Source organism: Hydractinia symbiolongicarpus, chromosome 8 (assembly GCF_029227915.1).
Source record: "Hydractinia symbiolongicarpus strain clone_291-10 chromosome 8, HSymV2.1, whole genome shotgun sequence".
NCBI classification, from domain to species: domain Eukaryota; kingdom Metazoa; phylum Cnidaria; class Hydrozoa; order Anthoathecata; family Hydractiniidae; genus Hydractinia; species Hydractinia symbiolongicarpus.
The window spans coordinates 13,762,636-13,834,444 of NC_079882.1; the positions used below are offsets into that span (position 1 = coordinate 13,762,636).

At 34.6% G+C, this 71,809-nt stretch overlaps 4 protein-coding genes and 1 long non-coding RNA gene across 5 annotated transcripts; 2 read left to right on the plus strand and 3 right to left on the minus strand.

The window, feature by feature from the left end:
- Positions 1-2,130: 2,130 nt before the first annotated feature.
- LOC130655589 (uncharacterized) lies at positions 2,131-6,643 on the plus strand. The gene is made up of 4 exons (XM_057458354.1): positions 2,131-2,830; positions 2,925-3,037; positions 3,122-5,159; positions 5,621-6,643. Exons 3-4 carry the CDS (start codon positions 4,953-4,955, stop codon positions 6,143-6,145), a joined length of 732 nt encoding a protein of 243 aa, XP_057314337.1. The 5' UTR covers positions 2,131-2,830; positions 2,925-3,037; positions 3,122-4,952; the 3' UTR covers positions 6,146-6,643.
- A 1,738-nt stretch (positions 6,644-8,381) lies between these two features.
- LOC130655588 (myotubularin-related protein 6-like) lies at positions 8,382-42,226 on the plus strand. The gene is made up of 16 exons (XM_057458353.1): positions 8,382-8,605; positions 19,017-19,133; positions 19,609-19,771; positions 22,581-22,735; positions 22,813-22,941; positions 23,015-23,149; positions 23,220-23,352; positions 23,740-23,855; positions 24,053-24,178; positions 24,405-24,454; positions 38,263-38,416; positions 38,493-38,539; positions 38,815-38,940; positions 39,272-39,398; positions 39,593-39,970; positions 41,884-42,226. The coding sequence occupies exons 1-16, from the start codon at positions 8,573-8,575 to the stop codon at positions 42,010-42,012; spliced, it is 2,118 nt and encodes a 705-aa protein (XP_057314336.1). The 5' UTR covers positions 8,382-8,572; the 3' UTR covers positions 42,013-42,226.
- On the minus strand, positions 24,456-29,001 carry LOC130655590 (uncharacterized). The gene is made up of 2 exons (XR_008984696.1): positions 26,552-29,001; positions 24,456-26,451 (listed from the first exon to the last, which is right to left on the minus strand). It is a non-coding gene; the product is annotated as an uncharacterized LOC130655590 (long non-coding RNA).
- A 12,360-nt stretch (positions 42,227-54,586) lies between the features above and the next one.
- On the minus strand, positions 54,587-57,211 carry LOC130653769 (uncharacterized). The gene is made up of 2 exons (XM_057456285.1): positions 55,257-57,211; positions 54,587-55,175 (listed from the first exon to the last, which is right to left on the minus strand). Exons 1-2 carry the CDS (start codon positions 57,209-57,211, stop codon positions 54,587-54,589), a joined length of 2,544 nt encoding a protein of 847 aa, XP_057312268.1.
- Positions 57,212-57,280: 69 nt separating this feature from the next.
- Positions 57,281-60,139, minus strand: LOC130653770 (uncharacterized). The gene has a single exon (XM_057456286.1). It carries the CDS (start codon positions 60,137-60,139, stop codon positions 57,281-57,283), a length of 2,859 nt encoding a protein of 952 aa, XP_057312269.1.
- Positions 60,140-71,809: the final 11,670 nt, after the last annotated feature.

Below are 71,809 nucleotides of genomic sequence, written 5' to 3' on the forward strand. Positions count from 1 at the left end.
TAGAACACCGTGAACTACTTGCACAGTCCCTTAAAGGCTGTAGTATGGCCGTTTACCGCCTAATAAAGCTCTTACACGTAAATTACGTGGTTCTAACAAAGGTTTGAACCACGTGGAACAAAGGTTTTACACGTATATCACGTGGTTACGCGAGCCTGCGCTCGTGAATATTGGTCTTGTTCTTCCACTCTTAATGGCCTACGGCGTCCTAAGTCGTTTTCCTTGGCGCCACGGGTTTAGAACACCGTGAACTACTTGCATAGCCATTTCGTTGAGACTGTCGTGAACAGCCACACTTACTGGGATATGCTCGGATAGGTATGTTAGATCTGCTGTTTGTCGCTGATTCAATGGTGCTAGGAGGGCCTCAAAGTCGAACACGATGTAGTGGGGGTAGGGTCGAAATTCTTTCTTGAAGCATCTCTTGATTTTTGGTGGGCTCTCGCACTCACATGCTGTGACAAGGTTATACCCTGACCCCACTATGAAGTCTTCCTTCCACTTAGTTGCAGTGTACAAATTCTTGTGTGCATTGGATCTATTGGGTTGACAGAGACATCCGTGCCACTTGCAGTCGTTGTATTCGTAGACTGTCTTTGAAATTGGCTCATAACCATCAACTTTATACACCTCGCGCTTTAGATCATCTAGCAGCACTCGTTCTCCTCCATGTCCACAGAGTGCGTGTTGTATGTGTCTACCTGTTTGCTCAGCCATCGCTTCTATCCACTGACATGCCGCATAGCTAAAGCTTTCGTCATAAAAAACTTTCTCGGACTTGCTTGGCATTCGCTTGACTTTCTCACCCCTGCAAATGATCATAGTCTTGGCACCTCCGCACTCGTCCTGTTTATGTCGCGTGAGGTTGTTGCTTTGCGTAAACCGTTGATTACACGCCTCGCGTTCCCAATGTTGTGTTAAAACATCCATCTTTTTGATGAAAAATCAGTGGCCATCCAACATATCAAGATTGATCGTGTCTAACCCGTTTTTGTACTGGTTCTGTCCATATACGAGCCGCCATGGTGCCTTGTCAGTGTTCGTCTTCGGTTCAAATACTCTGATGTTAATCTTGAATCGTTTGGCAATACTCTCGAAATCTACAAGCTTTGTAGAGCGCAAATTTTCACGCTTTAGATTGGGGTCCTCGTAGTACTCACGAGCCAGGGCGAGGGATTCTTGTGTGGTGCGCTTTTCACGCTGCTTGCGCTCTCCTCTGTAGTGCACGGCTAGGCATCTCCAGAAGCACAAATTGTCCGTTCTTTCATCGTCTTTGTCTAAGCCGTAGATGCATCTCTTCTTTCGCAACCAGTCAGGAAGTGGTCCACATCCAAGTAACGGTTCTCTTGATGAGATGATCTTGATATGTACATGCGTGAAGACAATTTTGCCCTCGTATGCTCCAGGGGTCTCGATAGTTCTGTCGGGTGGTAGGTATGCCTTGGTCCAAAACTCCGCATCTTCGAGGTCGAGACGCTTCATCTCACATTGCTCTATGAAGGTTTCGATTTCTGCAATGCTCGATAGTGACCCAGAGCTCTTGGTCTTCTGATAACCTGATACATCACCACCACCTTTGTGAACATCACAGTTGAAGCTGTAGACTACCGTGACTCTCATATCGATATGAGGCGTGATTTTTTGCATAATAGCATCTGCCAGTGGTTGCTTAAGGGTCTTATTGAACCGCCATGTCTTCACTCGATTTCCGTCTTCTATCATCTGCGCCTCATGTTCAACAACATCATGAAGCGTTGGTGAAATATGCTCCTTGAGGTTGTTATAATAAAAAGTAACAGTATCCCTCACATTCTTCAATCGATCGGCAAGAGCGTCGCGGGTAGCTGCTACTGGAGCTGATATGGTGTTATACAGTTTGCTAATTGCGTTCCTGAACCAACTCATATTGTTTTATTATAAATACGGCTCAATCAAAAAAGGTCATCGAGTAAGGGACTTCCCCTACTCGATTGCTCATGCGCTAGATTCGTCGGTTGTTGTGTGATCTGCGCATGCGCTAAAATTTTTGATGACATCATCTAAATTTTATGTGCTGGTTACATGAGGTTTGGGATTTTTGGAGAGGAGTGTCGGGGGAGCGTTTTTAGCGGGGTTTGAGGGGGTAAAAGTTTGAAAAATTTGCAAAGTGAAAACACGAGGCCAAAATTTCACGCAGATAAGATTGCAAAGTGAAAACACGAGGCCAAAATTGGTACAGGTTGGAGCAGGATCGTATCATGATATCGCGGTGAATGAACAGAAACAACACTGTACATAACATAACGAGTTATCATAATGGCAACTTGGCTATAAGGTTGGCGTTACTTGTATAAAAGCCATGAGGGTTCTAGGGTGGTTAAAAAGTGACAGTTTCTGGGCTCCTAACATGATAATAAAGTATAGCATGAAACAAACCGACCTGGCTACATGCAATATCTGTGCTAAAGAAGTATCCGAAGGTGTTTGCTCGAGTCATTTGATGCGTTGCCATTATAGTAATTGAAGCCAAAAGATGGAGTTAATGATATTACTAGGTTGCAGTGTGATAGATGCTTCTTGAAAACGTGGAGCTAGCTAGCTTACTATATTGAAATCTTTCGTTGTTTTTTGAAGACAATGTTTTCAGCTTAGGTCAGAGGCCAATGTGATGTGATATTCTTAATTTATTCTCGGGCGAAAAAGTGACGTGACAATTACGTACCATCTTGAAGCGGGGGCGAACAAAACATAGGTAGTCACAGTTGTGGAGTTTACAAAATGTCGTATGAATATCAAGAAAATTTACCAAAAGAAGCTTCTGAACGTTATAAAGACAAGCTAACAATCATAGGTAATGGATTACAGAAGATGCTTGGGGGACAAAAAGCTCTTTCAGTTAAAAAAGTTCTAGCTAGCTAAAGCTACATTTCTTACTTTTGTTTCAGGGTTAAGAAAATGTCCTTACAAGTGTGCTGCCAATGATTGGAAAGACGATCCAACTGAATGGCCTCCTTTGTCGCGTATCACCATGTCTATCATTTTCTGATAAAGAGTCCACGTGAGTTTAGTGTAGTAATTTAAAATGTTATTGCTAGCTACATAAAATCAGAAATATTATATAAAAATAATGTTTACTTTTTAGGTATATACTCGAGTGAAGCCATGGGGAATTATAAAGCCTAACCCTAACCCTAACAGAAGCTAGGCTCATTGGCCCAGTTAATTGAGACAATACCCCATGTGGGTAAACAAAACATCATGCACCAATTTTGAAGCTCAATATAGTGTTTTTATATTTTAGTTCACCCAACCAGCTAGCAACCCAACTGGAAACTGCAATTAACATGAGCTAAACTGTGTTTAGTTCCATTAGGATGGGACAGGCCCAACTATTGACAAACAATTCCCATGCTTTTAAAAGACTGTGTCATAGGATGGGGCAGGCCCAACTATTGACAAAGGACACTTGTGTTTTCAAAAATACTAGTAAAAATGGGACAGATCCAACTATTGATACTTTTTAGAAACAGCCACAACATGGGTCAGTTTGAAGACTCCCAGACTAAATTTGAGCCTTGTAACATGGGAAACACACTTTTAAATTTAAAAAAAATTGAAGACAGCTCTGGCCCAATTGTGGACAAATGCAGTGTCTATAGGAGAGGACAAAAGAAACAAAAAATATATGGAGGAAAATAAATCATGAATTCTCTAAATCTAATCTATTACAAATATAGCTAAAGTAATGAGCAATACAAATACAATGTCATAATTTATTTCCTTAAAAATTGAACAAACACAGACATAAATTCACAAATATTAGTAGCACAGTCGGAGTACGACTCATTTCCAAGTGGTTGTGGTTTTGATCCCCACGTAATGCTGTTGTCCAGTTGAGCAAGAATTTCAAAAAAAATTTCTGTAGCTCAAATGGGAGCCTAAGGACTCTGCTCGAAAGTGGTGATACTGATCACAGAAAATATAAATTAACTTTTATAATATTTCTTGAAATCATAGTCATAGTCTTTCTGTTTCTTGAATATATAACAAAATATTTCAATCATGGATGCCCCTCTTCTATTTAAATCACATTTCTATATAAATCACAATTAACAATTGAACTTGAATTTCAATCTTTGATTCAAATCAAAAATCAAAAATTGAACTTGAAATTCAATTTTTGATTTAAACGAAATCGATTTCATTTTCAAATTTAAAATTCTATCAAAAATCAAAAATTTGGAAATTGATAATACATTTTGGGATATTTAGCACCAAATGACCCAAAGTAAGCCTTGGGATTGTAGAGAAAAAACGTTTGCGAAAGAGAGCGTACTTTTTTGCTAAAAGATGGATTTCCTTTTTCGTTTTTTGATTTGAAAACGAAGTATAACAAATCCGTGACCTGAAAGGGACATTTAATTTTCATTTTAAAATAAAAACTAATTTCAATTTTTTTATCAATTTTTCTTTTTTAATTCAATACAAAAGAAAATTTAAACTCAATTTTCGTTTTTCGTTTTCAAATCAAAAAACAAAAAAGGAACTTCATATTTTGGCAAAAAAGTACGCTCTCCTTCGAAGACGTTTTTCTTCTACGAACCCAAGGATTACTTTGGGTCATTTGGTGCTAAAAATCCCAAAATGTAATATCAATTTCTAAATTTCTGATTTTTAAGAGAATTTTAAATTTGAAAATTAAATCAAATTTCGTTTAAATCAAAAATTGAATTTTAAGTTCAATTTTTGATTTTTAATTTGAATCAAAAATTGAAATTCAAGTTCAATTGTTAATTTTGGTTTAAATAGAAAATTGAAAATTTTTAACTTGTAAATGCCTAAAAGAGTAACAAATCATGTGACAAGTCATGTGATAATTCTGGTCTATCAGATCAATTGACGTGAAGTGTAAAGAGTTGTATAACATTCGTAGGATTCAGTTAAATGTTGTTTGTCTTACCACAGAAACAGACATGAATAAAATTTTTACTGAAGAAATTCTTTCTTTTTTTTCTCAAAAAAAAACTTATGAAGAGATAAGCAATATCTTGCAGTCGCGATATCCAGGAGAAAGAGGTTATTCCGTAAAGTCAATAAAACGGTATTGTAAAGAAAATGGATTGTCGCCAAGGGTTTCACAAGCCCATTTAGAACAGATAGTAGCAACAGCAGTTCAAGAAGTATGTATAAGACATTATTACATTTACTTCAGTTATTTTTTAATAATTCGGCATTTCGTTAGAAAAATATGTTTTTCTAAGATTTTTTCATTTTTACATTTCTCTACATGACACATTTATATTGCAGCTTTTCTTATCGATTTTCCTCCTCGTCTTCTAAGATATGAGTAAAGTAGAGAAAACAGCTGTAAATTTTGTTGCGTGCTTCCTTGAGGAAAATATTTTTTAAAGAAAGCGCCACAAATTTTGTTTCCTGAACTGGCTTGTTTTACTGGAGTATAATAAAAATACCAGAAACAAAAGTTAAAACTTTTTTTCTTAATTAATACTTTTTTCTCTTGCTGAAATATATTTTCTTGAAAAAAAAATATAATTTTCATTTCTTTGAATAAAACAGCGTCTTTATAAATGAACTCTGTTATTCACTATTTTATGACATTGACCAAATTTATTTATTTAAGGTTGGTCCAACGTATGGGAGGAAAATGATGACCGGGTATATTGCTAATAGAGACAATATACGTGTTAGCCATAATAGAGTTGGACGAGCTTTAGCAAAAGCTGCACCCCAAAACCACCAGAGAAGACGCACTGACACCGCACGAATGGTTAACCCAATACCTTATCGGGCCGATTACTTTAGTCATAAAATTCACTATGATCAAAATGAAAAGCTTGTTATGTATGGGGCTACACATGTCATTGCCATTGATGGTCATTCTCGCTTCATTGTCGGCTACTCCACCATGCCAATAAAAAACAACGCTCTTATTGAACCTTTAAAAGAAACATTCAAGTGTGTTGTGTGTCAAGACATAAGTGCTTCACCAATAGCAATTTCAATGTGTTGCAAGCAAGTACTTGGATGCTCCACGTGTGTGGATCAATGGACGGAATTACGATGCCCCCATTGCCGTAACGAGTTTTACGAGACCGTTACGGTCAATGTTTTTGAAAATATCTTAGCAATTTTAAACAATTTGTAATTTTTTTATATGTGCATTTAACTTTTTTTTCTAAAAAAAATGTTTCTTATCCTTACTATCCTTACTAGTAAAATTATTTAAGTTCTTGAAACTGGTGAATAGAAGCTATTCTTATACAAGTGTTCGTTTATTGTCAAATGTCTATGTCACATCTATAACTTTGGAAATAAATTGTTTTCTGCTTCACATTTTTTTTCATGAATTATAAAGGAAGCTCGAACATAATTGTTTTTAGAGAGAAGAAAGATATTTTTTATTAAAAGTAAAACATTGTTATATATTCTAGATTTTCCTTTTTTAGTTATTTTTTCTTTGAACTGAAGAAAAAAGAAACATTAATAATTTAACACTATTTCCGTCTACATTCATTTGTTCTGATTTTCTGATGTTCTGATCATATTTAGATTTCCTGATTTCTAAATTCAAACCTTAAAGTTTACCTTCCGTGACAAAAAAGGTTTACCTAAAATGACTTAAATTATTGTAACAATTAAGAAAAACAAATATTTGTTTTAGCTAAAAATTAAAACTTTGCGGCATAAGTTCTCTGTAAGTTGTAAAAATGAGTTGTGAAAACCTATCTACAATTTTATGGAGTATCGGTTCCACGCTGAGCGATGTTAGTATTTTATAGGAGTTAGAAGTAGAGCTATTCAGAGAGCAACAAAATTTTTTATGACCTTCTTCACTGAAAACGTAGCCTAATTTATTCTTTCAACCACAAGTCTGACGTATTGAAAAATTTTCAATATATTAAATTTCGGAACAGCTTTCGGCATAATATTCAAAGCGTGCAAAGTTTTTTTCTTTCTACTTTACATTCTACCTCACATAAAATAAATAGAAGCACGTATTGAATCGATTCTCAAAAACGCTTTTAAAAATAAAAATCATCATTCCTAAAATATAAATTGTTCTTAACAAAATTTGTGTTATGTATCCATTGCGAGAAGTACTGTGACGCTTTAAGTTCGCTATACGAAACTTTTCTTTTCACTGACCGGGAATCTGCTGTAAGATTCTCTTTTAAACATATTGTCAAAACATCGACTACTTAATCAATTCACTAAATATGCCTTTTCGTTTCGATCCAACCTAAACAATGATGCGGCGTTTCAAGCGCAATATTTTCATAAGATTGTTTTAAGGAATCTTCCTAAGTCCAAATCGATGACATATAAATCTGCAGCTTGATTCCGTAATTGAAATGTTTGAAGATTTTCTCGCACAGTTGATAAATTATTATGCAGTATTTCAAAATCTTCTCGGAAAAAGTTTAAAAACTGGCCCACGGTTTAAGCTAGGTTTAAGGACCCTTCTCCCCATTGTAAGTAGACGTAATATGTTGCGTCAATCCTTGTCCGCTAATAATAATAATAATAATAATAAAAAAAAGTGATTATTCTTCAGAAAAAAAATAAAATCGAATTTCCTTTTTTAATTTAATTTAAAAATCAAAGTTGATTTTCAATTTTTGATTTTGATTTAACTCAAAAATCAAAAATTTAATTTAATTTTCAAATTTCTATTTAAACCAAAATCAAAAATTGAACTTGAATTTCAATTCTTGATTTAAACGAAATTTGATTAAATTTTCAAATTTGAAATTCTATTAAAAATCAAAAATTTGGAAATTGATATTACATTTTGGGATTTTTAGCACCAAATGACCCAAAGTAATCCTTGGGTTTGTAGATGAAAAACGTCTGCGAAGGAGAGGGTACTTTTTTGCCAAAATATGAAGTTCCTTTTTTGTTTTTTGATTTGAAAACGGAAAACGAAAATTGAGTTTAAATTTTCTTTTTGTATTGAATTAAAAAAGAAAAATTGATAAAAAAATTGAAATTTGTTTTTATTTTAAAATGAAAATTAAATGTCCCTTTTAGGTCACGAATTAAATGCCGAAGTATTTTATATAAGAGTTAATTTTAAACCACGGAATGGCATTTTGGATAAAGCATCTTCCCAATTGACAGGGCAGCATGTGAAAAGATGGGCCACCGTGTGCAAAGATGGTCCGTCCCGTCTTAAGACAGGCCGTGTTTTAAGTTGAGTCAGAATAGGGATAAGGTGAAGTGGCGCAGGAAGCTTAATTTAGCCCAGTAAAATCGGGTTTCCACAAAAAATCCCGTGTACTTTTGGCTACTGTTATTTATTGCTAACCGTTTTCGCAATCCGGGCAGAACAGCGCGACCAACAAAGATTGCGAAGATGATTAAAATTTTCGATCTCCTAAATATTCTCTCCAAGTTAAGCTATTAAAAATCTCCTAATTTAGCTACTAGCTTATTTAGGAGAAATAGTCTAATTTGCAGTTGTCCCTAACTGAGTAATGGTGTCATTTTCTGTCAATGTCATTTCTATTTCATCATATATTTTTAAGGAAATGTATATAATAATAGCTAGCTAACGAATAATTGCATCCTGATGTCTCCACTTGATTATATTCGTACACCAAAGGTAAGTTCTGATAATTTTTTTTTAATTCTGGTAACCATTTACTTTTTAAGGGTTCTTTAGGGTATGTGATTGAATCTTTGCTTCCTAAATCACATTAGATAAAGGACAAACTGTATTCCTGAGGTAAACTCCCTTTCCTGGGAAAACTACACCTGTGCTGTGGAATTGCGATACAATATCAAAAATTTGCCTGTGCAATTTTTATTTTTAAAAAGGGTTCAAACATTCTACATGGCTTAAAGTTTACCATGATTTTAATTTTTATTTAAGAAATTTGTTACTTTTCTCTTTAAACTGGATGTACGAGGGTGCCGATAAGCCGCATACGCCGTAAAAAGTGCGGGCGTTCTCGGGAGAGCTCGACGTTTTAAGAAAAATTCAAGTATTCGCCCGCAAAAACCTGCATAGGCCCTAACTCGTACCCGTAGTTTAATACTCATGTATAGTTACTCGCGATCGGTACTGTATGTACAACAAGAGATGTACATTCTTTATATGTTTGTTTTCAAGAGATTTTCAACTTGTGTATGACTTATTTGAATGGTTACTTCCCTGAAACGGTGAATATGGAACCTGGCTGGACTGCAACATACTTGAGTAGTTTTGATGTTGAGGTGGTTGAATAGGTGGGATTGGGGTGCTTTGAGAATACATAGGAAAAGTAAATCCGGCATTGTTTCTCCTCTGATGTTCAGAATCAAAGAAGATATCCATTATTCTTTTCTTCAACATATACCGTAAATGATCGATTAAGCCCCCGGGGCTTATTTGTCAAAATGGGTTTTTGGGGGAGGGGACTTATTCAGGGGGGGGGTAAAAGGAAGGGGGGCTTATAAAATTATGCAAAAATCTAGTGTGCTAAAAACAATGATTTTAATAAACACAACATATCTTTCTAAAAGTATAATAATAAAAACAAAGACTAATCGATCTTAATATATATAATGGTTAAAAAGAGAAAAAGGGAGGTCGGGCTTATTGTTCCAGCAAAGTATCTATCAGCTACAGTTCTGCCAAATAACTGCGCTCTATCACGAAGATCAATTTGGCGCTGTGTTGATCGGTTTTCTGTTTCACGTGCTGATGCAGGCGGCGAGGATAATGAAGTTGCAAGAGCTTTCCACATTTACAGTTTTGCATTTTGTTCTGCACTGATTCTGTCTGATTTTGATTCCTGCAGTGCAATGCAACAAAATCGCATTGCATGCGGATAAAAAAATCGCATTGTCTCCCCAAAGCTTTAGAGTCTCTGGCATTCAGCCAGGGTCTGAGACCAAGTTCTTCCGCAATGGATGCAAAAGCTTTGCAACAAGGATACCAGTCAGTTTCTTTTTAGAAATATCTTTTTTTAGTGTATGTAATGTTAGATTTCTGTGAGAAATGCGAGTTTTTTTATGCTTTAGTTACCCTCTATAAAAACAGAAATGTGAATTGATTTTCTCCTTATTTAAAAAAAATATTTATTATACATATAGTTAAAAAAATAATATGGTCAAATGCATAAATAATTATTAATGTTTATTTAATTTAATCAGAGGTAGAAAAAACTGTATTTAATTAAACATCAATGATAGGAACTGCAAAGGCAGGCCTTTTCAGGAAAATTTTAATACGTGTGTGCCAAAAAGCACGCCTCAAGTATTTTAGGTGTGTTTTTGGGTGTGCTGCACTGGTTAACTTCTTATAAAATTTGTCATTTTGCAGGTGCTATCAATAGCACCCCTAAGCCATTTTGCGTGTGTGTGGAGGTGTGCGCGTGCTATTGCACGCCTCTTCTGAAAAGGCCTGCAAAAGAGAGCAAATATAACTTTGTTACAGTGAAATTTAGCAATTCTCTAACTCTCCCCTTGGCAACGACCTAACTACCCAACTCCATGATGCGAAATTTACCTGGCAGTCTTCTTTGACGTGTATAACAGTCTCGAAATGTGGTTGAATAAAGTTTAAAATTGTTTATTAAAGTAGCAAACACTGCTTTCTCTGGTAGAATGTTCCATTCATTAATAACCCAAGGAATAAATGAAATTTTTCTTTTATTCAGCCTGCTATGAGGCTTCCATATCTTTTTTGAGTTTCCCCTTGTCAGTGGATTCTCACACAGTTCAAAAAAGTCATTCGGGTTCAAATTTTCATACCCATTCATTATTTTAAATACCTCTATGAGGTCAGCTCTTAATCTCCTCATTCCCATCATCATCATCATCATCATTCTCGGCTTAACGTCCGTTTTCCATGCTAGCATGGGTTGGACGGGGTATATTAATGACCCTCTTCCAATCTGATCTAGACTGTGTTAGATCTAAACTCAACTTCCTCTCTATCAAGTCTGTCCTTATAACCTCCTGCCAAGTCTTTCTCGGTCTGCCTCTGGGCTTTGCCCCAGGAACTATCAAGTCTCTACACTTTCTTACCCAATTATCCTCCTCCATTCTTTCCAAAAACAGAAAAGTGACAATCCTATTACCTATCAAAAACTTTATCACTATAATACGACTATTAACACGCATAACATCTATTACTTTTTCTACCCACTTCTCTGCAACGAATATGCCAACTCCTCCATATCCATCACTATTACCAATCCAAAAAAGCTTATACCTTGCCCTCCTACCTTTCATAAATCTCACTGAAGCTCCTCTCCACCTAACTTCCTAAACACAACACATATCAACAGATCTACGTTCTAACATTTCAACTACTTCACCTGCTCTACCTCTCAGAGTACCAACATTTACACTAGCCATCCTCAACCTAGTGTTATCTACCTTGTGATGAGATAGCTGGGTAACGGTCTGACGATGCTCACATCTGACATCTGTCCTACCGTGCGCGACAGCTTCACTCCTTAGAGTTCCAGCCCCGTTTACGCAGTTTGTCTGATCAACTATTCTTACGGCCATTAATAAAGAGTTTTGGCAGTGTTTTACAGCTGGATGCCCTTCCTACTGGGTGTTTTTTAAAGTGACACCATCACTATGTGGCATTTCATGGGACTTCCACAATCGCATCTTTAAACTAAGGTATGGTGGAGGACGTTCAACTCCTCTCTTGTCTCTTAAGGAGACCCTTCACCACAACCAGGTGAAGGGTCACAAAAAAATAACAAACAACCATTGTAGCTTGGTGAATCTGGCGAAACCAACTGAACATAAATTAATAATTCAAAATAATTTATTTGTAAAAATAATAGGTTTTGTACCTTTTATACGGTTCAACAGGGTACTTCTGTTATCAACACTCTAATACTAATAATTCACGTACTGCTACACTAGACTGGTACCCTTTCGTGCTTCACTAGTCTCGATAGTAAAAACGGCGACAAAAAAAGAAGCCCATTTTAAAGTTCCACCGGCTAAAGCTGTAGAACAATAAAACAAGATGCATCTCGCTATTAAAAATGCACAACTAAGAAACAAACAATGCAACCCAATTCTACAATTTCTGCTAACAAAAGCTTGGCTTATCATTCATGGTTGAAAGTCGCGCAATTAAAACGTTTATGGTCTTAAACAGCATTTAGGTGACAGAAAATCAAAATTTTGATGTCACCATCATGTTCAGCATACTGTTTTTGTTAACTGTGCCAAATTTTGTCGAAAATAAAGTAGTTTCAATTTTAGGACCAATTTTGGCCTAAAATGACATTTGGGTGACAAAAAATCAAAATTTTGATGTCGCCATCATGTTCAGCATACTTTTTTGTTAACTGTGCCAAATTTTGTTGAAAACAAATACCAATTTTGTCCTGAAACGTACCGGCGTAATTGAGCATAACTATTCCAATACAAAACGAGAAACAAAAGAATTAAAAACGTTTCAATCAAACTTGCAAAACGAAGTTATTCTCAATTAAATTTAGATTCGTCAAACATTTGTATTTCCTTTTTAAAATATCAAATATACTGAATTTTTTGATTTTTTTTAACTAGCTACTTTCATAGCATGACTAAAAATTATGACAGTGATATTGATTGGATATGCAACACATCCAGCTCTGACGACGAGTCTAATTCTTGCAAAGTATATTGATTTATTTTTTTCGCTCATTTTAAAACTCCTAAATTTCTAATGTAGTTATAATTATATTTGCTTATTTCTTTATAGATAAAATAAGAGTTAAGGAAAACCAAGCATACACAATAAATATCCGAAGATAATTACTTGTGTCAAGGCGTTTATAGAACAAGGTTCAGCTGAAGCTCACTTATGTCGCAGAGAGAGTGTTATGTGCACAAATGGTATAACTAAATGTCGCCATACCATTCACAGATTATTGCTTTTGGGCACGAAAAAATACAGGGAGTAAAAACTGTAAATGTCTGATAGACACATGTGTTTCCCCAAAAAGTAATACAAAAAAACACAGGACAACTTTTATTTTATTTGTGCTGAAGCTCGAGTAGTCAACGAAATGGGATATCTTTGCAAAGAAAACACATTTATGTTGTCAGTGAAAAATAAAATAAAGTTGATGTGGGTATTCCAGCAAACAGCAGACGTACAAATATGCACTCTTCATTTGGTAAACGAAGCACTGAATTTTAATGATCATGATTTTCCTCATCCAAACTCAACAGTTGTGCCTGCTGGTTAACAAATACTCAAGGTCCAATACATCAGATTCATTCTCTTTTTTCTCCAAAGAAAATTACTATTCAATGCAAGCGTTCTTTATCCGAAGGATCAAACCTTAACAAGCAGGTTTGTGAAAATATCCAAAGACAGATTAAATCGTTCGATTATAAGCTGGTCACGTTCTGCAAAAATTCCAGTTCAGTTGTATCCTTTGCATGTTATAGAAAGCACTAACGTGATACATGTTAAACATATGATCAATTTAATTAAAGATGAACGAAAAACCAAAGAAATCATTATTGTTGTGGTGATTGCTGACGGAGACCCTGACTTGTCAGTTAAGGACACTACTAACTTTATGTCTATGGGTTTGCTGTGGAGAAATCTTGAGCTTGACGCGTTTGTCGTACAATCATACAATTAAATTAAATTTTGAGTGATCAGTGATCAGATTTAATTCTATTGGGAGATGTTGGTCTTACCTCACTAACAGAATCTCAACAGTAACTTTGCCAGACAATATTGATGGAGTGACACCACATCAAAATGACGTTGATGAGTGGATGAATGTTTAAGACAGGGCTGTTGATTTATGTGCTCGATTTTGGCATAATTAGATCTATTGTGGATTCTCCATAGGTGTGGAAATATTTAAATGCAAAAATCCACTGGTGTCACATCTAAAAAGTGCTCATACTATGCTAAAAGATTTTTTGAATGCGTCCAAGAAGAATTTGAATGAAATCCCGGGTTATTCAGAACTCGTGAAAATTTGTACCTTTTTGGTTAGACAAGCAAATCGTGAAGCATATCAGTTAGAATTTGTAAGATGAGCCTACAAATCATGCAACCATTGCTCCAATCTGCCAAATCGTGATAATCAATTCTTTAAGCTTATACAGGATTTCAGAGGTAGCTGTCTGATTTCTGAACATAGTGATTTTTATGAAGGACATTACAAAACTTTTATTGAATTAATGCAGAGTCGTTTTTTGTGGTAAAAGTTACAAAAAGAAGCTCTTAAACGAAACAAGCGTTGGTTTATGCAAAAACGGATGTTTGTACATTCTTTTGGGAAAAGCAAATAAAAAAAGACATTTCAAGCTTATGAAGCTGTACTTACTACAATCTATTATTAAACTTATTACAATTTTTTAAAACGTTTATTAATTGTATGATTTTTAATTGCATGAATAAATTATGATCTTTATAAGCTTTGTTTTTTTTAGTTTTCAAATGGTGAAAAATGTAATGGTTCACGTTTTTAAAAGAATGTAAACAAGCTTCTGCCAAATATCACAAAACTTTATAAGAACATTTTTCTTTTAAAATAACTATGAACATAACTATGAACACATAACTATGAAAATTTTATCTAAAGGCCCTTTAAGAATAATAATTTTATTTGCGTTTAAATACAATATGAGTTATTCAGTGAATTATTCCTCATCTGTTAAGTTTGTTACGCCACAGCTGCATTCATTCTTCCACATTCTATTCAAAAGTGACACTTTACAGCGGGTTACTATGAGGATTTGGGAGACTAATAATGAATTTAATAGCATTGATATATCTAATAATCACATATTTTGTATACGAGGTTGTGGAAACTTATTCATTACATTATAGTATAGGACAGTAATGAAAATAGTATTAGTATAGGCTATCCTATTAACGTTGTTTTACATTTAAGAAAAAAATCTGGGTAAATAGAAAATGTATTGGGTTAACTTGCTACCTTCTTATAATCATTCATCAGTGGGAAGAAGTGTAGAAACATTTTGCTAGTGGTCGATTACAGAAGTTTGAAAATGTGCGAAGGGAAATATGTTGGGAGTAATGGATATGGGTGGTTAATATACAAGTAAGTTTGCATTGTAAAGTGGTAGAAGGGTGAAGAATGCTTTGGAATGTGTTATTTTGCAGATAGAGAAGACAGTTGAGGGTCAGGATGAGCTAGACAGACATATTTTGTATCCAGATTATTATAAAGGGTGGAACATTTTCCACTCTTTTGTATGAAAATGTTTGTGAGGGACTCTTGTATGGCCTTATTTGTAGGACCAACATGTTGTTGAAAGACTATATTGGTTTATGTGTGTTGGGTATTGGGTTTTGGGGTCATGGTAAAGATATAGTGGTTTTGTGTGGGTGACGTTATTGCTAATGAAAGATTGGACAAGAGAAGTCAACTGTTGCTCGATTTCAGTATTAGTGGTTGGCATAGATTGCATTCTTTGTGGTTGTTGACCCAGGTTTTCAGTGATGGGTTGCTAGCTCTAGTGGAAGATCTATATAAATTTCCTGTGACCATGACTGTATTTGAGATGAAATAACTCTTGGTAGGTTTTTAATCCAGCAGTAATAATGATTATAATGAGTAGTAGATCTATTGCACTTTTGTTGCCTGTGAACCTTATCACTTTTATAACTGCATTGTATTCAAACAAATCTACTTTTATGTGATTGTTCTTTTCAAACCTTGTTATGTCCTCTATGGTTACAGAGAATTGTATGCCGTGGAAGATTAGTTCTTTAGTGTGTTCCATATATTCTCATTGCCTTTAGAGGTTTCTTTCTGATGAATGCAATGTTGATAGTAGATAATAGATAGTATATTGGGTCTTAGACGGGGTTTGGCGCGGTTTTTATGTGACTTCGGCTTGATTTTGTTGTGGCTTTAGTTTTGCTTTACCGTTTGAGTATCAGAGCTTTAGCATGGTTTTTATGTGGGTCTAGCGTGACTGTTCCTTCACTTTCACATGATTTAACTTGGTTTTAGTGTGGCTTTAAGGCTTTAATTCTGTATAAAGTGTGCTACAAGCGAAAGTGTGCTACAAGCAGTAGATGATTTGCACATCATTCGCCCTTCTATTTCTAGTACATCAACTCTGAGACTATTAACTTTGATACTAACCTAACAGATTGCTTTAGCTAGGATATCAGGAAGTAGTATTAGATTTTAGGCATTGAATTTACAAAAATGCATCAATAAGATAAGATAAGATTCGTTTTTTTATTTAGTTTACATATTAAAATTACAAAGCACCTTGCAAAAGAATCTCATTTTCTCAAGTGTTATTTTTCAATGTATTTTTTCTTGTCCCAACTCTCAAAATAGTTAATTATGTCTACCATGATTTCTCCTAATATTTTTGTACATCCTGGTCACAGTTAGTTCTATTACACTACAATCCACGATTGAGAATTTGTCTGTTATTGGCTTTTTGTTCTTACTGGGCAAACAGCATCACTTGGCAAGTGTCTGCAAAGTTTTACTTTGGTGGGGCTGCAGGCCGAGTAACTAATGTTAAAGTTGTGCTATGCACTTTTCACAATGTCTGCATTATAAAACAATTCACTCCACTACCTGGAAATATATGAAAAAACATGGAATTGGGGCATGCTGACGTCAGCAAATATTAGTATTTGGAGATTGTCGATGTCAACATATAAAGGGTTGTGGAGCGGGAAGAGGTCCCCTATGTTCGCAAGTGAAAAATTTCAAAGCAATTTACAAGTCCTTGTTCTTTATACAATGGGAGTGGAGGTGCAGAGCACGTATGTTCCGTACAAGCTATTAAAAATCGTACATCTATTATAAACGCATTCGTTTTCTCGCAAGTGGTAACAGCATACAACATGTTGCAAGAAACTGTGTATAGAAACATTACCAAGAGGTTTTATCTACATAATTGCTTCTGTCCGTCTTCCATGTTTTTGGTTTAAGATCTATTAAATTTTTTTTCTTTTTAAAAAAAAGTCTTTCATTAAAGTTAATTTGTTTGTTTCACCTCTATATCATATATATTAAACCAAAACGTTCTTATTTGCTTGTGGTTGTGATCAATGTAATCCACCCTCTTTCCAAAGCTGAGTTAGAAGGGCTGAGCAGTTAATGGTTGGGGTTGTGCTATATTTAGGGGCGGAGAGTGGGGCTAAAATTTATGTTTGGATCTAAAACCCCCCTACATACTGGGATAGAACGGAACATCCCAGGTTTTATGACTTATCACTGATTTTTCAGTGAAAAATTCATTTGAAAAATCATAAAATATAGAAAAACATCAATTGATTTATTCTTAGTAGCCATTAAGTCCCACTGCCACAGACCTATTTTGTGAAAATTATTGTTTTCCTTTAAGTTTCTGAAAAAATTATTTCTTTTCTGTTACCTTTTTAGATGTTACGGCATGATGTCAATGCATTAGACTGTGGTCAATGCGTTTAAAAGATTAGTGAAGCCATTGCATTGCACTAGTTTAAGGCCAAATAACTTGGCAATGAGTGGAAATAACTGACATCATCTTTTGTGTGGGTAATTAGGGGCCACCTGGAACCAAAATGGGGCCAATTTCCTAAAGCTGGATCAACCCACCCATTATGGAACAATTCAGATGATGACGTCATTAAAAAACTCTTAAACCCCTATATATCTCTTTAACTGTGAAAAGCACATGATTCTGTGCAATTTCTTGATCAGCACAATAGAGGCGATGAGTAAACAAATATATAAAAAACATTTTTCCATATTTGGACAGGTTATTGCTGACGTCATCGAAACTCAAATTGCGTTTCTTTTCCCTTGTTCTTCTGGTTAAGTGGATTTTTCCACTAGCTTTATCGACTAGCTTCTATAATATTCCAGTCCGATTTTGTGCTGAGGTATGTAAAAAATAGTAAATTTTTAATGCTTCTGGACAGAATGTTACCAATATTTTTTTCTATAGGCAAACAACTTTTCAAGTTTTGAAATTTAGTTATATTAATAATCATTAAAAAATAATAGTGTATACAACAAAAAGAATTTTTGAGAAGCCTTTTTTTAACCTAAGAAAGCGTTTTTTTTACTAAGCTTGTATTACAATCTCCTGGTTTTCCTTTGGGATTTTATCTACGCAAGGATGTTGGCTGAGTTACAATAATGTAGTTTCAACCCTAAAATACACATACAAAATAGGAATTACGATCTTTACGTTACATATGTTGTTATTTTCCTGACCTTTTGATAGTACTAACTTTTTTCTGTTACGCAAGGGTGACAATAAATGCTTTTTAAATGATGCCTAAAGGTTGATTAATTAAAGGAAATAAAATTCCAATTCCTTTTCTTTTTTTGTTTTACCTAATTATTATTTTTGATATTCTCTGTATTTTTTGGAAGGAGACTAATTTGACTAATTCATTGTTATCATGGCGGCAAAACAAATCTGATTATACAAAACCTATTTATACTCCAGGCCTCTTTTCTGTTTTTTGTTTTATTTTTACCACAGATATGTCCACAGAAAAATACGGATTTCAATCTGACAGGGTGACCACTCCTCCTTAAATTCCTTGAATAACCTTAACCTAAAAAAATCTCCTTAAAAGTACTTAAATATACTTAAAAAAATCGAAATTTTAGCTATTCTCCTTATTTTCTCCTTATTTCTTAATTTTTCTGATCGTAACTTTTTTGGAAATGTGTTCATGGATTGTTTATCGCCAGTCACAAGACAAATTTCTCTGTTACCTAAAATCCTATATTTTCTATCTTTCAGGGCATAATTTATGTATATTTGTATAATATGTATAATTTTCTTATCATAGAACATAGTATGTAACATTAAAGATAAAGAACTAAAATTGGTTTTCTCCTTAATTATCCTTATTTTTTTATATTTTTATTCTTGTTCACAGCAAAATATCCTTAAAAATGTCAATTTGTCTCCTCAATTCTCCTTAATATCCTTACTTTTGTTCTCCTTTTATTAGTGGCCACCCTGTCTGATAGCTTATTCAAAATTTTAAGAGGTTTACTATCCATATTTGCAAATTTGTATATTGTCCTTAGGTAGATAATGTGAAACTTGTTGATTCTGCAACAGATGCCAAGGGTGTTACTGGCACACTACACCTAACTGCAACACATGTTATTTTTATTGATCCTCATGGAGCTAAGGAAACCTGGGTAGGTATTACCCCAATTTTCTACATTATTGTGTGATAAAGCCCTTAATTGCAATGAAGTTAACACAGTTTGATTACTTGTGAAAGCTAAGGTACAAGTTGTTGGTTGATAGATGAATATACATAAAGTTTACTAATTTCTTGAATTTATTTAAAAAAAAACAGGTCCAATAATCCATACTGTTTATTTTGGGCATTACCTGATGATATTGACCTTTCTCAACATATAACCCTTGCAAGGTTGAGCAATACTTTTTACATCAGTCAATATTCTCCAACAATGCCCTCATAAACAGTTGGTATAATAAACAGTTGGTATAATAAACAGTTGGTATAGGCTTAGAAATACAATTCCAGCAAATCATGAAAAAACGAACGTGAAGATCCACCCTTCATCTATCCGTCAGATCATATATCATTTCCTGAGTGTATAAAACTTTAACAGCAAGTAAAATACTTCAGATGTTATTCCTTAGATACTACACAGTCACATTGCAGAAGCTGAGAGACTGCCAATTACTGCTCGAGGCTCATCAATTAAAATCAAAACCAAAACCTTTCGAGATGTCACATTTATAATCACAAGAGAAAGAGAGTGTGCTGATGTTTTTGATACTATTATTCAACTTTCAAATCCTGGTATGTTGCTCCCTAAAGAGCACTTTTTTTTGCAATTTTAGATACAGTATTTGCTTTTCATTGTCACTGAAATTTATCTTGTTTATTAAGCATTAATTATTTAGAATTAGAAGTATTAGGCAGCACATCAAACATTTTGGTACAAGCAATTATAATCGGATACCAACTTTTGTGTGCAATTAACGAAATGAGACGCTATGAGACTAGTTTTAAGTACATGTTTTTTTCTGGGCACATTTTTTTAACAGAGCTTGTTAGCTTATCTTTTTCTTTTTTTCTTGTTGTCTTATCTCGTCAAAAATGCACTAATGATCTTTACTTTATACGTCGACACTGGTATTTTACAAAGCATAGAAAAGAAACCTAGTTATAAAGCTTTATATTTTGTGTAATTTTTAGCTCATAAGATGAGCTTTTGGTTTCCAGATTTACCTGTTGTTCGTTTTTTACAGAGCATGGTATGGCCACTAATTGTATATTTGTGCTTTAATCAATAATATTCCATTTCACACCTCACAAACTTTGGGTACTTTGAATCAGGGTAATATTAAATTCATTGCACCATCAAAAGCTCTTGGCTTGTGAGAAATTGTACCGTTTTTCAGTTTTGCAGGATCGCTATACCTAAAGTCTCACAAATAACCTAAAAACTCAACACCCTCCTGAATTCTCCTAAGTAAAATAAAATGTAGACTCTAATTATAATTTCCTCCTAAAATCTCTTGAATGACATACAGTTTTTTTCAAATAGTTATATGTGCATTTTATGTGAGGAAAAATTGAGCATATGTTTATCTTGCAACAGGACTGATAATTTACATAGTTACTTCCATTTGAAATAAACAGCGTCTCTGGTATTTAACAAAGAAAACGCTTGATTAGTAGTAACTCCTTATTTTCTCTTAAAATTTGATCCTGAAAACCCTGTTTTGACACCCAGTTAATGACTTTAAGGTATATGCTTTATGTTTATAGCTATATATTTTTAGCTGTAGCTATATAATATATTTATTTCAATAGCAATTATCAAATCAACAAATTGCTTTTAAGATTGACCAGTAAGCTAGCTGGCTAAGTATAGTTAGATGATATATAGCTGTTTTTCTAGCTGAAAATGAGTACAGTTGGTTAACACTAATAGCAACAGTTTACTAGCTAGTAAATTCTTTATATACATCTCAATTACACAAATTAAATAAATTATTCAAGTGAGATTTCGGGTTGGTTGAATCAGAAATTTTTCTCCTGGTTGGCAAAATATCCTGATTGATGGAAAGAATTTCTTTCAAACAGGGACATGTGTTTTGTTTCGGAAACAAATAGTTTTTATCAGCTCCATGGTCACTTTAAAATGTAAGTGGCAAGAAAATTTATTTTCAGTTCAAATTATACTTGATTCTGAAACTTGCTACTCAAAACAATATACGGTCTGAAGGAGTTTAACAGTGCCTTGTTGCCATGCAAAATGAAAATTAACATGTTCAATGTGACAAAATGATATGTGGCAATTTCTGTTTTTTACGATATGCCAATGTTATAAAATTTATTGATAAAATATTAACTAGTCCGTGTTGTAAGAAGGGTTAAGTACCACACATAATGGGACAATTTTCTGTCAGCGCCAAAAAGTAGGCTAACCATCGGGCTTTCATAAAATGTATGGTAAATACGGTCTACCTAGAGGGTGAGTGCTCCATTATAATGTCGTATTTCTAGTATAAGACTTGCTGACTTTTATAGAAAACTAGTCGTTATTGGCCCGTGGATAAATCCATGGGTTTGCCAATCCTTTATTTACCACATTTTGTGTATCTCACTACTGTGGTAACATTTTGCGTGACTGACGTATACGGGCATTATAACATAGAGAGCACACATCTGCTTTGATTAGCAAAGATTCCACATAAGTACTATAACAGCTTGAAGGTTGAAGCTTATCATATATTTGGGATCACTTTCCTCCACCAAGACAAAAACATTACTTTTTGGACATTTTCAAAACAATATTACAGAAAAAGTAAGAGGGTGTACCTGAAGGGTTTGTGCAGTAGAGCAGTCCCTTGTGGATGTTCTGTCATATTTCTAGTAAAGGCTATGGACTTTTATAGATGATTACCAGTCTGCTTTGGTATTTTTAAAGCAAGAATAAGGTTACCAATCAATACTGTAAGAACCTAGGATGGGGCATATCATATATTTCGGCTCTTTAATCACTGGTTTTCACATAGATAATGAATAATATAAAATAAAATATCCTAATAGGAGAATTTTTCTGGTACAGAATTAATTGCTGTTTTTGTCTGCATGGGAATAGTGAACAAACATGTAGTCGACAAAAATCAGCAATGAACAGTTTTGTTAGATATTATAGTGCTAAGTCATAGCCAATTGAAATACAGTTTAATTAACTGGTGAAATGACTAATGGTGAAGCACCTTTATAAAAGAAAAACGTAGTTAAATTCCTGTATTTTTAAGGAAGCTTTTGAAATTGTAAGTAAATATATGACCTGTACATTCAAAATTGAATTACGCTATTACACACACGCAGCCAATTTTTTCGGCATGTTTTTCGAGAAAAATTTACAAAAAAAAAAAAAATATGAGCCACTCATGTCGAAACAATAACTTCCTTGAAAAGGCTTGATAAATCAAGTCCTTTTATGTTTTTTGACCACGATTGTACTTTAGCACAGTTTCTGTGAAATTTTAAAAAATATTTTAACTAAAAATTACTATTTTTAGTTAAAGTTTAAGTTGAAATTAAATTTGAAAAAATGGAAAGCTAATTAAAGTAATAATTTTTATAGTGAAAATCGAAGACTTGTTTGCCTTTCATTACCATGCGCCAGAAGAATTAACCAAAATTGCGGGATGGTCCCTTTATGATGCACAAACTGAATTTCGTCGCATGGAAGTGCCGCAACATTTATGGATGCTCACCAAATTGAATAATGAATATAAAGTAAGATAATCTCTATAATAACAGAAAACTGCTCTGACGGAAGCATTAAATGCGTCAAAATAAATATTTCTTTTCAGTTGTGTGGAACTTATCCACGTGATCTGTACTTACCAACATCCGTTTCAAATGACGTCATAACCAAAAGCGCACAGTTTCGAAGTAAAGGTCGCCTGCCTGCTTTATCATATTATTGCAAGGCTACTGAGGTAGAATGCATTTGTTTAAGCTGTTATGCGGTATATCGGTAAGAAACATACAGGCGTCAAATTTTTGTTTTAGACAGCCATTTGCAGATGTGCTCAACCAATGGCTGGATTGAACAACAGATGTACCGAAGATGAACAGTTACTGCAAGCTATTATTACCTCCACACCTGGCTCTTCACGAATGTATATTGTGGACACTAGACCAAAGGTATTTATTTTTTTATAATCTCAACTGTTTTCTTTGTGATTAAAAAGAATGCTAACATTTTGACATTTAGATAAACGCAATGGCGAATAGAGCTGCAGGTAAAGGATACGAAAATGTAGCAAACTATGAAAACGTTGACTTCCATTTTATCGGCATTGAGAATATTCATGTGATGCGGCAAAGTTTACAAAAAATGATTGAAGGTAAATATATTTGATCTTTATTTTTGCTTTATTGTTGCTTAATGTCCCGTTAATGAAGTATCAAATGTGTAAAATGGTGGCAATCAAATTGGCAGATTTCGGTATATATCACAAATGATGCTGTTCTGAAGAGGCTTCTTAATTAATAAGACGCGGTATCTGTATATATTATTTTTTATCAAAGTATGTATGATCTACAGCTTCTTATTATTGCAGACTGATCTAAGATTTTTTTTCACTACTTTCTAACAAGATGGAAATTTAAGCAATCGCGCTATATCAGAACTAGAGAAAAACTTGAGTTATACACCCCTTTATGATCAAAAGCGACAAATAGCGTATTAAATTGAGCATTTTTGATATTAATACATATTTCATTCCTTCCAGTTTTTGACGTGCCTACAAAGGAATTGACAATGTCAACATATTTACGCGGTCTGGAAGACTCAGGATGGTTAAAGCATATAAAAGCTGTTATGGACACGTCTTTATTTATTGCAAAGGTAACCACTTTCAATGCATCTAAGAAAGTTAGCAGCGCCGCTTTTCTCATGTAATAACACATAAGTTGTAACATAAGTTATAAGTTGATACGTTCTACTTTAATTTTCTGATGTTTTCATATGTTTACCATCAGAGAAGGATGAAGCTCGCACAAAAGAATTATTTTTTTTCTGTATTGAGTTTTCTTTACTTTTAGGCTGTATATTTCGAAAAACGTAGTGTTCTTGTTCACTGTTCTGACGGATGGGATCGCACTGCGCAAACATGCTCCCTTTCAGAAATACTCTTAGATGCATACTATCGTACAATTCATGGATTCCAAGTAGGTCTAAGACTGAGTCAATTGTTGCAGCAACAAGAAAATTAATGGAGGGGTCTTTATACAGATGTTTCTAAATGTTTTCAAGGAAACTGAGAGAATAGTCAGAAAGAAAACACGAAAATATTTTTATCACCTTCATTTTAATTAAGTAAATCAGGTTTTTTAACAGTGGAAATAAAATTTATTATTTCACATTTTAAACCCTGTTTGTTTTAAATAAATTTAGGTCCTGGTAGAAAAAGAATGGTTAGCATTTGGTCATAAATTTGTACACAGGTAAATTCAATCGATATTTTTAATCTATATTATTACCCTTTTCCAGTCAAGAAAGCATATTAATTAACAGAACAAAATACTGTTAAATATAAATATGTACAATATTTTTTCTTTGAAAATAAAACAACAGTTTTTCTAACAATTTGTAATCATGAAAAGTTTAGTGTAAATCCAAAGTTAGGGTTAAGCTTGGAGGAAAGAATACGGAAGGAGAAACAACTTCATTTCTGTACGCTTTAAATGTATTGAATTTTCTATTGTTTTTAATTTCAAAAGAATCAGTGCGTGAGGTGCTCGACCGAGTCTTTTTCGCAAAAAAATGATCAAATTCCATATTCTCCTTTAATAGGGGCTAACTTTTTTCTATTGAAATCTGACTGTAACACGCTGCAGGCACGTGATTATTGTATGGAAAGTGTGCCTAATATAAGTCGGTAAACATTGCTGTTAAAAACTTCAACAATACGTTTGGAAATAAGCGTTTAACAATGATATTAACCTATTTTTGTAGGCTTGAGTATACCACTTTGATCATGAAAAACAATATAGATAGATATGCGCCGGACGAGTGCCGACAAAATGTGTGCTGGATTAATGTTTATTCTAACTAAAGAAATAACTTCTTATAACAGAACGTCGTTTTAAAACGAGATATAAACTTTTTCTTTTTGTTTACAAAAGTGTCGAGCATATGCTTCTTCGCTAATTATGCTAACATAAAAACAAAAGAAATTTTACCGATTTCAATATGGCTTCTTGTTTTGATAATATTATCAAATTCATCATCAAATTATCTAATTGTTTTTATAACCAATCATAGTTGCGAATTGTTATTCACGAATAATTTAGTCACACAACCGCCAAAATTTCAAATTAAGTTTCTATACAGACACCTGCTAGAACCTCACGCAGTGTTTCAATAGAATTAAAAGAGTTGTTTCTCCTTCCGTATTCTTTCCTCCAAGGGTTAAGAGATGCAACAAATCTATTGTCTTGTTTATCCCAGTCTTTTTTTAAGGATTTACACCGATAATTACTATTTGTTAGAAACATACTCAAAGCTAATTTTTTTAGATCAGTAGTTCTAATTTTAAAAATGTTGTTTACAGAGCTTCACTTTGAAGTAAAAATAGGGAAGACACACACACACAACACAACAAGAATGCAAAATAAAAAATTGAACGTTTAAAATGTCTTAATATCAGGAAATAATAACCAACTGAAGAAACACAACAAAGAGTAAAATGCTAACAACAAGGAGTCAATAATAAACCACTTGATTATAAACCGAAATAGTTTTGTTTCTAAACACAATTTAAGATTCATCTTTTATTACCACATCATCACTAACCAAACTTTTATTCTTCACTTTCGTAGGTAAAACATTAGGATTGGATATCTTTATGATGACTGGTGACATTTTAGTTTCATGCCTAATTTAATATTGTTAAAGACTGTGTCCTGTAAAACTATGAGAGCAGCATCAGCCTTTAATTCCTGTTTGATATTGTTAACATTTTTTAAAGGTAAATGCAGTTTTGGGCGTGGTTTCCCATCCGGTCACATGAAGAGAATTAGTAACATCTGACTTAACTTCAACAGTTGCAGAAAACCGGTTATACGCGTAAACCACTGCCTGGGATGGAATGTGGATGGAAATAAAACTCCCTTCCAAAACTTCGTGGGCATCTTTTTCTTTCACATGTTTTGGTTTAATGTTATCAACATTCTGATCATTTATATTGACTACTTAGTTGACATTGTTGTATACAACATTTCCCTCTAGTCTGAACAACTTTCAAGTCAGTCAATTTACATAATGTATACTCTTTGAGTTTGTTCATTAAGTCCCTAAATTCTTTTAGACTTTGCTCAACATTCGCTCAAAAACAGTGCATTCAAAATATTTATTTTCTGACTGCTTGTTTCACCAAAATAAATAACTTTTCGGCAACCTCCATCCAATAAATGAACATATTCACCAATAGATATTGACTCTTCGTCAGAAAAATTAGGAAATTTACAGTTAGTCAGGAATGTTGTATCAGGTAGTGAATTTTAGTGAACGTGCACAGGTTTGATTACGAAAAAACGTACCATAAAGTTTCCTTTTATAAGGTGAAGATCTACTCAATGATCAATTCGGTGAAGATTGACCAATCACCTGCTGAAGACGACCATGACTTCGTAGGGGTAGACTATGATTTTAAGTGTGTGGACCATGCCTTCGAAGATGAAGGTCGTGATTTTCCAGGAGAATTGGACATAATAAAAAAAATATTTATGAAATTAAATGTAAAGAAATTTAATTTTAATGAACATGTACATGTACATAAGAATAAATAGAATTGTATAAAAAAACTATTTTGGTAAAGTTTTGAATTTTACAGCGTCGTGATCGGAAAAACTGATATTACATACAGTTGATCCAATAGAACATTTTTAGCAAATGTAGTAGTTTATTAAGATACTAGTCGTTAAAGCCCGTGGTAAAATCCACTTAGAGGTGCAATAAAATAATAGGTTGTTTTAGATTTTTTGCTCATTTCAGCAGCGCAGATCAAAAAAAAAAAAATGGGCGAAATTGAGTTTATTCTTTGCCTGTAATGTGTAGACGTTGAAACTGATCAAAATAATGTATAGGAACAAATGTTTTCGACAAACGCCTATGGAGATTTAAGGGTTTGAAAATTTTTCTGACGTCCCGCAAAAACACAAAAAAATTTTTTCAGAATTTTATATATGAAATGCCTTAATTGTATACATCTTGAAACGCTGATTAAGAAAATGTATAGGATCAATGTACCTTTGACAAACGGTTGCAGAGATGTTGGGGTTTGAAGGTTTTTTTGATGAGTTCATCAACCCGTTACTTCCGAAACGGATTCAGGAACCCAGGTTTGGGAAACTTACCCAAATTGACATTACCATTAATCTTCAACAAAAAAATTATGAAACACATCAAAATTTAGAAAAAACAGTCATTTTAGTGCATACAGTCCTCGCCCATTAGATTACAAAATATAAAAAACAAAAACAGTTCAGTCACAACATTAAGAAATTTTTTTATCATCAGCAAACATTTATCCCTACAAAATTTTGTAGAGTTCTTAACAAAAACAAAAACGTCAAACCATGGAAATTTCTTTCAGCGAAAATGACATCACATGACATCCCCAACAATAGTTTATAATACGAACTATAAAGACATCAGGCAACAGCTTACAGTGAAGTCCGATTGTACAGAACTTTTTTCTTTCATTATATATATTGCATGTGGTCTATTTCCACAAAAGTTTACACAAAATTTCAAAAAATAGCATTTTGCAACACGAACAATATAAATTGACAACCATACCATCCCCTCATAAGTTTTTTAACCCAAAGTCATAAACCCACGTAAATTTTCGATAAAACGTCAAAAACCCCTGTAAACCCCGTCATAAGGGGCGTTTATTCGAAGCGATAATACTTTAATAATAATATTTTTTTCCTAAATCTTAGGTTTAAGGTTGGAAATTTAGTTTTTCCCTTTTGAAGTTCATTCTTTAGAGCATGTGAATATATTTTATTTTCTGTTGTGAAGATATATATCATAGGTAGGTATCCTTAAAAACTGCAAAAGAGATGAAGTGTAAAAAATTTAATAAACGCCCCCCTCTTTTAAACGCCCCCATCGAATAGACGCCCCTCAAAAATGTCAAAAAATTTAATAAACGCCCAAGGGGTTTATTCGAAGCATTACGGTAGGCTGACAAAAGTACAACAGGATGTTGGAAACAAAACAATAAAAAATAACTTAACACACAGTTTAAATTCTATAAAATTCGTTCCACTTGTCATATTGTGTTCCCCTTGTAAAGTTTACAGGAAATGTGAAAAATTATTCTCTATGGGCATAAAAAAGTGTCACATCCTAAAGGTTTAGGAAGTCTTTAAAAAATTTTGTAACCAGCTTATTCATCATAATTCGTGCTCAAAAGAGAACAGAGTTTTGACTATTAAGGTAGGTATATATAGCTAAAAAAGAGGAAAAACAACATAACTCATAGGTTACAGCTAGCTAAGCTATGGGATGGAGCGTTAAAGCTAACATTACCTAGCAGCTAATAGTAGCTAAGACACCCAGTTATATATAATTAAACTGGGGAGACTTAGCCGGGTCTATAGCTAGCTATTTATGCTTAGTAAAACACATTTTAAGAGAAACAATAATAATGTAAAAATGATAACAGTGAGTTCAACAAACCAAAGAAGCAAATTAGTTTGTTACCCAGCTAACAGCTTTATGTAGCATTTTCAATTTTAGGACAAATACATTAGTTACGCACCAGGGGTCATTAATTATGCAAAAAAAGTGTAAACAAATATACCTAGCTTTTTTTCAAAAATAAACACGATAAAATTTAAAACTTTAAGAATTTGGAACTTTAATGGGTTTTTTTGGAGAATGCGATTCTCCTTGACAATTTTAAGTGTACTACAACATAAAAAAAGTAACACGTAAAACAGCGACATAAAAACAGAACGTCTAAATATATCAAAGTTCTTACTTTTTCTGAATTCCAATCCACTTTAAACTCTAGCATGCATTTTCTACTTCTAACTTTGCTACTTCAAGCTCCACTCTTTACTTCCGAAGTAACTTCTTGTGGCTTTCTTTCTCTGAATCACTTTTTGCATTTTTTTGAAGACGATGGGACCGTTCTTTTGTTGTTGTTTTGTGTGTCGATGTTAACCCTGTTCCAAATTATATGCTTTTTTAATCCACTCCACTTCTTCACTTTGACTTTCCTTGCTCTTAATATCTGCCCTTTTTATGACCAAGAGATCGTCGAAAAAAGACATTTTTTATCCGCTTCTTTAGTTCGCCTGTTGTCGAGAACTTTGTCGAGAGATTTTTATGTTTATTTGTTTTTACACCAAGGAAACTTTCTATTCGAATGCCGCCTTGTTCGAAAGTATGTATTTGAGCGAATCATACTGCTTATTTTCTATCACGTGGTTTCTAGCGGTTGCGAAACAAATGTGAACACAACAAAAATAAAATAAAAATCCAAAAGGTCTAACAAAATCGAAGGTGTCTAACAACGGTTATGTAAAAAGTTAAATCTGCTAAAACTATATACTTGTTTTGCCATGTCAGAAGTACACTAGGGATGATAGTATACCAGACATTAAGGAAAATCGTTAAGTCACACAAAAAAGGTTATTGCAAAATTTCCACAATGTACAGTTTGTAACGATCATACCAAATTAGCTATTTAGTCTATTGCATACAGCAACCCTACCAATGCGCAAACTTGCCGTGCATGATAACAATGCAGCGTTTTCGAATTTAAGAATCGAATAATATTTGAAACGATCATATTGTAAAAATTCTTCTCTAGGATATACACGCTGTATTTTATAAGAATAGTATTTTGTTGTTTTTTTCGTTTTAGCCTTCATTATCTTAACTTTCTTGAAAAATCCTATCCTCAGTATTCTTAATATTTTCTTAGCATGACTATGGCCTGAAAATATATATTGCCTTGATAAAATAAAGCCTGATATAAGTTACTATAGCCAATGTCAATTTCTACTACATGTAACGGCTTGGATAGAAAGTTCAGGGTTTTTTTGATATACAATAAAAAGTAAACTTCAAATCAATTTTGTGTATCATACAAATGTTCATATTTAGAACAAACAGTCAGGCTTAGACATATTCTTAGGATTTTCTTAACTTCTGACCAATTGTTTAGAGTATATTCTTACAAAAAAAAAGTTCTTAACTTTCTTGACAAGTACTATCCTCATGACCTGAAAATATATGATGCCTTAATTAAATAAAGCTTGCTATATGTTGCTATAGCTATTGGCATTTTTTTATATTTAAAACAAACAATCGAGGTTGAACATATTTTAGGATATTCTTACCTTCTGACCCATTGTTCAGAGTATATTCTTACAAAAAAGTGCTTAAAGAAAATATTTTCTGGCTCAAGACACAACGTAATTTAACTTCTTATTTAAGGGAAAGTTTAGCTTTGAAAGTTAAACGCCTTAAAAATCGTTGTACACTGTATTTCTCTACTAAATAATCTAAACAACACAGCTGCTTTTCTTTCGCTTTTACAGTAGGTAGCTTGCTAGCTCAGTTTTTTACTTCGAATACTAAACTTCGCTTCATAAAATTGGAAGCGTATACAATTATTTAATACATTTTCAATCAATTCTCTTTGTAATGTTATATCATCTTACATTTTTATTTTTAAGAAATATTTCTAACTAACAACACCAACTTCGTTCAACAACAACAGTTTGTTCTTTACATTTTCGATTCGAATTGCATTCATAATCGGTTTAAAAATAACAAAAAAATTAGTTTTAATAAAATAAGAAAAGAGAGTTTTATTTTTTAAATTAATAAGAAAAAAGAATTAAATGTTTAAATAGTAACCCCCTGATTTGCGTGTTTTTTTTTATCTTAGTAAATTTTAGCGTAACGCCACGCTTTGGAGACACGATGCATGAGCCATAAACAAGTGACCCGTGATTTTAGTACCGTGAACTCACATAGTCACTCACACAAGCGTCAATCATGGTTAATTAATGATCCGCTGATATAAGCTTGTAGCTGGAGAAATATATTATTAAGGATATTGTTATGATTACTGGAAATATCTAAATCAAAATCACCCGAAATAATATCAATACGTGTATTTGAATAAACCATTTTCCTTAGGTTATTTTAAAAAGTTGAAATAGAGGAGCTTGGACTACAGTAAAGCAAAAGCAGTCTTCCTGGAAGTTTCTTGTGTGACGTCAATGTCGTACAGTCTAGCAGACAAATGACAAGACTAAGATATTTTTGCGCATTTGTGTATCATTTAGAAATAATTTTAATTTCCATAGTATTTCTATTGATATTTAGTTGAGTTTCTGGAGACATAAAACATCATTTCCCATAAGACAAAATTTTCTACTAGCATGGCTTTTTAAAGATCGTATATTCAGTAACGGAATGGTGACACCATCATCATCAGTAACAATAAATCTATGAGTGTCAAAAACACTGTCCTTTCACAACCTCTCATATTCTATGGTAGCATGTTTGTTAACTTTAAACGAACAAGAGGAATATTGGCATATTACAAAACAAGTTAGTAATATTGGTTACTAATTGAACATACATTTGTGCTTGATAAAAATGACTTTGCTTTTCCAATTCAAAGCTGACAACACCATTGCTTAAACTGAGTCCTTTTACTTTATGGGCAGTGCACGCCCAGGCGAACACTAATGAAATTAAGTTCTTTATAATGATGGTGAAGGCCTAAATTTGTTAATTTTTATGTAAATTTGGGTTCCTTGTTTATTAGTTGTAATCCACTGATTTTTTTTTTTTTTTTTGTTATTCTACATAAATTACTAGCTTTAAACCCTGCTTTGATCTCACCTAACTTCAAAAATAATGTAGTAACATTATGTTTTATTAAATATTTCACAGTGTCAAGTTGACCATTTATCTTCCTATCTGAAGTATCTGCATAAAATGTAATCATAACCCTTGCTCCAATCTTTAGTTATATCAACAATGCAAGACCTCAGATTGCCTCCAATTTCATGCTTCTACTATATCTGCGTTTCTGCAATTTTTAGGTAATACATCAAGAACATCCATAGAAATACAAAGATGTACTAAGCTATTGGGCATTGTTTCATTCTGTAATTTTGCAGGGTTACTTTCGGCAAACATATGTAGAGCATTTTGGATATGGAGGATCTACTGTTGCATGAGATATCAATTTTTAAAAATAAAACATTTTTTTTAATTTTAACGACATGTTTCGACAATTCTGATTATCTTCATCGGGTTACAATGTTTACATAAGCTAGATACATATATATACTAAAATATTAAAAGTTTAAAGGTTATACTTACAAATGTCAATGAAGAATATGTTAATTACAATAATTACAAAAATAATAGATATCGTTACAATAAGATGTTAATATACACTAGAGGAGAGATAAATGGAATAAACAGTGAACTAATTTCATCAAATGCTAAAACTGGTTTAGCTTTTACTGGAGGCATTTGATACAAATAACAGATCATAACGTATATGCCAGTGAATGGTAAATCTAGTCGGCATAAAAATATTTCTAATAAACGTTGATGTATTTAAAAAAGTAATTTGCTTGATACCATACACAATTTGCATACAATTTATTGAAACTTTATCAATAATGATGTTAAACTGTATATATTTGTTTCTTAGTAATACACCGACTAATTTACCATGACACGGAATGTCTCAGCCTGAGTGTATCGAAGTCTCATCTATATAAATAGCAGAAACACCTGTTGGTCCTAATACTAAAATTCTCCGCTTATCTGGACATGCACCGCCATGCATTAACAACATTGTAATGGAATGATAGAGAGTTTTAATTAAATTTCGTTTTCCACATCTGCCACCACCTGTTATAAGTAAAACGAACTTTCTTTTTGGCGCTTTTAAAGTCATTTTTAATGAAAGTTGTAGCCCAATAATGTATAACATTGAAAATTTGTCTTTGTTTGAAATTGAGTGATCTTATTTTCGCATTGGTGAGATCATCAAAGGTATATTCACTACTACCCTGGATGTGGCGGTGTCTGTATTGTTAAAAGACTCTTTCGAGTAAAGATCCATGTCGTTATTATTTCGATTGTTATTCACTAGACTAGCTCATTTTCTACTTCACAATTTATTTGTTGTGCATAAGATTTCATGCTGGTTATTAACTCAACCCTAAATCGTAAATATGTAAATCATCGAAAAGTTCCACTTTCAGTTTATTGTGACTTGTTTAGCTATTATTTAACTATTTATTTAACTTCGCACAATGTGACAAGATTTTCGCTTCAATGATATTTTCTCACGGAATGGGAAGAACGTGAATAGTACATGATGAGCATAGGCCTCATTTATCTTATAACAATTGTGAATATGGTATCTCAGCACAGAAGAAACTTGGCCAAATTTTTATATTTTTCCTTTGCTTTAGTAGTTAGAGTTTTAGGATCTTGACCACTGATTTCGTGTTTGATTTCTATAAGTTTATTTACTAATTTTTCAGGTTGAGAATCATTCACAGTTGCTTTTGGTGCTAATTGATAGTGTCAAGTTTGCAAAGCAAAGTTGTTCAATAAAAGCAATGTGAGGCCTATCAAAGTAGCGATCTATCATGTTATGTTTGTAGAGATATGTGCTGTCCTCAGGCAATTTAGAGGTTTCCTTTTAACTCTTAATCATTTTTGTGCGTTTTTCAGGTGAATGACTCCAAGAAACACTTTCGTTAGCCATAGCTCTGCCATTACATAGTAAACTGCTTCCTGAACAGAACATTCTCTTTTTGAAGCATAGGCATGAGCACATTATTCATTCTCTAATAACCGTTTGGGATATTTTTAGCTGCTTCTTTAACAGCATGCATCATAGCTTGAGAATATTCACCTTCTTTTTTAGAGAGATAACTGCATATGTTGGTAAGTGCCTTATAGTGGTTAAATACAGGTTTAAAACCCATGTTCACCTCCTAAATATTTTCACCTGATACTGGCCAGCAAAACAGGATTACTGTTTAACAAATTATACCTATATATAAAAAAATAATTATTTCATTGTGAGACAAATAGAGCTGAATTAGTTTGGATTTGATAGAGAAAATTTCCATCTTAAATCTGCACACGAAAGGGTTGAAAAGAAAGTACGTATACCATGGCTAAAACTTCATAAAGAATTTTTTTCGAATAAATGATGAAATTCATGAAACTAAAAGTCTTGTCTGTGGCAATAAATCCACTTGCTTTCTCTCAAAAATTTCTACTAAGCATGCCTGCATGCCTTATCAGATGACACTTTGGGCATAAAAAATGTTAATATAGTTCTTAAGATTTATTTTTTAAATAACAGAGTAAGGAAAATATATATATCAGAATCAAAAGCAAATTTCTGAGTATAGTTCAGAAGGTGTTGATTAACATATTTGTTTTGGGCTAAATGTGGATGAACTAAATTCTTGCACTAAAAGATCAGCAATAGTTGTGAATTCGTTTTCAGAACATGCAGTATCAATCAAATTAGTTTTATCAGTAGGAGTTCGATGAACATGAAAGAGGTTCTCAAAAATAATTCTCTCTTACTATCAAATCCTTTTGTTTCTCCTGGAAAGAATTCTCAGATAAATACTTTCAGTTGATAATTTCTATTGCAATTTCATGATCAAGACAATCAAATCAATTTTTATATTTGCATACAGTGGATTGTTAAATTTCAGATGCATCAATAACCTGTTACGCACAGATCCAAAGTACACATGCCCTCTATATTCTAATTTACGCTTTAACAAGAACATTACTGTGTCGGGGAAGTGTATTACTGATGTTAACTGTATTAATAGGAACATTACAAATCGCACCTTTTATTTTTTGGTAATTGACCTTTGTGTATTTTTTTAAAAAAGTAGCCGCTTAGTTAGAAAGGCGCTCTCAAATCTTTAAATTTTTATAAGGTTGTTTGGGAATTCGTAAATTTTTAGTTTTTTACTAATAGCAATTACCTTCTTTTGTCACAGGTTTTGCAAATATAAAAATTATTTTATAAGAAATCTTACTAAAGTTAAACGAATGCAGATCAAGTAAACAATGTTTACCTTTTTTGAATAACACAACTGGCCTTTTATACAGACAAATGCAGCAACTTTATTAAATAATTTCTGACTTTTTTCATACAAACACTTTTAAAAGACGGCTGGTCAGTCAAATTGAACATCACATGTCTTTTCGAACTTAACAGTGCTAGATATGCGTTCTTTTTGTTCTGAAATCTTTTGTTCTGTCTCTTTTAAGAAAATTGAAATTTGTAGCAGGTCGATATCAAAAATATTACCATCCACAAATTGCAATAGAAAGTGAGCTGAGTAAGCAAGGTCTTTGCCTTTATATGCCACTTCAATATATTTTTTAATTTCATGCAGATTTGCAAATTTTAATTGCAATAGTGTAGCCACAACATACCTATATGGACGTTGTAATTATAAATTTGCAGCAATTTTGGCCACTTATCAAAAGCTAAGTGATGCTCGAATTTAGAAATTTACATATTTTATCGTCTTTAATTAAAATGTTATCCAAGTCCAAAACTTCCACAAAGAAACCTTTTTAATGCCCAGCACAAAGAAAATAATGCATTGCATGCACACTGACGACCTGCTGTTTCTCCAAACAGTTCAGCATTGCCTTCCTGGAAAGGTCCCTGAACTGATTTTAAGATTTCGTAGCTAGTTGTTTCCATTTCATATTTAGCTACAGTGTTGCTGCTGCATCATTAATAGGGACCTTAAGCCACGACTACAGGACGTATATACCACGGGTTTCGGTTATCGAGGGACTGGGCTGGACTACGATGTTGCCGCGTAAATTTAAAATAGTTAAGCAAGCAAGCTTATGCGATCTAGTACGGTGTTCATCTATCAGTTAAATTATCCCTTATAAACGGGAAATGAGAGAGATTGTATTGCTATCTTACGATGAAGGACTAATTGATGATGAAGAGATGATTTTACTCTACGATTTGAATAAATCAAAAAACCTGATTTTCCGTATTGAAAGTATTCTAAACTTGATTTAGATTCTTTATGTAATGATGAATGCAGGTCAAATTTCCATTTCTATAAGAACGACGTGTTTAACTTTAAAGAAACTCTCCAGATACCTGACAAAATTGAATGTTACAACAGAACTGTAATAAGTGGAATTGAAGCCTTATGTATATTTTTGAAACGATTTGCTTATCCATGTCGGTATGGTGATATGATACCCTTGTTTGGCCGATCAGTACCAGAGCTAAGCGTCATTTCGAATTATATAATGGACATATTCACATGCACTTTTCTCGACTCCTTTCTGATTTCAACCATGCTACTACTGTTCATGCAAAAGGTGTTGCATTGGATAATTGCTGGGGATTTATCGATGAAACAGTGAGGCCATTTGCAGACCAACAGATAACCAAAGGATTCTTTACAACGGTCATAAAGAGTACACTCCATCAAATTTCAATCGGTAGTTACTTGCTAACCTCTGGGGTCCCATGTAAGGTAGACGGCATGATTGTGCATTACTAAATAATTCAAGCCTATTCAATAAACTTTATCAACATTCATTTTCCCTAGCTGGCAATCCCTTGTGATCTACGGAGATCCTGCGTATTCTTTGCGGCTACACCTACGAAGTCAAATAAGAGGCGCTAGATTAACCCCAAATGAAAATTGTTTAACCAATCTATGAGTTCAGTCAGGATATCGGTTGAATGGGTGTTCGGTGACATTGTCGAATATTTTGCTTTCTTGAACCATCGTAAGAAATTTAAAAAATTGGACTAAGTGCTGCTGCTACACAACGCTAGAACTTGCTTGTATGGTAACATAACATCAAAGTACTTTGACTTATATGCACCTAAAATTGACGACTATTTTTTGTGAATACATTTTGCTCTTTGTTTATCACTGATCCAAAGAATAGATTGTTCCTTTCATATTCCGTTCTGTATTATAACCAAAATTTTGTTTTTATTGCTTAATCACTGGAAATTCTGAATTCCTAGCCAATCAATGCTTAATTCTACAGAACTCCTAGTAAAATCGTACTGAATAAGATGGACAAGATTCTGAGAATTGTCAAGGAAAAAAAAGAAAAATAGCGAGCTTGATGTCTAGAAAATACTACTACTTTTAAATAAAAAACCAACAAAATACAACTTCTAAGTGTTAACTATGTCCCTTGATGTCCCGTTGTCACTTCTTTGAATTTTTTTCTATCAAAACAAAAACTGCTTGTTTTGTTTGTTGCATCTTCATCGACATGTGGTTTTGCTGCTGTTGCTGCATCTGAAGCATAGGTTGTTGTTGTTCTATCATGCGATTAAATTGAGAATCCTGATTCTTCAAACTTTTTCTTTTTATTTCTTATTGCTCCTTTTTTAAATCAATTTCCAGTTCTCTCAGGTTGAATTCTTTTTCAGCCTTTTCTTTCAAATAACCTATAGTTTTACTTCCAGTAGATCTAGTTTTCTTTGGTCTTTCTCCCTCTTCAAGATCTTGTTTTCTTTTAGAGGTTTCAGCAAATGTTTCCATGCATGTCCTTCTCACATCTTTGACCTTACTCTCGTCACTTTCCTGTTTTTCTCGTTTCAATATAGCTAAGTCTTCGATCTCCTTTTCATACTCTAGAATTCTGTTTAGTATTTCCCATCAAAATATCAAGGTCAGTTACATCAGTTTCGATGCCAGATGCTTTTTTTTCATCTAATGCTTTTTTCTCATGCCTCTTCCGCATGGCAGCAAAATGCTCTCGAACAGCTCTTTGATCGACTGAGAAGGAAGGAACTAATTCGATACTGTTGAGGTTAACAGCAACCTTGGACCAAGAATCGCCTCTTTTCTTGGTGCTTTTTTTAAACTGGTAAGATTCGATTAACATAATCTCGCGACACAACAAGATTTCTCTTTCTTCGTTCCACAACATTGGTCTATTGCCACCATTTTTTTTTTTATTTCTGACCACCCTCTCTAAACAAGAATAATTTGCCATATCGGCCAGGGAACCTAGACTATCTCTTTTTGTAACTATAATTGTTCAAACGCTTAACGCGGCATGTGAGGCGGGTATCCTGGATATAGCATATATATTTACGTTGTTTTTGCAATTAAATTGGTTGATGTTTAAATGTTGGTTGTTGGTTTTCAGTTCAGTTGCTTTATTCTTGTTTCAGGTGCGGACTTTTATCTGGCGATCCAAAGGAGATATCCCCTATATTTACTCAGTTCTTAGAATCAGTGTGGCAACTAATGAACCAATACCCTGCCGCTTTTCAGTTTAATGAACGATTTCTTCTTGAGATCCATGAGCACGTGTATTCATCACAAGTATGTAAGCCATAAAACTATTCCAACCGTGTGCTATTTGGTGGGCGCGTTATTTAAAATAATATTTCTTTCATAGTTTGGTACGTTTTTGGGAAACTGTGAAAAAGAGAGAAAACAAAAGCAGTATGTCCATTTGTCAAACTAGTTCAGTTATCTAAAAAAGTTTTGTTTGCAAAATTTTCGGTGCCTTGGGAAAATACGAAGTGGAAATTGCCTTTTAAGTATTTAGTCATTATCTGGAATGAAAGCTTAAGACAAAATAAATTTAAATAAACAAATTTTTACCTAATTTAGACTTGTTATTTTTCTAAAGCACCTTCATACAGATTTTTTTGTAATAGATTACCGTTCGGATAGATATGCTTGTAATTTCGTTTTTATTGTATACTCTATATTAGATTATCCCAAAAAACGTACTCTTTGTGGGGCTATATGTGGCATAATTTACCAGACTATGTTAATCCATTCTACAAAGATGGAGAGCACGGAGTCTTACAACCCTCCACCTCTCCACAGCAATTAAGGTGTGTGTATTTACCCATTTTTTCTGTACCTCCTGATTTTAAACTTATTTTTATCGAGTAATCACGTGTTAATATTTACTTCCATAAACAGGCATTTAACATGAGCAAAATCTCATGTAAAAGTGTATATTTGTATTTGTTGACTATTTCGAAAACAGATTGTTGTTGTTTTGTGTTCTGTGCACTATATAAACCGAGTCATGTTACAGAAGATTTAGAATTGCAAACCTGGCCTGATCTTTTAAATTGCTGGTTACTGGAATTTCTTAATTTAGTGTTTTCCTATTTAAAAAAGTAATATTTCAATACAAATTGATATATATTTTTTTAGGTTTTGGAGGAGTTTATACAACAGGTATATTAACAATGTCCATCCAAGACAGTCCGTCCCAGATTATGTTTGTTCATTAAATGACCACAATGATTCGTTGAGAGACCATATCAGATATCTTGAAAAGGTAGTGTTACTTCTTCATTGCTGGTCATGTGTCAAACGTGCTTAAGCAAGTAAAAACGTGCACGTTTCCCTTTTTGTTTCTGTTTTTGTGTTTGTTTGTTTTCTTGTGTTTGTTTGTTTCTATGTTTGTGTTTGCGGAAATTATACGTTGTGATAACATAACGTATGTATGGGTTATTGATTTGATTTTTTTAGCGGATAGACCCATTACATCAATTAAAAGATAATAACAGAACAAATTCAGATACCAATTTACTGGGTGTACATAATAACAGCGGGACGGATTGGCTGTCTAAGTCCTCCGTATCTACCCATACCCCTAAAAATACAAACATAGAAGATAGCGATTTGCCGGGCGATAGTCATTCGTCTAAAAACCTTGTTTTAAATGAACGATATATATTAGAAACGGCTGAGAAAGATGGAATTGAAAAATATTACGTAAATATTCGCAAAGTAGAGTCCGTACCAGACTTGACCAAAGATATACCCATCTTTGCATTAAATTGGAGTTCAGTTCGTGACGTATCGCAATGTTCGTGTGGAAAACCCATTGATTCGCTCAGCAGAAAGGTAGGTCTGTAATTGTTTTTCCTGTACAAAGAATTGCATGTGCGATCCGTTATAGACGATATCATTTAAAGTGCCCGTCGGCCATAAATCTCGAACTATTTATTTGTGAAGCATCACTGACCATCTGGACTTAATTCTTGGTAGATTTATTCACAAATATAAAAAAATTAATTTCATATAAATTTTTTTTAATTACGTCATTAGGGTCAGCGATATTTTTACGATAAGGCGACTCCAACTTAATTAGTTGTTCTACGGGCCCGACCGACCCTAACTTTCACGAAAACAAAAAATAATATCAGGCAGAAAAAGTTTAAAAAATATCTCCTCTGCTTGCTATAATAACCCTAGCAAATATATATATTCTGAAAGCAAAATAAATTATCTCGGGAGTGATGATAAAATATTTCCATAAAAAAAATCCAAAAAGGAGAAAAAAAATTATATACAAAAACTCACCCAGTTTATTTTATCGAACACTCCCTTCAGTAAAATTTTTGTTCGTTGAAAAACATGTGGTTGCGAAGCTCTTATTCAGCTCTACAAAACTTTGCTTTTTTTACTCAAAACAACACGTGGTTTCAAAAATATGGCATATTTTATGTTACAATAGCTGTTTTATGACTGACTTATCTATTTTTAAGCATGATGGATCAACAACTCGTTAGAAAAAGCAAAGTTCTGTAGCCAAAGATATAATAATCGCAACAAACTTGTTTTCGAAAAAATTCGACAATATGGAGAGGAGTGTTCGACAAAAATATATACTGTTACGACTGAAAATTTTGTTTCAAGAAAAAGCAAATCAAAGATCTTTTTACCTGCATAAATCATGGTGAAGGAATTTTACACCCACTTAAACTATGAATAATTAATAACTCATGAATGTTTTATTAAAAATTAAAGGCAAAGTGTTTTCACAGAGCTTTGGGTCTTGTTATTATTAAACAGACAACAGGATAACATAACATAACAGGATAAAAACGAAAACAATTAATAAATAAATTAAAAAGGCATAGATAATAAGTAATAATAAACTTGTATAGATTATTATTAAAGTGTGAACGTTTCCTATATTATATGTGGAGATACAATTTTTTATAACTCTCTTTAATTATCCCACAGATAAAATATATTTAAGGAATTTTAAACCTTGAGCACACTATTGAAAACACTAAAAGATAAAAAAGATTTTTCCTCATTTTATCTCTCTTAACAATAAATAATTTTGATTCTTTTTTTAAAAAATATCAAGAAAATGTGCCATAGAATCAAAATTAAAAAAATTATTTTTTTAAAAAAAAATGACCTTAAAGGGGGTCACCGTATCCTTAATCTAAAATTATACTAAACAAGGTGAATCAAAAACGTTACTTTAGGACCACCATTGATAAGGCCACTTGAATTTGATTTTTTTTTTCATGGAACTTGTTGCGATTAAGCTAAAATCACGATGCGCTAATTTTGTAATCAAAAAAATAGTTACGTGGTTAAACAGTTATTAAAATAACATTTCTGTATAACTTGCTGTATAACTTTTAAAAGCAAGTTTTTGAGCATGCAAGTATTTTGATCTTTTCACCTTTACAGCTAGTTACATTTGTTTAGTGAGACAATTTATTATTATTTTTTCCTTTGCAACTAAAAAATATAAACTGTGTGCGTTATGCGAAAATACATAGAAAATATGCTTGTCCGTAGCACCCTCCTCTGTTGTTATTTATTATTATTATTATTATTATTATTATCATTATCAACCAGCTACTATCGACTCGCCCGTAGAACAAGTAATTAAGTTGGAGTCGCCTAAAGGTAAAAAGATAAAATATTTATGTTTATAACTTGCTACAACAATTAAGTCAAAGAGGGTCGCTTACTTTATGCCAATAGGGTTAATGTTATTTTTTGTTTAGTATCATTGTTGGAATTGTGGAAAAGTGTTTTGTGCAAGATGCGTGGACAAATCATCGCAAATTCCGGGACATTATTCTGGTAACAAAGTACCTGTTTGTAAACCGTGTTATAAAATTTTACGTAGATAGTGGAATTTAGAATAGTGCTGCGGAGAATGTCTTTTTTTAATTTTTGAAAAAATTACTTTACAATGCACAAAAAAAGATGTACGCATAGTTGTTTTTGCGATATTGTTTTTTAACATTTTTCGTGTCATTTTTGCTTTTTTTTTAATTTAAGATTGTTTGTATTTTTATGTACACTGAAAAATTAAAAACGTTTAAAAAAGATTTTATGTTGTAACGACAATGTTTTTCACTAAGCTTTTTTCATGCCGTGTGCTTTATTAAATTACTATCGTATTAAAGCTGATCTTTCTCTATCTGGATCAGACCAGATGGGACCGCGATCGAGTGGAATTTTGATTCAGGCACGCGCAAAGGGGATGATTTTTTAAATTAAAAGTACTTTAAAGCCGCTCCAAAGAAAGCTGAACAAAACACCTACACCTAAGAATACAGCCGATAACATCAAGACATATACACAAATTCCAAATGATCTCCATAACCATTGACATTGCGAAGGGTAAAAAATTATGTCGATCACATCGAGCGCCGTTGATGGTTCGAGCCCACCAGGACAAGCCTTCACTTCCGATAATAATAGCCACATACCAAGTCGCGTGTTTCGTTACATCAGCCCATATATACTGAAGTGTTCTGGGTACAGTATTATATATTATAAAGTTTATAGAACAGTAGTATTACATATCACACAATTCCTAGAACAGTAGTAGAGCACAGCACCGGGCGTATACATTAAACAATATTCAGTAGTGGAGGTGATCTCTATCGGCGAAAGTGAAAACTTGGACCGGGCGGGATTTGAACCAGCTACCATTGAGTTAGCGCCCTACTGCGCTGCCAACTGAGATATCAGTCCGATAGTGAGATGAGTTTGCAATTGCCTTTTCTCTTTCTACAGTATCGATCCCCGTTAGTGGTTCGTGATTGGCGGAAGTGAAGGCTTGTCCTGGTGGGCTCGAACCACGACGGATAATGATAGCGGCTGCATTTGTTTGCCAAAATTTGTGATGCTAAACCACGCATAAAATCTATCTGTAACCTAAGGGTAACTGATAAGTTTTCGTTGTTTTTCTGCAGGCGCTAACGACTAGTCTCCAAAGCAATAGACATTGTTTGGATATTCAAAATGGCTGCTGAATCGCTACTTTGTGCAACGGAAGTAGTAAATAGCGATGTTCGGACCATTGGCGGGAGTTTGGAGCTTGGTAAAGTACACTTTTTACCCAGATACTTTTATAATATCGTATGTTCTTTCGACCTGACATTGTTAGTATTTTATTTTAAAACGAGTCTAAAGAAGAAAAAAGTTGCTTAACAATAATCCTCTTGTACTGCTTTAAAGTTAAAATGCGTACAATAAAAACGGTGAAAACAATTCTCAAAGTTTTGAATTTTTTATTTCCTAATATATTGTCTAATTATTACAAGCTCGTGAGCTTGTATTAAAACGCAAATGTGTCCTACAAGAATGGAAATTTTTGCCTCTCTGAGCACCGACACGGGAGTCGTCGTGTGTTCGAATCTCATCTTGGTAACTATTTTTACTTTTTTTTTCTTTTTTAAAAAGATAAGACAAGTGTTCAAAACACTTGTTTAACTAACTAGTAAATAAAGGTGTTTCCACCAAACTTTTTAAAAGTGAATGTAGGCAGAATTAACTGAATTTCGCAAATTTTGGGGTTTGTGGGTTTGTGGTCTTTCTTCTTCCTGTCAGTCGGTTCACCCAAGACGGACCCATCGAAAATTAAAAGTTCGAGGAATTTTCCGTTCAGGAAGGTCTCACAAATCAATTTTGAAAAATAAGTGTGTAACAAATATTATTGCGTATCTGAATAGTAAAATATGTCGTGTCTAACTTCGTAACAAAAATCCCAATTTGATAGACAGCTTTTTGTAAACTTTATTCGCGAGGTTGTTTGCGTATATCATACGTCTTGTTACAGGTTAAAGCGTTACATAAAAAAGTGAGGAAACATTACAAATGAAAAAGTTAACAAAACAAAGAAGCAAATCTGGACTTTAATATCATCTCTTTTAGGATTCGTTTAAAATTGAGATAATTATTCAGAGGTATATACTAACGCATATCTCACTTCTGAGTTCAAAATTATTGTTAACCCTTGGTGTGGATTATCTCTGCAGTGCCAAATAAGTAAAGATATCAAAAAAAAAGAAAATTGTCAAGGTTAAATATTACATTAATCATTTAAACACTCTTGCAGTACTTTCTGTTGCCTAATTGTAATTAAGGGTATTCCCAAATCACACAGCCGCCTTTTTTTGGTCACATCGGACATTTTGCGCTCATTAATTTTCGTCCGAACTACGGTCCAGTGGAAACCTGTTTTGTGTTTCAAGTTGAAACGTTCCATGTCTTCTCTACCTATAAATAAAATGTTTGTTATCGTCATTGATTAAGAATGTATCTTTTCTTTCGTTTTACACGTGATCTTCTCCCCTTCGTTTTTCATTATCACTAAGTTTTAAAATAGTGCTAGACCTGTTCTGTTAAGACTATAAAATGACGGGCATAGCTTTTCCCTCGTTGTTTTTTTATATAGATCCACCAAAAGTCTTCATAAAAGTCTCATTGAACTGGTCCCATTTCGCACTTTTACTTTTTCTAAAAGAAAGATGGACACACCAGATAATTTAGTCATCTTGTACAAGCAAATGTGAATTTGAAGCTCTTCAACGATTTGTCATTTTTCTATTTGTGAGGAATTAAGTAGTGATAACTCACTTTTAGTTGCACTTGAGGAGCCACAATCACTTCTATATTCCTCAGCTATGTCTTCGTTGTCACTGCTGATATTATCCCCTGGAATGCTTGCTAGAATTAAAGTGAAATTTTAAACAACTATGACATGTAGAGCAACTTAACAGCGTCCGTTAATGGTCAATTGAATGATTGGGCATATGATCTTATATTAACTTTATTTACTGTTAAAGAAAGAACTTCATGATCCATAATTAAAATTAGGCAATAAATATTCCCAACTTTCTTTAAAATACTTTTAACAAAATGTTGTGTGCAAAACAAGTAAATTTGCAGTTAGACTTTAACTAAAACTTTACAAATTGTGAAAACAAGATGATTTACCAGATGATTATAAAGGTGTTGGATTTTTTATTCTAATTATTTTTTTGGTTCTTGGCCACGTTGGCCACAAAAAAATTCTTACCTCGCAAATTAAGATTTCGGATGTATATCAGAAATCTTATTAAAACAAGCGGTTTTTTCTTCTCCGCCCGATAATTGCAAAAAATGACGTACGTCGTAAGCGATCTGTCGTAGTTATCATGGTGGATAATTGCGTATGATAGGAAGAATGTTTTAAAAACTCAAGCTGCATATTCAAGAATGTATATAATTTTTATTCGAAAATTCAAATCTCGCGTTGGTCCCGTATTATTATTATTTCGTTCTCGCAATCAATCAATAAATCAATAAACCTATCAATCTTGCCGTGTTATTTTTTCCGACCTAAAGGTGAAAGAAATATTCTTGAATTTAAGATTTGGTTAATATACTATTAAAATTTCTTTTCATTGGTATTCAACATTAGATTCTCTATTATTTCGACTTCAGCGACTTACTTATACCCCTATCTTTTTCTAGGGGTCTGTATAGTTTCGTAAGGGTCGTGGGGCTAGATCTTTGCTTTCTTGTCAGTTTCGCCCCAAACTGACCATTAAAATGAAATTATTGCGTTGTGTTGAGAACTGAATGCAAACAATTATTGAAATACATACTAATTGAAATAAACATACCAATTAAAACTGTATATTGTGTGCAAACACATTGACGGTATCAGATACCAAACATTTATATAGTTGTTTCAAACTTTAGCTAGCTATAATAGAACTACACAGGTGCGGATATGTTGATAACTATAAAACTAGTTCTTCAAATTGTTCCATCATATCATAGTGAATATTTCTGTGAAATATAGTTTAGTTGATTTAGTCACAGTTCATTATTGAACACTTTAGAGGCTTATCATGCAGCTATCGGAACCTTTTACTGCAATGCGCACAGTATTCAAAATGTGTTCAATGATGCAAGGGACGATTATGAGATACTTCAGTTGTTGAGTAGTTTGCTTTCGTTAAACACTTTTTTTGAAACTTTCATTGCAGTTTTTCTGACATTCATTATATAGTTCAACCTTAATATGGCCGTTACTTTGTGACAGTGATAACGAGAGTAATCCAACATACAACTTCATCAAGTCTGTTCAAGGAAGTTTCAACCAGGCCAATATAAAATATGAACAGTGCTGGAACTCAATGTGTAGCAAATGCATTATGGTCAACTATTTTTAAGGTCTCTTTATGGACCATTTGGGATTTGGACTACATATTAAATAATGGTGATGATAAATGATAATGATAAATCGTTGTTACCAGTGCTATTGCATTTGATGAACTACCTAACTCGGCGAACTAACATTCTCTCAAAACAAGTTTTTGAAATTCACAAAAGGCCAAGAGGGAATAATGTTCACGACGGATGGTTTTACCACATTAATTCTATGTAATAAATCACACTTTCTTTGGTTCTCATAGCCAATATGGTGAAGGTTCTTTCACAGCAAATGGTAACTCACTGTTACTGAAATTTATTCATGTCAGCAGAATAAAGTTTCCCTTTACTACCAAATACAACCTGTAAAAGTTGAATTGACTGAATTGCAGTCAGCAAAGATCTCTACATCTATCCATGCAAAAAAAGGCGAGAAAAATATGTAGTGTAGTAAAATGTGTTTATTTTTCAGATCATGATGCCGTAAAGATAAGACTTACATGCAAGTGAGGATAAAATGAAGATAGCATAAAAGATGAATGAGAAATGAGAAGACTTCGAACAAACATTGAAAATGACATGAATCTTTATTAGTGAACTTTGATGAAATTCAATAGACACGATTCGATTAATATTTTATACTAAGTCACAGTAACAGCAGTGTGTGGGGAAGAGGGGGGAGGTTTTTTTTCTACATAGTTTCCTACTAGTCAAACTTGTGTTATATAAGCATAGGGTTGTCTTTCAAGGTAGTAAGTCGATCTCACAAGTTTGGCTATGTAGTATGCTATATAAATGTATATGCGTTGATAGGAACTTTCAGATTTTTCTTGAAATTTATGATTTATGTAGTATGTATTGGGTTTATAAAATATTCATGATTTACAATGAAAATAGGATTAGCATTTGTGTAATATATGTCAATAGCACATATCTTAATTTATAATGTACAATTTCGTTTGATTGACAATCAAGGAACATTTTCATTGTGACTTGTTATTTTGGTTTATGTGAACGTTTTTGAGAAACACCTTTATCGTAACTTGCTATTTGTATTAAAAACTGACATTGCTCACAAAATCGCCCTGATTTGTAATTTTTGTTTCATACTAACTTTTCTAGGAAAAAAGTAATGTCTTGTAGAGTTGATATCCAAGTTTTCATTGTGTCATGTGCTTCAAGCCCTGTGGGTCTCGCTATGTGGTGTAGTTAAAATGCCATGAATAAACATCATATAGTAATAATTAGAAATATATTATAATTGATTTATGGGATTTATCCTCCCCATGCCAATCCCCTCTCAGCTCTACTAAAAAAGTGTGACCTTTTGTTCAGCCTGTATATGTTTTTGACGTTTGTAGTGTTTTTTTGTGGTTTCAGCAATTTCTTTATGTTTACTGTGTCGCGATTGTGTACGGAATTGATTGCACAATGTCAAATTTACAATGCTATTTTTTTAATTTTTTTAATTTGTATATTGCGCACATGAATTTTTGCATGCTACAGCTCTACTTACACTTCCTGCAGTTGTTTACGTTCTTTTTCATAAATAACTGTTCATGTGCTGCATCTGTCAATAACATTTTAGCACAATCGTCACTCTAGCATTTTTCAAAAGCATGTCGAGTATTATTTTACACAAGCTTCACTTTAAGTAGGCTAAGTGAACCTGGCCTAATCCATCACGCCTTCTACCAATAGGGCGTGTTTATGCAGTAAAAGCTGTTTTCTACTTCGGAAAGCTTACGACCGCTTTTCGTTTTCCACATAATTAAAAAACGGCGCGAAAATTTATATGTAAACAAAATAAGTGTTTTGAACCTTCAACACGGAATATTTGTGGCAAATAAACAGCATGCAAGATCTTAAGACATTTGTTGCAGAATAAACAATAATTTGTTACTAGACGGCATAATAGGAGGATAAATAAATACAAGAAGTCGTTTGGCTTCGCAGAATTTACTTGGAATCGCAAATTTTTTTAGTTGTTGTCGTAATTAGGAAAAGAACAACGAGGCTGTGTTGTTGCCGAAAGTGCTGAAATTTTTTTTTTGGAAATCCAGCGATTTTTAAAGGAGAGGCAACCAAAAAACTATTTTGTGGCATCCAGAAAATAAATTTTAAGTGAGAGAAAAAAATTTATACATTTCTAAATCCTAAAATCTACTAAAAACTACTATAATAACAAATAAATAAATTTCATAACTAAGAATCTGTATATCTTCCTAACAACATTTTTACAAAGTCTTCATGGCTGTACAGGATGAAAAAGTAGGTTTTGGATGTACTTACCAGTAAACATCAAAAATAAGATCTTTCACTTAAGATAACCAAGGATATTTTACGTACTATAATAATAACAGCATCTTATATTATAACCTTCGTTTAAACTCTCTGAACTTAAGAAATATCTATCATGAAAAACAACAATATTTTTCCATGTTTTGGATCCCTTTTCCACAAAATACTACGAGCTTCGAACGATGAAGTTTATTATGATAATATGGTGCTAAATTTGAATAAATATACTGACCGGAAACATTCAAAAACATATTCTTTCAGAAAGATTTTGCCAGGATGACTTAGAAAACTATTTTGGTAGACAACGTGCAATTGGATCTCGTCGTGACAATCCTTCTGTAAGAGATGTTGGGTATAATGATAAAATCATCAAAGCTCAATTTTCCGTAAGACCTATTACTGGGAATGTTCAGGGAACAAACAGTAAATTTAACATCATTGATGACACTCCATTACCGAAAAGAAAGAAGACTCATTAAACCCAAAAGTTCCGGACATGAACTTAAGTGTCACAACGGCTATTTTATAGCCACAAATTTAAAGATTGGCTTTTGTTGATGATTCACTCCAGAAATGCTAATTTCACTTTTATTATGGAATTAGGCAGATTAAACCATAATACTACTCAAAGGTAAGTTTGTTTGTTTTTACAATTCTTTTTTCTACAAAGTTTAGTGTTGGTGGAATTTAATAATATTTACTATTTGAAGCTGCAAAAAATTACTATATACTGACTTTTGGATCCACAGTATAACAAACACTATTAAAGTTTGACAAAATAGAACAGTTTTTCAAAGTATCTTCAACAAGATCATGACATTTCAAAGTTGTGCTGAAATGTGAAGTTTTCGATCGAAGTTTTTTTCCTATTCTCGAAAATCATCTTGATTTTGTTTATTCACTCTCCACAATCCACCTCTGTCCCGTATATTGATCAATGTCTGCGAATTGTCACAGTCAACTTTGCACGCCTGTAAAATTAAAATAGCCTGCTTGTTGTAATCAGTACACTTCTTTGAGAAACAGAATTTTGTGTGAAGCTTATGTACAATAAATCCAGCTATATATTGCAAACTTTTCAGCTCATCTTCAGTAATCGCCAAAATCTTATCAGGAAGAGACGCCATAACTTTATCGGTTTCTGAGAGATGAATTAAAATGTGATTAGCAACTTCAGTTAATAAAATGCTGCTTAAAGTCACATCTTCAAACTTTAAGGGTAGAAGATTATCCCCTAGTAAGCCATAAAAATGAGAATAAAAATCCTCAGCATCACCATGAAAACTTTCAATCATGGGCTTTATTTTGTTCCAAAGTTCATCGGCTTCATCAGTTGAAAATTTAAATTTATCCTCTGAAAACATACATCTTGCTGATTCAGGTAAACATCACCAAAACATATCTCAGCACTTTTTCTCACTATTAATTTTAATGTTAATGGATGTAGCTTCTTTAGAATTTTTTCTTCTTTTGACAATTTTGGCACGGACAGAAAAGGGCTAGCATCTGGCATTTCTGACAAGGCATGCTTAACATCACAATGTCTGGTTAGACCACGTTGTGCAAACTTTATCGCAATTTTGGCAACGGTAAACCTCATCTGTCTTGCAGCTTTCAACTTCTGTTACAACAGCATCTAATTCTGTGTTAAAATAAACATTATCTTCCAAAAAACCACCATCAATTAACTCAAATAGATCATCAAGATCATCTCCAGCCAAGTAATCCTTCATCTATCTCTATCTATAGGTTGCGCAAACAATGTCGTGGTCGTTGCCTCTAGACTATCTTTTTTTCTTATGACTATGCTGAGAATAATCTCACACTATATGACATATTAAAATGCCATACTTATTATCTCTGCTGATGGCGGAAATCTTCAAGCCATCTTGTTTCTGCAATGACATTCATCGTATTCTTTTCGTACATATAACTTTTTCGGTGTAGTTTGATCCTAAAAATATAAGAAAATTTTTTTCGTCATTTTTTAGAAAAATGTAAGCTATAGGCAAGAAGTAATTATTTATATACTTCACCTTGTTATTTTCTTTCTTCATTCTGCATTAAATTTTTGGGATTGCCAATTTAAAAATAAGCACTCACTTACACCGAAGAGTACACAAAAGCTACTATTTCTCATTAAATTACTCTAATCTACTCTAAATAGATCTACTATCATCTACCTAATCACAACACCTACATTGGCAAAATATTTTTAGCTAGTGCTGAGCTTGCCACATAGTGTATATATATGACGTAAATATTTGCAAAACTACAGCAATATCAAACTATTATTTTTTCAGTAAATTTTCAGAATGAAACAACTGCCTCTCCTTTTCATTTTATTTTCCATCCAAGTTTCTTTTCCCATGTGCGCGCCAGACACTCAACCAGACTAGTCAGGGCGCTGAGTTCTGAAAAATAAACGAGTTCATGCAAATTCGCCAAATGATACATAAATACTTAGTATAACCGATTTTACTTACTGGCCTTCTTAATTCTACTTGCATATATTCCAAAAACAAAAAAATTAAACATGTATGAACGGTGTTTTTCTTCACCGCCATATTTTTATGAAATCGAATGTTGCAAGACATTCTTTTATTTCCGATCGAATTATTTAACGGGGGTCAATGTAAAATGAATTCATTAACAATACATTTTATTACCTGTTGTTATCAATTTTTAATATTTCATTCCTTTTTTAAAATATATAATGCTTTTGTAAAAGGAGATAGTTTGGAGTTTTGTTCTTTCGAAACTAAATATGTTACATTTGAACAAACAACACAAACCCCGTGTTCTTATTCGTGAGCTAAATGTGGTAACGCGGGAGTTTCAACAGCAGAAGGAGGGATAAAAAACAGGTTGCAATGAATGTGCGAAAGAAAATTTATCGAAAGTGAGCTCAAAGAAACCGGTGAAACTCGTTCTTTCTCCAGCCAAAAAAAGTAAGCAAGAAGTGAAATGTATTATACACAACAACAATTACGAGAAAGAAACAAAGTTAAGAGCTTTCACAGAATAATCAGCCGAAAAAGTGGAAATAGCAAGGTAAGTTCGATTATATTGTTTTATTTTTTAATTTATAGTTTTTATGACTTTTTTCTAACAGCGCTATACTTCCATTTTTCATAGTGAAATTCGAAACGATTAAAATGTCACTGATTTAGTGAGCGGCGATCTTTCCGAATTTAGTCAAATGAAATTTCCTTCATGATCGAATGAAAAAACAACGTCTCAAAACGTTTAAGGACGTTGCAGTAAGGTGTAAGGTAAAAGAGAAGAACATTACGATCGCTGCAGAACAAAGTGTGTTTGCAAAGTTGACAAAACCGCAATAATATTTCGATGAAGGAAGTCTTGAGTTACCCTGTGAGTCCAATCCCTTGGGCTCTTGCTCTTCCAGATGAGAGACTTGTGAAAACAGTCAAGTCTAAGTTGTTGGCGAGGATAGAAGACGGTATTGATCCAGAAGAATCCTTACCCACGAATTGTTGTACGATTTTTGATGGAATGGTGTTGCTGCAGCAATTGGATGGTATTCCACTCCTCACATTCGGGGATATATCAGAGTTTCTTTTAAAGAGAATCTTGCGGTGTAAGGCTCAAATCATCTACTTCGTTACTGACCAGTACTTCCAGAATTCTGTAAAAGCCTATGAGAGAAGCGGACGTACCGCGGATGGAACACTCCGAGTATGCATCGAACGAAGAGATCAAAAGAAACCATCCCAGCTGAAGAAGTACATGCGCAACGACGAAAAAAAAAAAAGAAATCACTCAGTTTTTATTAAACGACTGGTCCAATGAAATTCGATTTGTACGTCTACTGTTTGTCAAAATTTTTCAAAATATATGTCGTCAACGGTCGTGTATGTTGTGAAAAAGAATGGTCCTCAGAAAACCACCAAGAAGAGGCAGATGCCAAGGTATTTCTCTGTTGCAACCACGCAAGCGTGACTGGCGTTGATAATGCATGCATCGTAACTGTGGACAGTGACATTGTCATATATGCTGTACACTTTGAAAATAAAATTGGAATCAACATTTATCTACAGATCGGTTTGGGTGGACGGAAACGAATCTTAAGTGTGACCAAAATTCGAGATGCTGTTGGTCCCGCAATTGCAGAGGCTCTTCCGGCTTTCCATGCTTCTGCAGGTAATGACTTAACAAGTGCATTTCACGTCATAGGGGAAGCCATACACGGCATAGGGGAAGCCATACACCTTATTGAAAGCTAACGAAATATTCAAAATGTGTTCCAAGCTAGGTATATCTGCGACATTTGATGTTGAACTCTTTCCGCACATTGAGCAATATGTGTGCAAGTTATGTGGAGTCAGTGCAACTAACACAGATGAAGCACGCTACAAAAAGTTCTGTTCGTGTAAACCTACATCTGAGCTGCAACAGCTTCCTCCAACTCGAGATGCACTACTAAATCATTGTATAAGAGTTTCATATATCAAAGCGATAGTTCGAAATTCTTTGGTTGCAAATCCAAACCTACCAAGCCCAAATGGACATAGATGGAATTTCAACGGTGGGAAACTAGAGATCATTTGGCTATTAAGACGACCTGCACCAGATGCTCTATTGGGAAAGGTTTCCTTCTCTTGCTGTAAGTCATCATCTATCGCCAAAGAGACTTGTGTTTGCAGCTCATACGATTTGCCTTGCACAGATTTATGCTCCTGTAACTGTGTTGATCAAGGATCAGACAACGACGAGATAATTCTGGAAAATGATGTTGAAGTCGATAGTTCTGATGACGAAAGTGAGAATGACACAGAAGATGAAGAAACCTTATTTCCAGATTAACATTAATATTCTTGTTTTTTAGGTATATGTTAGAAAACAAATTAGTTAGCTTATTTCGTGTCAAAATTTTCGGTATTTTCTCATACAAAGGTTTGGTGAAAAGATTCATGCGCATTAATATCATAATTACGGAGCCGAAAGTAACTTCGGAGTTATTGAGTCCCATTTTGTTTTACATTTTGACAACAAATGCTCACGGCAATATGTTTTCTGTGGGGTTTTATAATTGTGGCTGTTAGCTTTTTATGCTGTGACGTTATTTTTAAAAATATGACAAGCAAGAAAATTCAAGAAGGCCAGTAAACATTTTAAATGCTATTATATATACGATTGTGCTGTATGAATATCAGAAGTTCTCCTAAATTTCCAAAAGAAATTAACTCAGCGCCCCAACTATAATGGTGGCGACCATTAATGTAATTATTGTTTTTGGGAAATTAAGTTTGGACATATATATATAAAAATATTTAAAAAGATAAAAAAAATTTAGGGCTTCATTATTTTCTTTACACATCTAACACTATGTTTTTGCATTGTGTTTCACGAGCTTACAATAATGTGGTATAGCTAAGTTACGACACCTAAAAACTACTTTTAAATGACCCTTTAGGAATGTGAAACCACAAAACAGACCGTAATCAAATTTCGTATTTTTCGTAACTTTTGTGTTCAGTATGGTAGATTAGTATGCGTGTGAGTTATTGTGGCAGGGGTTATTTTTAAAATTTCGAGTTTTTGGAACAAAATAAATAAATAACTTTGGGAAGAGTTCATTTATTATTTTTTGCAATAGTAAACATACTAGACTTATCCATAAATTTATAAGAAGAATGGCACTTGTGGCATACTATTCAGTAAATAAACTAATGGACAAATTTTTCTCCTCTAAAAGGAATTGTGAAAGCAAAAGTGTTTTATCCACAATTATAATCAGAGGACTGTATAATAAGAATACGAGGTTTCGGGGGTATCAACCAAAGAGAACAACCTCGTTCAACAAGAAGTAAAATCTAATTAAGCTCTTCAAAAATATAAACAGAAAAATATATACAAAAGTGAGCGCACGTGTAAAGGTCACGTGTTCAAGTCACATGGTCAATTCAACATTCCCCCAGTTGACGGAGGTCAAAACTTGTCATCTCAAATGTTTTCAATCTCAAGATCCTTTTCATCAACAAATGTTATCTTTGATTCAGCTAACTGATCGTTTTGTGTAACTGATTGTTCATCAATAAATTGTATTGCTGGTTCTGTTGATTCATCGTTTGGAATAATACACTGTTCAAACGGTATCAATTTATTGATCGGTCGCCGTAAATTTGATCGTCTGTCTTGATCAGTTTTGCATTGTACTATCGCTGCACGTTTTTTTCCATCTTTTCCCTTCAACGTTTCTTTTATTCGACCAATTCGCCATTGTGATCGTGGCATTCTATCATCAGCAACAACAACTACGTCGTCAACGTTTGGAATTAAACATTTATTGAAACGACTATTCTTCAATTTGTGGAATTCTCGTAATTCTGTGACGTATTCGTCACGCCATCTATTCCAAAAGTGTGTCAGTAATCGGTTTACGTTTTCTTTCCGTTTGACACTCATATCAGCCGAGAGATCTTCAGGTATTAAGTTGTTCTCATCTGCTTTCGTGTTTAATTTTCTTCCATACATAAGATGATTAGGTGTTAATGGTTCTTCATTAAGTTCTTCATATATGTACGTTAATGGTCTGTTATTTAGTATAAATTCAATTTCAGTTAGTATCGTTAAAAGTTCGTTATACTTCAGGCGACTATTGCCCAGAACTTACTTCAGTGGTCTTTTGACTGATTTGACCAAACGTTCGAAGAATCCGCCTTGCCAAGGGGCAGACTCAATATTAAATTTCCAATTAATATTTTTACTAGCAGCAAAGTTTTGTACGTCTTCGCTAATAAAACATTTACCATTGTCAGATAAAATGAAGTTCGGTGCTCCTTTTCGAGCAATAAATCGTTTCAGAACTTCTATACATTCAGGTCCAGAAGAATTCGAAGCTAAGTCTAAATGAATAGCTCTAGTACTCGCACACGTTATAAGAACTATCCAAGCTTTATACATATCTGGTTCTTCGTTAAAAACATTTTTTACAAATAAAGGACCAGCATAGTCGATGCCAACTACTTCAAATGACATGTTATCTTGTAATCTACTCTTCGGTAATGATGGAGGATCTGGGTAAGGATATGGTTTGTTCTCGTACCTTCGGCACTTTTGACATGTACGAATAAAATTTCTAACAACATTTCTACCAGATGGAATCCAAAATTCTCTTCTAAGTTCTGTGAGTGTTATTTTTGTGCCATAATGCTTCACAGATTCATGCACATGTCGAATGATTAATTTTGTTAGATAAGAGTCTGGTACTAACAGAATAGGATACCTGGAGTTATATGGTACAGGAGCATTTCCTAACCGACCCCTGCACCTCAGCAAAAAATCTGTGTCTTCAAATAAATCCAGGTTCTTTTCCCAATGTTTAAATTTCTTGTGTCTTTTCACATCTTCTTGAGCATCTTTGATGATTACCAATCTTGCATGACCAATTTCTTCGGCTGATAGCCTCTTATAATTAAAATTTTTTCTATCTTCTTTCTTCTTTTTTACATTACTTATAAATCTCATCACATAAGCTGTGACGTGTACTAATTTATCAAAACTACTGTATTTTTTTATATCAATTATGTTACGAATACCCGGTATAATTGGGAAATTCGTGTTTACACTATCCGAGACATTTTCATTGGCAGTAGAAACATCACATACAGTATCATACACTTCATCAGACACAGGAGTAGTAGAAGACATAACATTATCACAAACATTCTCAGACACAGTATCAGTAGAAATAATAGATAGATTTTCAGACACAGTAATATTTTTTAGTTCATTATTTAATGTTTGAACTTTTTCTTCTTTTCTAACTTCTTCTTTTGTCATGTCATCACTAATAAACTTATCACCAGGTTTAAGGTGTGGCCAGTGGGTTTCATGTAAAGTTAGAAACGTGGGTCCACTGAACCACAAAGAATTCAATTCAGAGGGGGAGCAACCCCTAGATACTATATCTGCAGGGTTGTCTTTCAATGGTACTAAACACCATTTGCCAGATGCAGTCAGTTTTCTAATTTCCTCTAAGCGGTTTTGAACAAAGGTTTTATAATCTTTGTTATCGTTTTTAATCCATGAATATGCAATAGTTGAATCAGTCCAATAGAAAATATTGTCAATATTATACACATTCAATAATTCCTTTTTTAAAACGTCCATTAATCTAGCTAGCACCAAAGTGCCTAAAAGTTCAATTCGTGGTATAGTGGTATTTGTTAATGGTTTAATTCTTGATTTTGAACTCAAAAGTGCAGTTTTAACTTTACCAGACTTGTAAGTAAATCGAATGTATACACAACATCCATAAGCAATTTTAGAGCCATCAGAAAATCCATGTAATTCAATGTTTTCAAATTGATCATTTTCATCTTTATAAGCATAAAGTCTGTCAATATTTAAAGTTTCAGTGTCAAAGCTAGTACAAATTTCATTCCATCTTTGTAAAAATTCACCTTCTAAAGGTTGATCCCAGTCAAATTTTGCAACACACAAATCTTGGAACAATACTTTAATTGTCACAACAATAGGGTTAATTATCCCTAGTGGATCATAGATACTAGCTAAAAAATGCATGATATTTCGCTTCGTAGTAGGCAATTTTATGTTCTTCAGCATGTCAGAAAAATTGAAATTAATTTCGTCAGAGAGTTTGTTCCATTCAAGTCCCAAAACTTTAATAGTGGGTTAAAATTTGATTTCAGTTTCATCCTGAGTACTATTGACGATGTTCTCAAGCATTTTGGAGTTAGAGTTAAACTTTCTCAAATTAAACCCTCCTTCACTGAGCCTCTCCTGACACTTCGTGTAAAAACACAAAGCATCAGAATCATTAACGCCACCCGCAGTCAAATCATCAACATGCAGAGATTCAAGTAACTTCTGCACAAATTGCGGATCACATTCAACATAACCGTGTAAATGAAAAATCAAAGTTGCAGACAGAAGAAATGGAGAACAAGTGGCTCCAAAGACTACTCGGCAGAATCTATAATCAGCTAGCGCGTTATTTTCAAACTTTTGATCATCAAAATTATTCACATCGTCGTACCAGATAAATCGGAGTAAATTACGATCTTCAGGTGATACCGATATTTGATGGAAGGCTTTTTCAATGTCACCAGTTATTGCGATATTATACGCTCTAAATCGTAACAACACTCCAAACAATGAAGTGTTCAGTGACGGACCGGTATATAAACATTCATTTAGCGATCGACTATCTTTATGCTTTGCGCTAGCATCGAAAACTATACGTACTTTCGTTGCATTTCTGTTAGGTTTAATAACAGCTCTGTGGGGGAGATAATGGGTTTCCCCAACACCAGGGCTTTCTGTCGTCTTTTCAATGATACCGCTGTCCAATTGTTCTTTAAATATATCGTCGTATGTTTTCAATAATTCGGTATTGTTTTTTAATTTATTAAACTGTGATCGGAGGCGGTCTTTAGCTAGTGAATAGTTATCCTCAATGAACATTTTATCACCTTTCACTGGTAGCCTCACTTCGTAATGATGATCTTTAAATTTTATTTCATCCGTGAATTTGTCGTAAATACTAGGTTCTTCGGAGGAAATCCCTAAACTTTCCAAGTTGAAAAATTTATTCACGTTTTCATTCAGAATCTCATAATCTGATTGAGTTTCTTTCATAATTAATAACGAATGAGTACAAGCCATATTTGCTGTAACAGGAGTGGTAGAGACAGTAGAAACTGGACCACTTAAGATAAATCCAAGTTTTGATCCCATGGCAACAGGACCTCCGCTAGAACTTCGTAAAACAGTTTTCGTGAAAAAATTCCAGTAATAATCGGCTCCAATTAATATGTCGACGTGTAGATCGTCGCTAAAATTCTGATCAGCTAATTGTAAGCCTTGCAAATGTTCATAATTTTCAACAGCAAAATTGATAGTTTGTCCGGAAACAGGTTTGCAAATATCATTCACAAACGTAGAAACATTAATGCTCTCATTCGATATTGTGCTTTTAATTTCAAATTTGACAAGATCAAGTTTTTTCGTAGAGTGTTCACCTCCAAAGACTTTAATACTCAGTTCTTTTTTTGAAACAGTTTTTAAATTCAACCTTTTTCTCGCTGGCGGTGTGATGTACGACAATTGCGAACCGCTGTCAAATAAAATGCGTAATTTCGCAGAAAAATTTCCATCGCATGATGTAACTGTAGCCATAGCAGTTTGCAGCAAAACATTATTTTGATCAGAAGCTATGTTTATATTAGCAGGTGTAACGTTCGAGGAAGAATCTTCACTTTCTGCATCTTTATTTTCGGTTTCATTTTTCTTAGGACTACGACTAGGAGGAGGATTTGGATTATGTTTCTTTTCGCATAAGGCTATGTGATGTTTTCCTTTGCAGTGAAAACAACGAAAACTTGCTTTGCATTCACGACTCATGTGTCCTTTTCTTAAACATAAAAAACAGCGTCCATTTTTCAAAACAATTTCTTTCCTGGTTTCTAATTTTGTTACAGTTCTGCATTCATGTAATTTATGCTCACCAGAACAAAAGGAACAGAATAACTTTCGGGTACCAGTTCGCGCAGCTTGTGCATTCAAAGAACTTCCACTGCTGGGGAACTCCCGCTGCTCATCTTCTTCTAATTTTATATTCGAAAGTTTTTCACGTGCCATAATTTCTTTTCTTAAAAATTTTAACACAGCTTCAGCGTCCCAAATATCTTCATCAAATTTTCTACTTATCATTAATTTGATATCATTCGGTAATTTTGACAAAACAACAGGAATAAGCATAGGTCCATAGTTTTCTGCTTTAAAACCCAGGGCTTTCAAACTTCTCACTTGAGATTCGATTAGGTCGTAAAGTTTTCGCATAGATTTAATATCTCTCGAACTTTTTACATTTTCAAGAGTCAAAAGTTTGTTCATATGAGCTGACACAGTAATTTGTGGATCACCAAATCGTTCTTTTAAAAGATCTCGCGCAATTTCATAGTTTTCGTTACATAACGATAAACCGCTGATTGTTTGTTCTGCCGAGCCCGACAAAAGATTTGTCAAATACGTCAATTTTTCGACAGAAGAAAGAGATTCATTCTTATGTATCGCACACTCAAAAGATTCGTCAAAGGACTTCCATTGCAAAGGATCACCGTTAAACTTTTTCAGCTCAAGTTTCGGAAGTTTAATTCGATCCCTCACGCTGGAGTTTCCAGACCCATCAGAAGAAGTAACAGAAACATTACCTTCAATTTCAAACACATGCTTGTCAAGAAACTTTTTCAATGTTGTTAACTCTTTCGCAGCATACTGCTCAAATTCCAAGTGTGACATCATTTCATTAGCTAAATTCTCTGGCTCAATTAAGTCATTAACTTCATTTTGAATAGTTGTTACGTTCAATAATTTAGCTTCCAGTAAATCATAACTGGATAAGAGTACCGCACCATGATCTTTCAAAGCAAACCTTTCATAAATAGGTTTCACAGTTTCATTAACAATTTTCTTAAAAACACCAACATAAGCACCACGACTTCTTCTCTTTTTACTGATATCTTCAGTCATGTTTGTATATAATTTCAAAAGTAACTAAATTGTAAGTGTTGTAAATTCAAAAAATGTTCTAATGTTTATGTGTATAATTTCAAAAGTTCTATGTGAGTAAATATTCAGCAACTGTCGATTAAATAAACCAACGATCAATAATTATATCCAACAATAAATCCGGCTCGGTGAACCAATGTTTTATCCACAATTATAATCAGAGGACTGTATAATAAGAATACGAGGTTTCGGGGGTATCAACCAAAGAGAACAACCTCGTTCAACAAGAAGTAAAATCTAATTAAGCTCTTCAAAAATATAAACAGAAAAATATATACAAAAGTGAGCGCACGTGTAAAGGTCACGTGTTCAAGTCGCATGGTCAATTCAACAAAAAGAAAATTTTGTCAGAGGAACATTGGATTGTAAACCTTAAAATACTTTCAGCGAAAACCAGTCGATTTATTAATTTTTTTTTAAGTTACAGTTAAAAGTTCTTGTAATATTAGCCTGGTGTTTCTTATGATCATTTTTCTTATTATAAAAACACGCTTTTTTGTTTGCAATAAGTCAGACAAACTGATATTTATTAGAATGAAACTAGGCCTTGTGTGTGCACTCCTATGGATAAAAACGATTGTTGTAACTTGTAAAATTTCTGTGTGTTTATGCCTGTAACATGGATGATGTTTTGAAACAGTTTTTGTCATTTTCTTATGGGTTCTTATGGTTTTTTTTGGTTTTTTAGGTCATCTAGCTACACCTCGGAAGGCTGGAAGTTTAATTTATAGACAAGAATGTAATCTAACTACGTGCGAGACGTGATTAAACAAACAAATTAAACCCTATATGATGTTGTCATTATAATTTTGTAAATTTTTAGATTTAAGAGATTGGATTCAAAATCACGTTTGTTATTTACAAAATATGGAAGTTAATTTCAAATGTTTTGTATTGTTAGAATGCTTTCAGAAATGTTTAAAACTCGCGCAATTAAAATTTCCTGAAGATAGATTTTGTTTTATTATTTTATGCACCCGTTTTCGTCTGATTTGCTCTTGCGTTGTTTTAATACGTACACCACTTCCGAATTCAGTCCTACTTTGTTCTTACTTATGAAACTTTACGGTAGTTTAAAATGCAGTGTAAGAAAATTCAGATTCTGGTTTGTTCTTATTTTCTAACAAAATTCAAACTCAGGTTGTTAGTTGTAAAAACAGTTTTGTTTCTATTCATCTGAAAATATTTGGGTCTTGCCCTTATACAGTTGTTCTTACAAAAAAGCGCGTAGTCCTGTCACATTCCCTAAAAATTTCTAAAAAATATAAAAGAGAAGGTGATTTGAATTGCTTAATTAGTTCTTGCAGTTTTCCCGAATGTTAATGGCTCCTCGAAATTAAAGTCTAGTGTAGCAAAATTGTTTTTCGGCAAAATAAAAATTACGCTAAAAAATCAGTACGCCGTTTTCGCAAAACTAAGTGTCAAATGATCCTATTGTATTATCATTATTAGTTTTGTATCATCAGCAGGGAGAGGGAGGGTGCTAACAGCTTCGCCCATATCCCCGCGAACATTGCCGCCGCCTTGATGAATAAATTTTGCTTGCAACTTGCGAGAATGCTTCGCAACCTTCTTTACAATTATGTGCTGGGCAGGAAACAGGAGCCTAAGCAGAAATACACGCTGTGACATATTCGATATGGATGAAACAGAAACAGTCTTGTTGATTGATGCAGAAAACGCATTCAATCCTATTAATAGGAAAGTCTTGCTTCATAACATAGTTATTCTTTGTCCAATCATATCAACATACATCAGTAACTGTTACAGCTCTCCAGCGCGACTGTTCATAACTGCAGGAGGAGAAATAAAATCAACAGAAGGTACTACTCAAGGCGACCCGACTGCGATGGCTGCATATGCTCTTTCTACAACGCCATTACTTTCAACCTTATTGTTTAAGAGTGAAGAAAATAATTTTACAACGTAGGAAGTTGCTTTTGCAGATGATTTCACTGTGGCTGGAAAGGTTCATGAGATATAATCTATATGGGACTCCTTGAATCTCAATGGGCCAAAGTATGGGTACTAACCAAAGGCAGTCAAATCCGTATTAATTGTGAAAGCAGAATATACGGAGAAGGCTGCTGAGTATTTTGGTGATACGGATGTGAAAATAACAACAACAGGACAACGTCATCTTGGAGCAGTAATTGGAAGTGTTGCATACAAGAGAGAATATGTGTCAAACAAGGTAGAATCCTGGGCGAAACAATTCCGTCTTTTATCAAAAAATGCGGAAATAGATCCCCAGGCTGCATACTGTGGATTTATCAATGGATTCCGTAGTAAATTGACATATTGTATAAGAACTATACCGGATATTTGTGACTTGCTATATCCACTGGAAGGAATAATGCGTGATGAGTTTGTACCTGCATTAAATGGGGGCATTCTATGCTCCGATAATGAAAGATTGCTTATGTCATTACCACCACGTATGGGTGGTATGGGTCTCATAGTATTTCATGAGGAAGCAATTCATGAGTACGCAAATTCTAGAGAATTAACGGCGACAGTTAGAGACCTCGTCCTGCAATAGAATACGTCATATGTAACAACATCCACAAGGAGTACGAAGGGGAAATTCAGAGCCAAACGTGAAAGTCGCCAAAATGAATTACTTCAAAAACTAACTCTATCACTAGATGCAAGAATGAAACGTCTGAATTGTAGCAACATAGAAAAAGGATCGTCGAATTGGTTGACAGTTTTACCTTTGAAAGATCACGGCTTCGACCTGAATAAACAAAATTTTTGGGATGCTGTTAGAATAAGATATGGTTGGAATTTATCTAATGCCCCAACATTATGTGCATGCGGTGCTAAATTTGATTTTCAACATGCTATGAACTGTAAGAAAGGTGGATTTGTTATCATCCGTCACAACAATATTCGGGACATCACCACAAATATGCTTTCACAAGTTTGTAAAGATGTCGAATCGGAACCTATGTTGAAGCCTCTCACTGGTGAAAAGTTTGACAAACGATCAGTAAAAACGTCGCACGAAGCTCGTTTAGACGTAATTTTGGGGGATTGAGGATTTTGGGAAAAAGGACAAAATGCATTTTATGATATAAGGGTCTTTGATCCAAACGCACAGCGTTATTTTAACCAAAACCTAAAGCAATGTTATGTTAGGAACAAGGCTGAGAAGAAGAATCAATACAACGAAGGAGTATTGGAAGTTGAGAATGGATGCTTCACATCGTTGGTATTCTCGATTTATGGCGGAATGGAGTAGTAGTAGGGAGTGAATTTAAGTACACCGACCTCCTCCTACACCTTTATCCCCAAAAACCCCGCTTCCACCATTTCCATCACCACCCCATCCAAAAAAAACAAGTAAAAAAAAATCATATGCTAATATCAACAAAAATAATATTAAATACCAATAACCAACACATAATAATATTAAATGTAAGATGCATGATGTCATACACTAAATCATACAGAATATGAGTAAGGGAAATTCCCCAATTATTCAATCCTTGACCAAATCAAAAATTTTTCTGGTTGGAATAAAATGTACCTATAAAAAAGGAATGAATTTTTTCAAAAATGCAATCAATAAAATATATAATACCGTGTCGGCACCAGTAGCGGCAACTCGCGAAGCGCTCGATAAACAGCTAAAGAACGTGAAGGATACCGTTACATATTACTACAACAAGGCCAGGGATAAATTTTCAGGAACACCAACTCTCCACGATGAGGTTCAACGGATCACCATCAAAGATGAATACCAAGGAATTGAGGACCTCAAACACATGTTCGGGAAAGAATCTAAGCATGCCACCAATACTGATGTAATTGAGGATATCCATAATATTTTTGATGATGACGCGGAAATGATAAAAGACGGAAACCACATCAAAACATGGAGGTTCAACAAAAACCTTAACCAGCCATTGACAGATACCATTATGCGAAAAATCACACTACACGTAGACATGCGTGTGAAGGTGGTATACAGCTTTAGCTGGGATATTTACAGAGGCGGTGGAGATGTGGCCAATTACCACAGAACAAAGAGCTCAGGGTCACTCTCAAGTATGGCTGAAATCGAGGCTTTTATGGATGAATGCGAGATGAATCGCCGGGATCTAGAATATGCAGAATTTTGGGTCAAGGCTTATTTACCACCCGACAGAGCCGTCGACACCCCAGGAGCATATGAAGGCAAAACAGTATTCAAGCACGTACAAGTCAAGATAATCTCTACTAGAGAGCCCCTACTTGGATGTGGACCTTCGCCAGATTGGCTGCGGGCTAAGAGATGCATTTATAGTTTTAACAAGATAGATGAAATATCGGACAGCCTATGTTTCTGGAGATGCTTGGTCGTTCATTACCGCGAGGATCGAAAGCAACGTGAAAAACATATTACGCAAGAGGCCCTCAAATTAGCACGCGAGTACTACGAGAATACTACGAGAGGAAGAGGTACGTGCCACGAGGCTCGTGGATTTGGAGGGCATTACCAAAAATTTCAAAATTAACATAAATCCTTGAACCAAAAACAAACAAAGATAAGGCCTCATGGCGTCTCGTATATGGACAAGGTCAATACCAAAAAGACTTAGACACGATCAATATTGGTATGCTGCAGGGTCATTGTTTTTATATCAAGAAAATGGAGGTACTAACTCAGCATTGGGAATGCGAGGTTTGTACACAAAGATTCAACAGATCTGAAAATCTCACGCGACACAAACAAAATGAATGTGAAGGTATCAAGACCAAATCATTTGCAGAGGTGAAAAGGTCGAGCGTATGCCGAGCAGCTCCGAGCGGGTATTTTATCCCGATAAGGGTTTCAGTTACGCGGCATACCAATGGATTGAAGCTATGTCAGAGCAAACAGGAAGACATATACACCATGCGCTTTGTGGACATGGAGGAGAGCGTGTGATACGCGACGGTAGTAAGGCTGTATACAAGATCGACGGTTATGATCCTCAGACAAAAACAGTGTACGAATACCACGGTTGCAAATGGCATGGATGCCCATGTCAACCACAGCGAACAACACCGATAGGCTTAATTTCAACCTCACCAAATTTAAAGAGGATCACGATCGAAAACTAGGGTACAACCTGGTCACTGCACGGGAGTGTGAAAATCCTCCCAAGGTTAAGAGGGTATTCAAGAAAGAATTTCGAGCATATCCCTATTTTATTGTATTTGATTTCGAGGCTCTCCTGGCACCATTAAATCATCACCAAACGTTTGATCTAACATATATTTCAGAGCATATCCCTGTAAGTGTTGCAATTCACGATAGTCTGCAAGAACATCCAACATTCATCATGAATGAAGATTCAAAGGTGCTTGTGCAATAATTTGTTGAGCAACTAGAGCAGACACAAATGAGGATTGTCCAAGAAGTCAAAAAGACATATCCCAAGCCAGATGATTTCGATATGCTCCCGGAACAAACTCAAAATGCTTGGCACGAATGGGTAAACCAGGTTACAGTGATAGGCTTTAACAGTGGCAAGTACGATATCAACATGATAAAGCGGTATTTTGTCGAACGAATTGCGGATGATGATAATATCAAAGTAGCGAAAAAGGATAATGATTATATGTTTCTAACCACCTCGAGGTTTAAATTCATCGATATTAAAAATTTGCTTGCACCAGGCCTGAGTTATGAAAAATGGTGCAAATCGCTGGATTGCAATCTCAAAAAATTAGTGTTTCCATATGAATGGCTATCAAGCTACGAAAAATTGAACCATCGAGGCCCAGTCGACTATGAGGCGTTTTATAGCAAACTCAGTGGTAAAAACACCTTATCACCTGAAAATTACCAGACGTTCAGAGATGAGTTTTTTAAAAGGGGATGCGTCACGATGCTGGACTGGCTAGCCGAATACAATATAGCCGATGTAACACCGTTTATCGAGGCTGTGGACAAAACCCACAATACGTACTACGAGGATGGGATTGATATTTTGAAAGATGAAGTGAGCATTCCGGGTGTTTCGATGCGGTACATTCTGAACAAGTCTCTACGACTGAACCCGGATATACAGCTTTATGCCCCAGGGTATCCGTGAAAGCATAAATGCGAAGCTTATTGTACCAAAGCCCGATGCGAATATTGTAAACAGGTTCAAAACGCTTGTACAATATGTACAAAGAACGAGGCGTATGAACTCCTCCAAACTGGCATGGTAGGTGGCCAGCTATTGTATTTTGTAGGTACCATGAGAGTAATGTTACAGGTATCAGATCGCATATTTATAACGAACCGAAAAAATGTAGAACCATCCTAGGATATGACGCCAATATGCTCTACCCGAGCACCCTACTCCAAGATTTCCCTTGTGGTAAGGAGAAGCTGATCAAAATAGCAGATCCTGCTGGAGAACTGGATGTTCTAATGGAGAGCATTATAGACGGAGATTTTTTCGGGTTTGCCCAAGTTGATATTGAAGTGCCCACTGAGTTGTACGAAAAATTCAGCGAGATGTCACCGTTATTTGTAGTCAGGGAGATCGCTGACAACCAAATCCCTCACTACATGCACGATTATTTAAACAAGACAAGGCGAAAACGTATACCGGGTACTAGGAAAGTCCTAGGGGTGATAAGAGCCGAGAAGATCCTGCTTTGTACTGACCTGCTTAATTGGTACCTGGGGCATGGTTTAAAAATTACGGCTTGTTATCAAATACTCAAGTACTCACGTGGTAAACCGTTTGCTTGGTTCCCGGAGGAAATCGCGAATGCACGACGCCAAGCAGATAAAGACCCAGACAAGCGCATCGCTGGCCATACGGCCAAACTTAAAGGTAACGAGAGGCATATGAAGTAAGGCAGACTAAACAAGGCGTTTCCATAAATAGGGCGTACCAATGCGGGATATATGTATATCAATTGGCCAAGCTGCGGATGCTCGAATTTTACTATAATTTTCTCGACAAGTACGTAGATCGACAAAATTTCGAATACATATACATGGACACAGACTCAGCGTACTTTGCAATCTCTGGAGATAACCTACGTGATGTTGTTCGTCCCGAATTAATTGAGCAGTACGATAAGGATGTTAAAAACTGGCTTGTTACTGACAAACACTCGAGTCGAACCAGAGGGTTATTCAAGGAAGAATTCATCGGCTCGAGGATGATAGCGCTAACAGCCAAGTGTTATTTCGTCGAAGGTAAAGATGGCACTAAGTTCTCGTGTAAAGGAATGTCCAAAAGACAGAATAAGGTGACGTGGTCGAGGTATATAGGATCACTTAATGGAGAGCTGGATAATGCAAAAAATGTGGGCTTCCGGGTATATAACCAGGGGATGGTGACTTATGAACAAAACAAGCTAGGTCTATCGGCGTTTTACGATAAAAGGGTTGTGCATGAGGATGGTGTTCATACAAAGCCATTAGAATTATAAGTGACGACTCTTGTCCCAAAGTTTGTATATACTGATAGTATATACAACAAAAAATGGAGGAGACCAAGTGCTGTTCAAACTGTAGAAAACCTTGTTCTTTGGATAATTTTAAGATCCAACGGGATGGCGAATGGACCAAAAATGTTGTATAAAATGCCTCAACCGTATGAAGGCAGCAAAGGAACGAAACAAATGCCATCATGGAAAATATCAGGGTCTTTGTAAAGAATGTGATTTCCCTGCATATTTGCATCACCTTATTCTAAGTAGGATTCACCATGCTCTAAACAATGACACTGAGATAGCATCCACAGAGTACCTAGGGTGTGTCATCTGTACATTTATTGGGCATGTCGAAGCTCAATTTAGGCATGGGATGTGCTGGAGCAATAGAGGTCAGTGGCAGTTCGATCATAAAATACCAGTTAAATATCGAGAAAATAGCGTTGCCCCAAGCGAAGAATCACAGCTCGCGCGGTTACATTATACCAACATGCAACCCATGTGGAAAAATGAAAATCAGTCCAAATGCTATCGATTTATAACCGAGTAGTTTAGCGCGCTTTATTCAAGGGTGTTGTCTAGCGACACCTTTACACAAAGCTGCAAATAAATGATGGATATATTACTGCTTATAGCCGTGCTACTTCCATACGTATTAATCCTTGCTTGTTTCTTTAGATATCAGCGTCTAATAAACATGGCTCACGATTTATCGGAGATATTTGATGTTGTCGATACCCCAGCAGAGGCTGTTGAAAAATCGATAGACAAACGCCAGGCTTTGAAGGATGCTCGCAAATCCAAGCTTCATCTTTTGCCGAAAAAATATACGGATGCGTTCATCGATAAGGCATCACCTGAGGTTCTTGAGAAAATACACGCTGATTTCGTTGAAAAGGAACTCCAGGAAAAGGGGGAAACCACAGCGAGAGCCATCAGCACTCACGCCCTTGGGCTATATAGCAAAGCTATCGGTAACCTTATACCACTTTTTTTGAAGCCCTCCGTCATGACTTAAAAAACGATCCTAATATCAGGGAGAGCATGACTGATCTTGGTATATTGGTTTACACAGCCTTTGGTCGATTCCTCGCGCCTTTGCTCGTTGCGGCGCACACCATAAATCATACCCAGATGTCAAAGTCCAAAATGAATGAAAATAAGGTTGATATAGAACAAGAAAAAAATGGGGCATACTCTATCAAAGATATGCATGGGCAATCGTGAATTCTTTGACAAATGGAGTAGGATAGTAGATTCAAAAAATAAAAACAGACTAAAGGCGCCGTATACGGATTGGATCTCAATATATGGTGATTCCAACAGAATACCTCTTGTGAAAATTGTAACACCGGCAGAAGACCGATTTCCACCACAAGCATATGATTTAATAGTGATTCCACATATTAGTGAATTAAGGTATCTTGGTGGATATAACAAATGAGTGAAGACAATACTAACCAAGTTATCACCAAGAAAAACGAGGGCCGTGTTGCTGCTGGTAAGAGACTTGCGGAATGGAACCGGAAGAACAAGGCTGACTTGAAAAAGAACATGGGTAAAAGTACTTTCCAAGAGAGTCAGACTCCTGCAGCAGGTCCCTCCAAGTCCATGGGCAGTAAAGTATACATTGGGGGAAGCCTACTCGCGATCGCATGTATTGGTGGTGTCATATATTTTATCCGTAAATCAGCGGTTACCCAGCAGCCTGTACCAGCGGCTCAGCAAAAACCTTCAAAGCCTGAGATTGATACTTCTCACATGCGATAAGCCTATAATGAACATGAGCAGCAAAGAATATCAGAAGGAAGTTATTGACTCTCTATGGGAGTCCGTGAGATTAGTATCATATACCATCGTAATAGCACTAGGTGCAAAAAAGGCGCTAGGCGTTTCTCGACCAGGTGCGAATATGGATTTAGAGGACTGGTGCGATCTTGTTCAATGACTACGTGATTAAGCAAGGCTGGTATAAGCGTTCCATAATGCCACCTAAGTAAGCACCTACAAGTTTCATGTATACCACGTGGTATACATGAATAAATGACTCTTGATATAGTTATAGAACCCCATACAGCGATATTTACAGGCCCCATCTCATGTGGAAAAACGCAGCGTGTTTTCGATCTTTTGGAAAATGAGTACAGGGGACAATTCCATAATATCGTGATCCTATGTTCAACAATCCGATGTAATAGGACTTACTTGGAGAGATCCTCGCTTTGGAAAGATCCTTATGTGTTTCTCATTGATCCGAAGGACCAGCTTTTCGAATACCTCGAGCGATTTTCAAACCTCCTGGCAGGCGAAGAAACATTATTTATTATCGATGACATGATCGCTGACGAGAGTTTTGATAAACGCAGGCAACCCTTACTTGAGCTCGCCATAAGCGGGCGGCACAGAAAACATAGCCTTTGGCTTCTCACACAATCCTAAACAGCTTTGCCTAGAAATCTCCGTCGGCAAAAGAAACAGTTGTTCATGTGGTACCCGCATGAGAAAAGTGATCTTGTTTTGGTGGATCAAGAGACCAACCTGATAGACGACTGGGATATAATCAAAAATCAACTCAAAAAATCCAAGCACGCGTGTTTGTTTATTCGTCTCGAGCATCCTCGGACTTGGAGTATATTGGAATAAATAAATGTCATACATCAGAATATAAGAAAATCAGCTGAAAGCCTGCCATGAAGAGCTCGATCGCATTCATTATCTCGAAAATCAACTGGAGGCTCTTGACGAAGAGCTAAGGAATGCATTAGAAAGGGAAAAGAATACTAAGTATTTTTTCATATCTGTCCTTATCATCTGTACTCTGGTTAGAACCATTATTTAAATAAAGATGTCACTTACCTTATTTAACACATTACCTGCCATTGAAACTCTATTCGATGAGCAAGATCACCCTTTTTTTAAACGTGCTGATCTCGGGATGTTTCTTGGAATTGAGAAGATTGCAGAGTCATATCGGGATATTCCCACCATCTCCCGTGATAAAATAGGGTTGGTTTCAAACCAACCCCTTGGAAAAACTAAAAATCCTCATGATGCTTTCATAACATTGGATGCTGCTCTTGAGATTTGTGCGCGTTCAAGAAAACCAAATGCACTTGATGTCATGAAATGGTTGGCGCTAAAAGATATTAAAAAATTAGAGGAGGCCATCGAAGAGAGGGATATGGCTATGGCAATAATAAGTGATGACCTCCATGAACGAGAAAAATCAACTCTATCTACGAACATTGGAAAATGCGGAGCTTCGTGATCGGTATGGGCCTCCAGGTTATCCCTATGATAATGTAATTTGCGTGATAGATAAAAATAACCCTAATGAATGTGGGAAAAAAGGCCAACATCCCCACTATATAATTCGTTGCCAACGTAGATCCTTAAATGATCAACTCCGTACACTAAGGGATATGTATCCTAATATGATCGAGAGACATCCAGTATGCGATGATCCTAATGCCGTACATACATAGAATAGGTTTAGTTTACCAGATGACGCCACGCGTGAGTTATTCGAAGGGTTGTATGATATCAGCATGACATAATCGCTTATATGGTTTTTGTAGCTCTTATGAGCCACAAAAATCGAGAAATTTTCACCAAGATTTCACATGCTCGGGAGGTAATTCAATATCCTCGGGAATCAACATTAATTCCTCTGATACGAAACTTCGATCAGGCCCATCTACCAAATAGTATAGAAGGCGTGTTCCTTTAACTATACGGTCGAGTCTATACGTCTTTTTGCTCCACCAAGCATCCGTCGCGCGTCTCCTTGCATCCCCATGCTCTTCTCCTGGTTGCAAGAGGTAGAGGTAAAGGCCATCGTCAGGTAGAGGCTTTTCCTCAGGATATTCCTCGCTTTTCGCAAGCGATACTTCATCTAGTTTAATGGCCTTGCTTGGCTTCATATCGATCATGGTAGTCTTGGTGTTGTTCAAACTCTTGACGATGCTGTACAGATTTTTAACCCATGTGGTACTTGTTTCATCAGATGCAAGCTCCTGGGCATCTTGAGGCTTGAAAAGCTGCGAGTACCTTGTTGTAGGACTCCACGAAAGCCGTGAATGTGTGATGGTATGGGGTAGTAGCCTGTTTAATCTCTACTCCTTTGGATTCCAACAACTTTGTCACGTCCGATTTAAACTCACTACCGTTATCACATTGAAAAGTCTGAGGATATCGGAGAGGTCCTGCCTT

Coding starts and splice junctions, on each gene's coding strand:
- LOC130655589 (XM_057458354.1), top strand. CDS start 4,953: ATGAATAAAATTTTTACTGAAGAAATTCTTTCTTTTTTTTCTCAAAAA. Junction 5,160..5,620: donor TAGCAACAGCAGTTCAAGAA/GTATGTATAAGA, acceptor TATTTATTTAAG/GTTGGTCCAACGTATGGGAG.
- LOC130655588 (XM_057458353.1), top strand. CDS start 8,573: ATGTCTCCACTTGATTATATTCGTACACCAAAG. Junction 22,736..22,812: donor AATTGAATAATGAATATAAA/GTAAGATAATCT, acceptor ATTTCTTTTCAG/TTGTGTGGAACTTATCCACG. Junction 23,150..23,219: donor TTGTGGACACTAGACCAAAG/GTATTTATTTTT, acceptor TTTGACATTTAG/ATAAACGCAATGGCGAATAG.
- LOC130653769 (XM_057456285.1), bottom strand. CDS start 57,211: ATGCTGAAGAACATAAAATTGCCTACTACGAAGCGAAATATCATGCAT. Junction 55,176..55,256: donor TCAGTCAAAAGACCACTGAA/GTAAGTTCTGGG, acceptor ACTAAATAACAG/ACCATTAACGTACATATATG.
- LOC130653770 (XM_057456286.1), bottom strand. CDS start 60,139: ATGACTGAAGATATCAGTAAAAAGAGAAGAAGTCGTGGTGCTTATGTT.